The 71,046-nt window shown below is 40.6% G+C and overlaps 5 protein-coding genes across 13 annotated transcripts; 3 read left to right on the top strand and 2 right to left on the bottom strand.

Annotated features, from left to right (window-relative positions):
* Nucleotides 1-19,865: 19,865 nt before the first annotated feature.
* On the top strand, nt 19,866-29,980 carry LOC121967523 (ABC transporter F family member 4-like). Of its 2 annotated transcripts, XM_042517814.1 has the most exons (4): nt 19,866-22,228; nt 22,320-22,383; nt 22,488-22,645; nt 29,639-29,980. In XM_042517814.1, exon 1 carries the CDS (start codon nt 20,040-20,042, stop codon nt 22,194-22,196), a length of 2,157 nt encoding a protein of 718 aa, XP_042373748.1. In that variant the 5' UTR covers nt 19,866-20,039; the 3' UTR covers nt 22,197-22,228; nt 22,320-22,383; nt 22,488-22,645; nt 29,639-29,980. The 2 variants fall into 2 exon arrangements, with proteins under 2 accessions (XP_042373748.1, XP_042373750.1); XM_042517816.1 differs by lacking the exon at nt 22,320-22,383.
* On the top strand, nt 29,542-31,540 carry LOC122055177 (casein kinase II subunit alpha-1-like). Its single transcript, XM_042616557.1, has 5 exons — nt 29,542-29,553; nt 29,639-29,674; nt 29,899-29,981; nt 30,059-30,122; nt 30,254-31,540. Exons 1-5 carry the CDS (start codon nt 29,542-29,544, stop codon nt 30,377-30,379), a joined length of 321 nt encoding a protein of 106 aa, XP_042472491.1. The 3' UTR covers nt 30,380-31,540.
* A 1,737-nt stretch (nt 31,541-33,277) lies between these two features.
* LOC121967522 (eukaryotic translation initiation factor 5A-2-like) lies at nt 33,278-40,047 on the bottom strand. Of its 2 annotated transcripts, none has more exons than XM_042517812.1 (6): nt 39,888-40,047; nt 39,608-39,748; nt 34,550-34,672; nt 34,420-34,476; nt 34,268-34,342; nt 33,278-33,601 (listed from the first exon to the last, which is right to left on the bottom strand). In XM_042517812.1, exons 2-6 carry the CDS (start codon nt 39,728-39,730, stop codon nt 33,500-33,502), a joined length of 480 nt encoding a protein of 159 aa, XP_042373746.1. In that variant the 5' UTR covers nt 39,731-39,748; nt 39,888-40,047; the 3' UTR covers nt 33,278-33,499. The 2 variants fall into 2 exon arrangements, with proteins under 2 accessions (XP_042373746.1, XP_042373747.1); XM_042517813.1 differs by having other exon boundaries at nt 39,608-39,753; nt 39,888-40,042.
* Nucleotides 40,048-40,281: 234 nt separating this feature from the next.
* On the top strand, nt 40,282-43,492 carry LOC121967521 (cell division topological specificity factor homolog, chloroplastic-like). The gene is made up of 2 exons (XM_042517811.1): nt 40,282-40,611; nt 42,712-43,492. Exons 1-2 carry the CDS (start codon nt 40,516-40,518, stop codon nt 43,333-43,335), a joined length of 720 nt encoding a protein of 239 aa, XP_042373745.1. The 5' UTR covers nt 40,282-40,515; the 3' UTR covers nt 43,336-43,492.
* A 752-nt stretch (nt 43,493-44,244) lies between these two features.
* On the bottom strand, nt 44,245-52,621 carry LOC121967520. 7 transcript variants are annotated; one of them, XM_042517809.1, is made up of 10 exons: nt 52,376-52,621; nt 51,999-52,086; nt 51,503-51,683; nt 50,373-51,403; nt 48,001-49,749; nt 46,696-47,838; nt 46,130-46,234; nt 45,939-46,028; nt 45,335-45,445; nt 44,245-45,249 (listed from the first exon to the last, which is right to left on the bottom strand). In XM_042517809.1, the coding sequence occupies exons 2-10, from the start codon at nt 52,071-52,073 to the stop codon at nt 44,728-44,730; spliced, it is 5,007 nt and encodes a 1,668-aa protein (XP_042373743.1). In that variant the 5' UTR covers nt 52,074-52,086; nt 52,376-52,621; the 3' UTR covers nt 44,245-44,727. The 7 variants fall into 7 exon arrangements, with proteins under 7 accessions (XP_042373743.1, XP_042373744.1, XP_042373737.1 ...); XM_042517810.1 differs by having other exon boundaries at nt 51,510-51,683; XM_042517803.1 differs by having other exon boundaries at nt 50,373-51,683.
* Between the last annotated feature and the right edge of the window lie 18,425 nt (nt 52,622-71,046).

Here is a 71,046-nt window from a genome sequence, read left to right as displayed (position 1 = left end):
CCCTCGGATGGGACACTGCTTGAGTTGTCGTGACCCGGAAGAATAGATGACTCTGAGCAAGATGAAGAACTGGATCTGACAATGCGAAATCGGACGTGATGGCACGAGACCGAATGTGACCTCGACACGCAGGCCGAGATATGACATCGGCGCACAGGCCGGGATAAAAGATTGACAAACAAACTGAGATATGAGAGCGGCACGTAGGCCGAGATATGACTTCGACACGCAAACCGAGATAAAAGATTGGCACATAAATTGAGATATGAGAGCGGCACGTAAGACGGAATATGATTTCGGCACGTAGACCGAGAGATGATAGTGACACCTAGGCCGGATAACAATAACGACACGAAGGCCAAAACATGACACACAAGCCATATTGACACGAAGATCAAAACACAATAACGATACAAATGCCGGGAACACCATAGTGGCCCGCAGGTCGAAAGCATATGACGATGAGAAATCCACTCCGGAGCAGCGTCAAACTCTCAAAGATGGCAACAACCAACCATCATATGGAGGGGGCAGCAGCTGCGGTGCTAAGGTGTCGATAGAGTCAGCACGGCGAAGGGGATATGGCCGGGAGTGCCTAGCACCGGTAGTGGCACGAGTCTAGCGCCGTTGGCCGGGGAGGGAAGAGAAGGTTGTTGGTGCGCCGAGAGGGAGGAAGGGGGGCTGCTCGGGGGCGGCTCCGGCGAGAGGAGAGGAGAGAGAGAGAATGGCGCTGAGGAGCTCCGACGAGAGGAGAAGAGGGAGAGGGAGAACAGAGAGAGGAGGGCGCTGAGGTGGTTTCGGTGAGAGATGCTCGTAGGCGACGAGGTCGGTCCAGTGGTGGCGGCGTCTTACAACGGGTGAGGGTGGTGTAGAGAGGAGAAGGGGGCGGCTGCCGATGCCGGCTGGTGGGCTCAGGTGGCTAAGAGGGCGACGCCGAGTTCGTCTGATGGCGGCATCGTGAGGAGGCTCTAAGCTTCCCCTCCTTCTGGTCGCGGCGGATGCAGCGAGAGGAGGAGAAGGAGATGAACCGAGGTGGTGGCCGGCGTCGGAGTGGGCACCGACGAGGAGCGCGCGAGGGAGAGGAAGGAAGATGCCTCGTTCCTGTTGGCGGCGCGGTCCATGCACGAACCCAGCACCCCCCCCCCCCTTCTGCATGCTACTGTGCCTCTCCTTTTCTCCCAAAGCCCTAACCAGCCAAAAGACTAAAATGCCCTCCTTTTCTCCCTAATTTCTTCTCTACCCCTCAACCTATATCCACATCAACACTAATGACATGCCTACATGCATCCTTGAAACCATCTTTGCATGCTGAGAAACAAACATAAAGCCTTTGAAATCTTGGCCCATCATCATCCTAGGTCATTTTCAGAATTACTGAAGCATCTTTATCAGACCTCTTCAATTCAGAACAATAATTTCTTATTTGGCTAAATTGTTCTTGTATGCTGCTCTCAACTAGTTTAAGTGCTTTTTTCTTAGCCAAATAAGCTTGTTTATATGAAATTTTTGCACACAAAGTGTTATGTATCTCTTCTCTGAACTCACTGGTACCTAACTTCGGATTTGATTTGAATTTCTTCTCAAAAGTTTCACCCAACCAGCTTGTTTTGATGTTTCTATTCTTGCAGTTCCAATAACAGTTGTTGTGCTCATGGTTGAATGTCTTTATTTGCCAACATTTATCTTTATTCATGAATAGACCATTTACAACCTTCATTTATGCACTCACCTCGCAGTCTTTTACTATCATTCTTCACAAACTTTACGCCATGCCCTCGTCTAATACAATGACTTTTTATAGTAAATTTTGTTTCTTTCTTCGAACTAATATCATACCAAAAGTCAAATCAGGATTTTTAGAATCTTCAATTAGGTCATACATTGGAAATTTTGGTGCATCTTCCCCTTCTAAATCAACAACACTCCCAAAATCATCATTGTTTACACAATCATCAACCCCTTCATCCTGTTGCATTCTAGACAACAACTCATTCGAAATGCCAGTCTCGTCCATTACATTTTCCCCTTTATTATTTTCAGCATCATGTTCCCAGTGTTGTCCATTAACTCAACTTCCTCCTCAAATTCAAAGTTACTATCATGAAACACAGTTGCACATTCATCAATAGTTGCACTTGTTATCATTGCACTACACCACTGATTGTTGCATCTTCTTTTACTTTCTCCAAACCATCATATGCATCTATCTGAGTGATTGTAACTACATGAATATGCTCCATGTAAATCTCAACTTTATAGTTTTAGGGATATGATTATTCATTTCAAGCACATCTACATCAGTTTCCACATATCTTCTTCTAGCTAAATTAGCTCCAATGCATACCCATGAAGTTCAATCAACCCTATCTTGTCTAGGGCTGGAAAAAAATATCGAAATACCGAAAAATCGTACAAAAAAAATACCGTATATATCGAAATTTTTGGTATACCGAAAAATTTGGTACGGTATCATACCGTACCGAATTTGTCAGTAACGGTAACGATTTAAAATATTTCGGTATACCGAAATACCGAGTAACTATAGATTAAATGATTAATTTAGATTTCCCTAAAACCTAAACCAAACCCTAAACGGCTAAATTCTTCCCCAAACCACATTCTCTCCTTGCGCAGCCGACACACACGTCGCGATTCTCTCCTTGCACAGTCGACCCTCACGTCGCGATTCTTCTTCTTGGCTCCTAGCGCAGTTGACGCTCACGTCACGTCACGATTCTCTCCTTGCGCAGCCGACACTCACGTTGCAATTCTTCTCCTTCCGCAGTCGACCACCGCACGTAGTCGCCGGAGAAGATGCACAGCAACTTAGAAACTTCTTCTCCAGCCCTAATATTTTTCCTTTCATTGAATATGAAGAAATCTGATCACCGAGCACTGTTCTGAGAGCTGTGCTTACGCAAGTTCTTGTCCGATTTTCTGGTGAGTTTTAGCTTTTGTTTCTTTGATGGATTTATGATATTTTTAGTAGGAATTGAAGCCTATATGTTTTCCTTATTTTTCCAGCTAGCATTTAGTTATTTCTGGCAAGATTTCGACGAGTCTCCGGCGAGCCACCACCCTGGGACCACCAGCTACTGGTTTAATCTTCAATCTTATATATTTGGGTCCGAAATCCCAACTCTTGTTCTTATAAGTAAGCTGCCGACACACACTTGCATTTGTACTAGTATAAGGCCATAAGCTTCACATATGAATATGAAAAACAATATAAAACATATTAAATAGTTCATTTATAGTTCACAATTAATAAATTTTATGATTTTTTTGTTGACAGTTTCTATTAAACCTTCTTCATGTAGTATGATTTAATTTCTTTCTAGTGTCATGTTGATATATTGAATAGATTGTATTGTTATCTTGGTTTTTTTCAAGATCGAGTCTAATACTCTCCAAAGTTCATCACAAACATCAAATACAATTGAACATGAAACACAACATCCCGCTATTGAAAAACGACCAAGGAAGCCTCCTAAACATACCAGGAGTAAATTTTGGGAGCATTGTATAAAGGGAGCAAGGAAGTTGAGTGATGGGACCAAACAACAAATAGGGATATGCAAATATTGCAAAGTTGAGATCCCAACCGTTTATGGAAATACTAGTGGATTAAAAAACAACTTAGTAAAGAGATATAAGTAAAGTCTACTCTACGAAGCAAGGGGGGATGATAAGAGTCAAACTATACTGACGAATGAGACTATGGGGCAAGGAAGTGCATTGGTTCCTCATACTTTTAATAAAAAAAAATATGAATTGAAAGTGGCAAGGTATGTGATTGTCGATGAAATGTCTTTTAGGGCTGTCGAAGGGAAGGAGTTTGTAGAATTATTGCATGAATTACAACCGAGATTTAGAATTCCTGATCGAAAGAAGGTTGCAAGTATGGTTTATGATATTTTCTTAATTGAAAAAGCTAAGATACAAAGTGTAATTGACAACCAAAGGGTAAGTATCACTACTGATACTTGGACATCCATTCAAAACATAAATTACATGGCAGTTGATTCTGTCCGAACGCTGAATCAACGGACGCTGGGCACGTGGCGCTCTCCGAACTGATGACGTGGATCTCCGGCCGGTCGTAGGGGTCTCTGGCGAACCTGCAAGGAAGTCGGGCCGGGAAGGGGTTCCCGGCGACGACCCTCCGATGCTCAAGTCAGGCAAGAGGAAACTAGGAAGTGGCTTCGAATATCAGAGAATGCATACCTCCGGCGAAGTATAAGGGCCCTTATATAGAGCTGTGAAGAGGCTTATGCACACATACCGAGGCGAATACGTGTCCTCTTACCATACCTCAGTATGGGCTTGTCAGAGGAGCTTGTCTGACACCATACTGCTACAGTCTGAGCACTTCTCTGATGGGACGGCAGAACCTTCTGTCGTAAGATTCAGCGTATGACTTGATCGTTAGACATGCCTGTTGTCAGAAGATGTTTCCCGATGTTTCCCTTGCCCTTTTGTCTCTTCCGTTCCCGCGCCGAGCGTCCGGCCGCTCCGCAGTCCCATCACTTCCGACCGGACGTAAGTACTGATCCGCTCGGTAGATTCCAGGTCGTGTGCTCGGCTGAAACTGTTCACAGCATTACTGCTTTACGCCTCGACCGAGCGGGCTACCCGCTCAGCCCGACAACCCTATTCACCATGAGCGTCGGAGACCCGACTCCCCGTCGGGTTGTCTTTGCTTCCGCTTATACCCCGTTCGGCCGGTCGGTTCCCCCTTTTTCGGTCGGCTGAACCTCACACTGCCCTTGACTTTTGTCCTCCACGTGGCGTTGATTCCCCTCAAAGGGGGTCCCCTGTCTATACCGCTGGATCACTTGCCTCCCCTTCAAGTCTAGTCGAAGGAGGCGATTAGTCCGACTGACTGGACTGTTAGTTGCACCGAGCGGCGTCTCCGTGAAACTATCTTCCGCTCGACCCCCACGTGGGTAGCTACGGCGTTCAGTCAACAGCAACATTCCTCGGATCTCTTCGGAATTTACGCCAATCTTCGACATTAAGGCCAAGCACGCGCTCTGTGCCTCGATAAGGCGCTTATTAAATGCTATCCCGTGGTGGAATGCCACGTGGAATTGCTGCCATCATCGTACGACGGCGGCGCCGCGGGTGATGAGACCGAGGCAGTTTGAAATGGACGGCGCGATGCGTGCTCCGGTTCTCGCAACCTGAATCCGACGGTGGAGGCCGCTCGGGCTCAACCCTATAAAGCCTTCGCCTTCTCCGCCTTCGCCGCATTTCTGCTCTCGCGTGCCCAGAAGCTTCGTTCGACGTTTCAGTGCTCCAGCAGCTTCGGTTCTCTTTTTTCGGTGATCCCGCATTCTTCGTCGATCCTCCTTCTCTGTAAGGCTCTTTTTCTGTTCTATCTTTGGTTCTTGTGTTTTCTTTGCCTTTTTTTCCCGAGTTTTGGTCCTCGGGGCACTGTTTCGTTTGCCATCTTCTTTCTTCTATCCTCTGCCTCTCTTCACCTTTTTTGGTTTCGCCCGTTCGGACGATGGCTAGCACCTCTCAGCCTCAAGAACAAACTCTCGGCCCATGGTATATTACCCTGGAGTCGCGCTTCGATCGGCGCGACGCCGATATTCTGATGGAAAATTTTGATATCCCCTCTGACTTTGAAATCATCCTACCCTCCCCCTCCGCTCGGCCACACAAACCGCCGCGCGGAGCTTTCTGTGTTTTTCGCGACCAGTTCACAGCCGGTCTGTGATTTTCAATTCATCCCTTCATCGTTGAAGTTTGTAACTTTTTCGACATTCCGCTCGGAAGCCTAGGCCCTAACACTTTCCTCCTTTTATGCGGCGTTGTCGTTTTGTTCAAAATCCACAATATCCCCCTCCGACCGGAGGTCTTCTACTATTTCTACTACCCTAAACAGTCCGAGCTGGGCACTTACATGTTCCAGGCTCGACCCGGTTTAGTTTTCTTTAATAAATTGCCCTCTTCCAATAAGCATTGGAAAGAATATTATTTCTACCTCCGTCTTCCCGAGCGGGCCTCCTTCCGAACCCAGTGGCAGATTGGACCGCCAACCTCCCCAGAGCTCAAAAGGTTCAAGACCCGACCGGATTATCTGCATGCTGCCAACATGTTAGCCGGTCTGAAGTTTGACATCAATAAGTTCCTGCCTGAAGGGGTGATGTACATATTTGGCCTGAGTCCGATCAGGACCCCCCTTCCGAGCGGTTTCGGTAAGAATTTTACTTGTGCATTTGTCTTGATTGCTAACTGATTTTCTCCTTTTTTTCCTTTGTAGCGGACATCGTCATGGAGTCGGTGATGGCCGGAATTTTGAAGAGGAAAGCGGCGGCGCTCGAGGCCGCGGCTGGCAAAGAGATGGAGGTGCTTGGCATCGAGCCGGTCGGCTCGCACAAAGGAGAGAGCGACACGAATGCGGGGGAGTCGGCCGCTCAGGCTTCTCTCCCGGAGCCGGCGGTTAGCACAACTTCCAGCCGAGGGCCTTCCGCTCGGGAGGAGGGCTCCAGTCAGGAGGAAGAGCGTCCTCTTCGACAAAAGAGGCGCCGAGTGGAGACACCCCTGCGATCGGCCACTTCTGCTGTACAGCCTTCCGATCGGGCCACCGTCGATTCTCGCGGCAAAGCCCCAGCGGTGGAGGCCATCTCGTCCGATCGGACCCCGTCCCAATTGGACGCGTCCGCGGACCCCCTCGAGGCTGTTCCAGTCAGCGTCCTTCAGCCCGCTCCACGCCGAGTCGAACGCTCGGCTATTTTGTCCCAGATGTCTGCACCAGCCTCCGATCCTTCCCCGGCTTCTGCCCAGACGACACCCGGTCGGCACCGTACCATCAGGGTTACCCTGCATCTTCCCACCGAAGAGCTGCTGCCCGAGTCCGCTCGGCCAACCGCGCCCGAGCACATGATCACAATGAAGGGGCCTCTAGCCGAAATGTGGGCCGACGCTCGAGCACGCGTCGCCATGATTCCACTCAGCAATCTGGCCAACAGTCATATGCAGCAGGCCACTGGGGTAAGTATGTTTCCTTTGAAGTCTTTTACGCATTCTTTCCGATCGGCCACTAACAATCTTGCTTATGTCAAAGATGGGTGGAAGAGATCGCGGTCTCCAATCGTCTGGCTATGGTGGACGAGGAGCTAAAAAGGTTAAGGAGTTCAGGCGGCGCGCCCTCCCAGGGTCCTTCATATGCCGAGCTGCAGAAAGAGCTCAAAAAGACCCAAGATCTACTGGCGGCCGAGCAAAAGAAGACGGCCAATCAGGCCTACACTCTGGGAGAGCTTGAAAGGCAAGTGAAGACGCTTGAGCGGAAGAAAAACCTCGCCACCGAGCGGAAGAAGACGACAATATCCGATATGGAGAAGAAGAATGTCGAGGCTCGGGGTCTGGAGCAAAAAGTCAAGGAGCTGATAGACCAGCTGGCCGGCGAGAAGGCGGCCCGATCGGACATAGTGACGAAACTTGAGGCTGCCCTGCAAGAACACCAGGCCGCCGCCGACGCCTCCCGAGCGACCCTCAAAGAATACCAGGAGGCTGAACCGAGCCGGGTCGCCACCTTGAGGCAAAATTACATCCGTTTGGTCGAATTCTCCGAAAAAGTCTGCGAACGGATGTACACTGCCTTCGAGCTTGCTATGAATGCCACCACGACCTACTTGAAGTCCAAGGGTCATCTTCCCGACTCCGTCCTCATCCCGGCCCAAGACCAGGCGACGCTCCTCGGCACCATCCCGAATGATCTCTACGATTATCTAGAAATAGAAGTCTATATGTAATTCGGTCGCTCGGCCAAAAACTATCCTTGTTTTGTAATTCGGCCGCTCGGCCAAAAACTATCCTTGTTTTGTAATTCGGCTGCTCGGCCTTAATTTCTCTAATGATATGCTTTTGTGTGCTTTTTCTTTTGCTAATCAACACGAGTGCTATCCGCTCGGCTCGCCAACTACCGTTATTCATGTTCCTTCACTTCTCCTCGCTATTCGCTTTTCCTCCCACCTTTCTTGTGTCCGAAAGGGGTTTTTTACGAAGCATTTTGTGTATCCAGTCCGCTCGGCTGAATATATCCTGTTTCGCAAACGGGATTTCCGACAGATGTTCACGAAGTACCTTTGGTTACTTGGCCGATCGGCCAAACGACTTAAAAGTCGACCTCTATATTGTCTTCTTCCGGCCGGAGGGTTTATAGTCGCCGGCGCGACTCGCGATATTTAACGTCGGAGCTCGACGGTCTTCTGGCCGAAGGGTTTATAGTCGCCGGCGCGACTCTCGATTTTTAACGTCGGAGCTTGACGGTCTTCCGGCCGAAGGGTTTATAGTCGCCGGCGCGACTCTCGATTTTTAACGTCGGAGCTCGACGGTCTTCCGGTCGGAGGGTTTATAGTCGCCGGCGCGACTCTCGATTTTTAACGTCGGAGCTCGACGGTCTTCCGGCCGGAGGGTTTATAGTCGCCGGTTCGACTCTCGATTTTTAACGTCGGAGCCCGACGGTCTTCCGGCCGGAGGGTTTATAGTCGCCGGCGCGACTCTCGAATTTTAACGTCGGAGCTCGACGGTCTTCCGGCCGGAGGGTTTATAGTCGCCGGCGCGACTCTCGATTTTTAACGTCGGAGCTCGACGGTCTTCCGGCCGGAGGCTTTATAGTCGCCGGGGCGACTCTCGATTTTTAACGTCGGAGCACGACGGTCTTCCGGCCGGAGGGTTTATAGTCGCCGGCGCGACTCTCGATTTTTAACGTCGGAGCTTGACGGTCTTCCGGCCGGAGGTTTTATAGTCACCGACGCGACTCGACTCTCGATTTTTAACGTCGGAGCTCGACGGTCTTCCGGCCGGAGGGTTTATAGTCACCGGCGCGACTCTCGATTTTTAACGTCGGAGCTCGATGGTCTTCCGGCCGGAGGGTTTATAGTCGCCGGCGCGACTCTCGATTTTTAACGTCGGAGCTCGACGGTCTTCCGGCCGGAGGGTTTATAGTCGCCGGCGCGACTCTCGATTTTTAACGTCGGAGCTCGACGGTCTTCCGATTCGGCTGACGATGCCTTCTACTTGTGCTAATTTTCTGATTTTTTACTCCTGCATTTCAAGTATACAGTCGAACGGAAATTACACAGCATATATTACATTGGCGCACCTTTCACCCCGCCCGGTAAGGCTGGAGGTGGTTCGCGCTTCATGGTCGATCCAGTTGACGCCCGTCTTCATCCTCCAGATAATAGGCACCCAAGCGGATCTTTTCGATGATTTTGAAGGGGCCCGCCCAAGGAGCCTCCAGCTTGCCAACGTCCCCGACCGTCTTTACTTTCTTCCACACTAGGTCGCCGACTTAGAATGCTCTGGGGATCACGCGCCGCTTGTAGTTTTGCTTCATCCTCTGCCGGTACGCCATCAGCCGGACGGACGCCTTGACTCGGTCTTCGTCGATCATGTCCAACTCCATGTTCCTCCGCTCGACGTTGTCATCATCATAGTTCTGGATCCGGACGGACTCGACGCCGACTTCAATCGGGATAATTGCTTCGCCTCCGTACACTAAATGGAAGGGCGTGACGCCCGTTCCCTCCTTTGGGGTCGTGCGGATAGCCCATAAGACGCCTGACAGCTCGTCCACCCAACTTCCTCCTATGTGGTCAAGTCGAGCTCGAAGAATTCTAAGTATTTCTCTGTTGGTTACTTCCGCTTGGCCGTTGCTTTGGGGATACGCCACGGAAGTAAAGTGTTGTTCAATGCCATAACTTTTGCACCATTCTTCGAGCTGCTTCCCGACGAACTGTCGTCCGTTATCAGATATGAGCCGGCGAGGAATGCCGAACCGACAGATTATATGCTGCCAGATAAACTTTTTGACCATTTGCTCGGTGATCTTCGCCAGCGGCTCGGCCTCCACCCATTTGGAAAAGTAGTCGACCGCCACCAGTAGAAACTTCCGCTGACCGGTCGCCATAGGGAACGGACCCACGATATCCATTCCCCATTAATCGAACGGACAGGATACCATAGACGCTTTCATCTCCTCTGCCGGTCGGTGGGAGAAGTTGTGGTACTTCTGGCAAGAGAGGCACGTCGCGACGGTCCGAGCGGCGTCTTCTTGCAGTGTTGGCCAGAAGTACCCAGCCAGCAGGATCTTCCTAGCCAGCGATCGTCCACCCGGATGTCCTCCGCACGATCCTTGGTGCACTTCCTGGAGGATGTACGCCGCGTCTTCTGAGCTCACACATTTCAAAAGTGGGCAGGAGAAAGCCTTTTTGTAGAGCTGGTCTCCAACGAGCGTGAACCGACCGGCTCTCCTCCTCAATAGCTGTGCTTCCTCCCGATAGGAAGGTGTAGCACCCGAGCGGAGAAACTCCATGATGAGTGTCCTCCAATCGCTCAGAAATGTGAGGCCTTCCATCCGGTCGATGTGCGCCACCAAGGATACTTGTTCGATCGGCTGCTGGATGCCGACCGGTGATATCGAACTTGCAAGTTTGGCTAACTCATCTGTCGCCTGGTTCTCCGCTCGGGGTATCTTCTGGATAATGACTTCTCTGAAGTGAGCCTTGAGCTTTTCGAAGGCCTCAGCGTAGAGCTTGAGCCGAGCGTTGTTAATCTCAAAAGTGCCTGAGAGCTGCTGAGCGGCCAGCTGGGAGTCTGAATAGAGTGTCACCCGACCGACGCCTACATGCCGGGCTGCCTGCAAGTTGACTATGAGGGCCTCGTACTCCGCTTCATTATTTGTGGCTTTGTAGTCCAGCCGGACGGATAAGTGCATCCGTTCTTCCTGGGGGGAGAGTAATAGCACACCTATCCCGCTCCCGAGCCGAGTAGACGATCCATCCACAAATATTTTCCACATTGCTTCGGGCTCGGGATTTTGCACTTCGGTAACAAAATCTGCCAAGGACTGCGCCTTTATCGCTGATCGGGGTTGATATTGAATGTCAAATTCGCTCAACTCCGTCGTCCATTTGATGAGCCGTTCGGACACTTCTGGATTCAGCAGTACTCTTCCCAATGGGCTATTCGTCCGGACGATGATTGTATGTGCCAGGAAATAAGGACGAAGTCTCCGAGCGGCGAGGACCAAAGCAAAAGTCAACTTCTCGAGCCCAGTGTAGCGGGATTCAGCATCTTTTAAAATATGACTCAAGAAGTACACGGGTTGCTCTTCACCGCTCGTCCTCACTAATGCCGAGCCGACTACCCGCTCGGTTGAAGATAGATAAATACAGAGCGGCTCACCTATAGCTGGCTTGGCTAATACAGGCAAGGAGTTCAGGTATGTCTTCAGCTCTTCGAACGCCCGGTCGCATTCCTCGTCCCAATGAAACTTAGTAGCTTTGCGCAGGATCTTGAAAAAAGGGAGGCTCCGGTCGGTAGTCTTGGCGATGAATCTTGACAACGCGGTTATCCGACCGGTCAGGCGCTGTACTTCCCTTAGATTTCTTGGGGGTGGCATATCTTGCAACGCTTTTACATTGCTGGGATTTGCCTCTATGCCCCGCTCGGTCACTATGTAGCCCAAGAAACGCCCGCCTTTTGCTCCGAACAGACATTTCTGAGGATTCAGCTTGACTCCATACTTCCTCAGCGTTCGGAAGGTCTCCTCCATGTCCGCAAAAAGATCAGCCGATCAAACGGACTTGACGAGAATATCATCCACGTACACTTCTAAATTGCGTCCGATCTGCTCCTTGAATACTTTGTTCATCAAGCGCTAGTAACTTGCTCCCGCGTTCTTTAGTCCGAACGACATTACGTTGTAACAGTAAGTGTCGTCGGCCGTGACGAAGCTGACCTTCTCTTGATCTTCTCGGGCGAGCGGCACTTGATGGTAGCCCTGATAGGCGTCTAGCATGCATATCAGCTCGCAGCCGGCTGTAGAGTCCACCAGTTGATCAATCCGGGGCAGAGGGTAAAAATCCTTTGGGCATGCTTTGTTGAGATCCCTAAAGTCGATGCAAACCCTCCACTTGTTGCCCGGCTTGGAGACTAGCACCACATTTGTGAGCTAACTCGGGAACTGGACCTCCCTTATATGGCCGGCCTCCAGGAGCTTTTCGACTTCCGCTAGGATGATGGCGTTTTGATCGGCGCTGAAGTCCCTCTTCCTTTACTTCACCGGCCGAGCGTCCGGTCGGACGTGAAGCTCATGCTGTGCGATACTTGGCGAGATTCCCGGCAGCTCGTGCGTCGACCAAACGAAGACATCGCAGTTTCTCTGGAGACATTTGATCACCTCCTTTTTCTGGCTTGCCTCCAGATCGGCCGCAATAAATGTGGTGGCCTCCGATCGGGTCGGGTGAATCTACACTTCCTCTTTTTCTTCATAAACCAAAGAGGGTGATTTTTCGGTAATGGCGTTCACCTCGATCCGCGGTGTCTGCCGAGCGGAATTAGCTTCTGCTCGGACCATTTCGAAATAGCATCGCCGAGCCGCTAGTTGGTCTCCTCGCACTTCTCCGACTTTATCCTCAATAGGGAACTTAATTTTTTGGTAGAAGGTGGAGACGGCCGCTCGGAACTCACTAAGTGCCGGTCGCCCTAAGATGACATTGTATGCAGAGGGAGCGTCAACCACGACGAAGTTTGTAGTCCGCGTCCTTCTGAGCGGCTCTTCTCCCAGCGAAATAGCCAGTCGGACCTGTTCGACCGACAGAACTTCATTGCCCGTAAACCCGTAGAGGGGGGTTGTCATGGGCAGCAGCTCGGCTTGATCGATTTGCAGTTGGTCGAAGGTCTTTTTGAAGATAATGTTGACCGAGCTGTCTGTATCGATAAAAATGCGGTGAATAGTATAGTTAGCTATTACCGCTTTGATGAGGAGGGCGTCATCATATGACACTTCAACTCCCTCAAGGTCCCTGGGCCCGAAACTGATTTCGGGCCCGCTCGCCTGTTCTTGACTGCAGCCGATCGCATGGATCTGGAGCTGCCTGACGCTCGCCTTCCTTGCTCTGTTGGAGTCACCTCCGGTCGGTCCGCCAGCGATGATGTTGATTTCGCCTCGGGAAGTGTTGCTTCTATTTTCTTCCTCCCGTGCAGATGGCCTAGGCCGCTCCCTAGACACCCAGGGATTGCCCTCATGCCTCTGAGGATAATGCCACTCGGGAGACTGTTGCTGTCGCCTGTCGGGTATCCGCCGATCGACCTCATGGTGTCGCTGTCACCTATCGGATGATGGCGATCGACGACGGCTATTCCGAGGAGCGGGATGGGCGATCAGGGGAAGGCTTCGGCAATCTCGCGTGTTATGCGTGTCGGTCCGGTGGAACGAGCAAAACATGGGGGTCCATACCTTCTTATTTGGTTTGGGCCGCTCGGAAGCTACCTCTTGGACTCCATGGGCCCTCGCATGGTGAGAGCGGACTGCTTCGGTCCGCGGTCCTCTGGGCATCTCCTGTCGAGTGACAGCCTTCCGCTCGGCAAGTGCTAGCCGCTCCGTTGGAACTTCTTTTCTTCAGGCCGTCTGAGCTTCTTCTACATTAATGTATTCATTGGCCCGGTGTAACATATGATCGTAATCTCGAGGCGGCTTCCGAATGAGTGAACGGAAGAAGTCACCGTCCACGAGGCCTTGTGTGAACGCATTCATCATCGTTTCTGAGGTGGCCGTTGGAATATCCATGGTCACTCGGTTGAATCGTTGGATGTATACTCTGAGCGACTCCCTGGGCTCTTGCTTGATGGCGAATAAGCGGACACTAGTCTTTTGGTAACGCCGACTGCTTGCAAAATGATGGAGGAAGGCTGTGCGGAATTCCTTGAAACTTGTAATGGATCCGTCCGGCAGCCTCCGAAACCACCGTTGCGCCGATCCCGAGAGGGTGGTAAGGAACACCCGGCACTTTACTCCATCTGTGTATTGATGTAGGGTAGCCGTGTTGTCGAACTTACCAAGATGGTCGTCCGGATCGGTGGTTCCGTTGTATTCCCCGATCGTTGGGGGCACATAATGTTTTGGCAGAGGGTCCCGTAGGATAGCCTCTGAAAATTGCCGGTTGATCCGTTCGGGGGAGGCGTCCGTTCGGGGAGCCTTGCCTTTTCTGTTGTCTCGCATAGGCGCCTCGTCGAATGAATATCCTCGATCACGATTAACCGTTGCGGCTTCAGGAGGCGTACGAAATAGGGCCCGATGAAATGGAACCGTGGCCGGTGGTGCTTCCGCTCGGCCTTTCGACGCGGACGTCGCTTGTTGCTCCATCCGCTCGGCTTGTGCCTTCTATTTCTGTTGTTCCACAAGCTTAGCTGCTCTTGCCTCGATCAGAGCGTCGAGCTCCTTCGTGGAGAGCATCACCGTATGCGGTCGTCCAACTTCGTCCATTTCTTCTGCTCGGATGCAGGTGCGTTCCCACAGACGACGCCAATTTGATCCTGTCCGAACGCTGAATCAACGGACGCTGGGCACATGGCGCTCTCCGAACTGATGACGTGGATCTCCGGCCAGTCGTAGGGGTCTCCAGCGAACCTGCAAGGAAGTCGGGCCGGGAAGGGGTTCCCGGCGACGACCCTCTGACACTCAAGTCAGGCAAGAGGAAACTAGGAAGTGACTTCGAATATCAGAGAATGCGAACCTCCGGCGAAGTATGAGGACCCTTATATAGAGCTGTGAAGAGGCTTATGCACACATACCAAGGCGAATACGTGTCCTCTTACCATACCTCAGTATGGGCTTGTCAGAGGAGCTTGCCTGACACCATACTGCTACAGTCCGAGCACTTCTCTGATGGGACGGCAGAACCTTCTGTCGTAAGATTCAGTGTATGACTTGATCGTTAGACATGCCTGTTGTCAGAAGATGTTTCCCGATGTTTCCCTTGTCCTTTTGTCTCTTCCGTTCCCGCGCCGAGCGTCCGGCCGCTCGGCAGTCCCATCACTTCCGACCGGACGTAAGTACTGATCCGCTCGGGAGATTTCAGGTCGTGTGCTCGGCTGAAACTGTTCACAGCATTACTGCTTTACGCCTCGGCCGAGCGGGCTACCCGCTCGGCCCGACGACCCTATTCACCATGAGCGTCGGAGACCCGACTCCCCGTCGGGTTGTCTTTGCTTCCGCTTATACCCCGTTCGGCCGGTCGGTCCCCCCTTTTCCGGTCGGCTGAACCTCACACTGCCCTTGACTTTTGTCCTCCACGTGGCGTTGATTCCCCTCAAAGGGGGTCCCCTGTCTATACCGCCGGATCAGCAGTGATAGCTCACTTCTTGGATAGTGATTGGAAGCTACATAAAAGAATAATTAACTTCACTAAAATCACTAGTCATTATGGGGAAGAAATTGGAAAGATGGTTGAGGTTTGTCTAAGAGATTGGGGGATAGAAAAAGTATTTTCAATTGTAGTTGACAATGCTTCATCTAATGACACTGCAATTGATTACTTGAAAAGAAGAATGAAAAGTGAAAATTCATTGTTGTTTGAAGGGAAATACTTGCACTTGAGGTGCACTTGTCATATAATTAACTTAATTGTTAAGGATGGCTTGAAGGAGCTTAATGTTTCAATTAAAGCTATAAGGAATGCAGTTGTTTTTATTCATTCTTCCCCATCAAGATTGAATAAATTTAGGGAGTTTGCCATACTAGCCAAGTTTTCTAATACATCAACAATACCTATGGATGTCAAAATGCGGTGGAATGCAACTTATAAAATGCTTGAAGTTGCATTGAAGTATAGAAGGGTGTTCGAAAGGATGACTGAAGAATGGTTGCCCTTTATAAATTATTTCCATCAAAAAGATGATAAGGGTAAAGAAAGGATCGGGCCTCCAAAAGCTAATGATTGGGAGATGACAAAGGCTTTTGTACACTTTCTGAAAAAGTTTTATGATGCCACTTTAGAGCTAAGTGCATCAAAAAGTCCTACCTCCCAATTGATTTATCAATCAATGGTTGCACTACAAGTTGAGATTGATAGAAAGAGACATGATGATTCTGATCCAATTCTTAAAGAGGTAGCATGTGCAATGAAGTTAAAGTTTGACAAGTATTGGGGAAATTGGAATAACATGAATCCTTTGATATTTATTGATAATATTTTGGACTCGAGAAACAAACTTCAAATGATGAAAGTCGCAGTCAAAAAATTGGGAGGTACTCCTACAAGTGTCAAAGAGTTTGTTGATAGCGTCAAACAAAGATTGGTAACTTTGTGGACGGAGTACAAGGGAATAAATGATATATTGAATGCTGAGAGTCAAGATATGCAAATAGAGTGTGATGATGGATATGGCGGTACTGGTGGTGGTGGTGGACCTGGTGGTGGTCTTTGTGATGAATTGTTTGATGATGTGGAAGCACAAAATGAAGAAGAACAACTTCAAGAGATATCCAATGAAGTGGATAAGTACTTGGCCGATGAAATTGAAAAACGATCAAATCAATCTTTTAATCTTTTGGAGTGGTGGAAAGGAAGTGAAACTAGGTACCCAATTCTTTCAATGATTGCCAACGATGTTTTTTCAATTCCATGCTCAACTGTTGCTAGTGAGTCCGCTTTTAGTTTGGGCAAAAGAGTTGTGGATCCTTTTAGGAGCAGTTTGAGTCCTAAAATGGTAGAGGCATTGGTATGCACTAGTGATTGGCTAAGAGCAGATGAGTTCTCTTTTTGGAAAGATCCAATCGATGATGACCTTGAACTATATAAAGAAATTGAAGAAATTGAAAAAAGTAAGTCTTTTATTAAATTAAGTTTACATTTATATAATATTTATCATTGTTAATCTAACATGAATAATAATGTTTTTATTAACAGATGCAAATGCCAGTCAAGACCGTGCAAACACTTTATCTTCGCCCTCCACTTTGGTCTAACTTGAAGAGTAAGACTATATTTATGTTTACTTATTTCAATTCTAATATTTGTAACTAAATTTAGTTTGTAACTTTTGTAGGTCCTTTGAGATGTTGTAGTTTCAACAAAATTAAAGTTAGTAAGACTGTATTTACATTTTTCTTATTTAAATTCTAATATTTGTAACTAAAATTTAGTTTTTAACTTTTGTAGGTCTTTTGAGATGTTGGAATTTCAAAAAATTTACAGACATGAGTCATGCCACTATTTTTTGCAACTGACCTATAGTCATTTAGAGTAACAACTTGTGATAAATTTGATGTGACACTTTTGTTTTGACTTTTGAGAATACTCCTACTTTTGTTTATGATTCATTAAAAGCACTGGTAGCAAACAACAGGTTCATGTTAATATTGTTATGATTCGGGGCTATATAGGGGTTTCTTACCGAATGCATTTAAGACTTTACCAAACAACAAGTTCATCTTTTTACATTCAATTGTCCTGGATTGAATTGCAGTTGCCCCTATTGTTATTCCATTATAGTAACTGTCATTGTAGATTATGATTCCCTTTGATAAGTTGACAATTGACATCATGTAAGTAAAGGTGCACCTGAGCAGGTAATTTTTTCCCCCTCATTTGATTTTTTGTCCCCTAGCATATAATTCATGCATTGCTATCACTCACGAGATAGAGAAGGCTGATGGATTTACATGAATTTTTCCAGGTAACCTTGGTGATCATTATACAAATTGTCATGCTATTTGATTTTCTTTTGATGTCTTATGGATGATTTTTCTTGGACCATAACACAAGTATGAGATTGTGAAGAAGTTGCAGGCAAGGAAGCACATATGTGGGATGACAGGTGGAGTGAATGATGCTCCTGCTTTGAAGAAGGCTGATATTAGTATTGTTGTTGCCGATGCAACAGCCAACAGATGCTATCAAAAGTGCTTCTGATATTGTTCTTACTGAACCTGGTCTTAGTGTCATCATCAGTGATGTGCTTACTAGCAGAGCTATTTTCCAGAGGATGAAGAATTATACCGTGAGTAATTTCTCATTTCGTTGCTGCTATTTCTTCATTACAAGGCTTCTGAGCTTCTCTACTGCTGTTATTGAGTTTTTTTTTCTTGTTTTACCACAGATTTATGCTGTCTCTATCACTATACGGATTGTTGTAAGTTCCAACATGAGTAGGATTTTGAGTTTCCAAGTCTAGCGTGATCATTTCTGTGATTCTCATTTGCCTATCATTTCTGTGATTCTCATTTGCCACAGATTTATGCTTTTACATGATGGTATTTTTCTTGGAATGTTTGTTCTAGAAGTAAACCTTTTACTCAGATAGATTAGTATTTGAAGAAAAATGCACTTCTCGTAAACTCTTAAGTCTTAACACTTCGTTATTGAGTCTTCTCTCAGGTTGCAACCCTTATAGCAGTCTATGCTGACTAGGGTTTCGCTAAAGTCAAAGGAATAGGTTGGGGATAGGCGGGTGTTATCTGGCTTTACAACATTCTTAGCTTCTTCCCTTTGGATTAGTTCAAATTTGTCGTCTGCTACACTCTAAGTGGAAAAGCTTGGGATAACATTCTCAACAATAAAGTATGGAATCATTGTGCCTTTAGTGGAAATCTGTTTATTTCTTTTCATATAGACTTTTGTGTTTGTATTAACCTAAACGCCAATTTCTACTCGATTTATGATGTTTCAGATTGCTCCAATCTTTTTACGTAGGAATAGTCAGAGTATCTCTTTATGTTATTTGATTGTTCCACTGTTTAAATTTTCTGTTATTGCTCAAGCAAATTGCTCCACGACTGTTTAAACTTCATGTTATTTGATTGTATATGATCCAGTGATTCCGTGTTGCCATACGATGTGCTCTCGACTCGAAAACTTGAGTTTTCATTTTTTTTTTTATTTCTATTCACGGTTAGTGTTTATTGTTATGAGGAATTTGTTTTGTTGTATATATCTTTCTTGGTCTCTTTGAGTTTCTTGAATGATTTATTTTGTATTGGTGAATAGTGATCACTGCTCTTCATTACAAGAGAATTATTTTTTATATATTATATGTAATATATATATATATAACTTCGGTATGACGGTATTTTACCAATACCGTATCGATATTTCGGTATACCGAAATGTTGGTACGATATCGATATCATTTCTTAGAATATTAATTTTTTCGGTACGATATATGATATTTAATTTTGGGTAGGTTCCGTACCGACCCAGACCTAATTTTGTCTAAATCAATGTACACTTTCTTTTTGCCAATGGTTTCTATCATACCACTAAAATATAATTTGTGTAAAACAAGGTCCCCCAATCCCGTTTGGATTTTTTTTTAATAATACACGTATTAAATTTCACACCTTAATACAGTAGTAAAATATTAATCTTATAAAAAAAAAAAAAAATTAAAATTACCATAATGTGGGGAGAATACGTAGTGGTTGGATTTTATTAAAAAATATATCAATTCATAACGGTAGGGTATATCTCGAAGATGTAATCATGAAAGTTTATTTGGTCTTCGACCATGAAAATTTTTAGCTATTTACTATTTACTATATTGTAAAATTCCCAAAGAACGTCAGGAAAAGAAAATTAGAGAATGTTTCAACAGGTAACATCAAATTTAAGAGTTAAGAGTAAATGGATGACACCATAACCTAACTGGGAGTCAGAAAACTGATTTTGTTCGGTGCAGAACAACAGGAAAGCAATTTACACTAACCAAAGATCCTCCTTTGAATCAGTGGGCAGCGGTGTGTGTGGTGGCTTTGAGTCAGTGGCCTTCGACCATGAGATCCTCCTTTGAGTTTGGGAGATCCTCCTCCAGCGGGTTTCAATCTGGGAGAATAGTGAAGAAGAAAGGGTTCCTAATTTGGAGAAAATGTGACGAAATGAACTAACATCTCCGTTTGTTGTTAATGGGAATCTAACGGGAGGATGAATTAGGGAAATATTTTGAAACACGAGGGACCATTATGACAGCCCGAAAAGAGGAGGGACTACTCTGGGGTAAGTGAAAAATAAGAGGGACCAACACTGGACTTTACCACCAAATTTTAGATACGAATTCGGTAATTTGCCCTTTTTATGAAGGGCAAATGGCTTCAACGATCGAAGTGTTTCCGAAATACAGCTTTCTTCCGGGAGGGCTAGGTTTCTTCCCGGCCGGTTAGGTTTCTTCCCTCTTCGTTCGTCGTTCGGGGTTCGTCGGCGCATCCTCCCTCTCTTTCTTCTGCTTCAGGCACCGCCGTTATGGTGAGGAAAACCGCCGCCGACGTCTCCTCTTCCAAGGGCGGAAAATCCAGGGAATCCGCCTCCATCGCCTCTGCTGTACCCAAAAAGGAGAAGATTTCCGTGTCGGCTATGCTTGCCTCCATGGACAAGCCCAAAGCCTCGTCTTTCGGCGCCTCGAAAAAGCCTAAGCCCAAAGCCAAATCCTCGTCCTATACGGATGACATCGATCTACCGCCTTCCGACGATGAGGAAGTGGAGGTCGCGGAGGAAGAGACCGCAAGACCTAAAGCTCGAAATGCTGTTACTGAACTGTCAGCCGCCACCATCTCGGACAAGGAGCTCAAGAAGAGGGAGAAGAAGGATATCTTCAATGCGAACGCTGCCGAGCAGGCACGGCAGCAGGCCCTGAGGGATGACCACGATGTCTTCACGGTGGTTATTGGATCCCGCGCAGCCGCCCTTGATCCTGACGCTCAAGAGGGCGCCGCCGATGCTAACGTGAAGGATATCACCATCGAGAATTTCTCTGTTTCTGCTCGGGGGAAGGAGCTCCTGAAGAACGCCACCGTCAAGATCGCCCATGGGAAGAGGTACGGTCTTATTGGTCCAAACGGGAAGGGGAAATCTACTCTGTTAAAGCTCCTTGCTTGGAGGAAGATTCCCGTCCCACGCAACATTGATGTGCTCCTGGTCGAGCAGGAAGTAGTCGGGGATGCAAGAACTGCTCTTGAGGCCGTTGTGTCGGCTAACGAGGAGCTGGTGAGCCTCCGCAAGGAGGCTGCTGCTCTCTCCGAGAAACCTGAAGGAGGAGACGATGAAGACGACGATGATAGTGGAGTGAAGCTTGCAGAAATATATGAAAGGTTGCAGCTTTTGGGTTCCGATGCTGCAGAGGCCCAGGCATCCAAGATCTTAGCTGGGTTAGGGTTCACCAAGGAGATGCAGCGCCGTCCAACCAAGTCATTCAGCGGAGGATGGAGGATGAGGATATCCTTGGCCAGAGCTCTCTTTGTGCAGCCAACTTTGTTACTTCTGGATGAGCCTACAAACCATCTTGATCTCCGAGCAGTATTATGGTTAGAGGAGTATCTTTGCCGCTGGAAGAAGACGCTGGTGGTGGTGTCCCATGACAGAGACTTCCTTAACACCGTTTGCAATGAGATTATACATCTTCACGAGCTGAAACTCCATGTTTACCGTGGGAACTTTGATGATTTTGAAAGTGGTTATGAGCAAAAGCGAAAAGAAACAAATAAGAAGTTTGAAATTTATGAGAAGCAGATGAAAGCTGCAAAGAAGACTAGCAACAAGGCTAAGCAAGACAAGGTTGATGATCGGGCCAAGTATGTCGCTGCCAAGGCAGCTAAGAGTAAGTCAAAGGGGAAGGTGGAAGATGATGATGTGCCACCACCTGAGGCGCCCCAACGGTGGAGGGATTATAGTGTTGTATTCCACTTCCCGGAGCCCACTGAGCTGACACCGCCACTTCTGCAGCTCATCGAGGTCAGCTTCAGCTATCCAAACAGGGAGGATTTTAGGCTTTCCAATGTTGATGTGGGAATTGATATGGGGACAAGGGTTGCCATTGTAGGACCAAATGGTGCCGGCAAATCCACACTGCTGAATTTACTTGCAGGGGATTTGGTGCCCACTGAAGGAGAAGTTCGTCGGAGTCAAAAGCTGCGGATTGGGAGATATTCCCAGCATTTTGTTGATCTCCTGATCATGGAAGAGAACCCAGTTCAGTACCTTCTCCGCCTTCATCCAGATCAAGAAGGATTTAGCAAGCAAGAGGCTGTGCGAGCTAAACTTGGGAAATTTGGCCTGCCTAGCCACAACCACCTTACACCCATTGCCAAATTATCTGGAGGCCAGAAGGCTCGCGTTGTGTTTACTTCTATATCCATGTCTAGGCCTCATATTCTTTTGTTGGATGAGCCAACAAATCACCTTGACATGCAAAGTATCGATGCACTGGCAGATGCACTTCAGGAGTTTACTGGTGGTGTTATTTTGGTGAGTCACGACTCACGTTTAATATCACGAGTATGTGAGGATGAAGAGAAAAGTGAGATATGGGTTGTGGAAGACGGTACTGTTAGAAAATTCCCTGGTTCTTTTGAAGAGTACAAGGAAGATCTTCTGAAAGAGATTAAGGCGGATGTTGATGAATAAAGACAAATTTAACTTATTATTTCTGTTCTGCTGTGAGTGAAATGTAGTTTTTTTCATAAGTACATTTGGGACCCACGATGAAATATTGCTATTTCAGCTGCAACTGTTATTTTGCTCTTACAGTTTTTTTAATCCTTAAAGATGGATTTGATTGGCCATTATGCTGTCCTGCCCAACTTAACTCGTGGTATCGAGTTATTATTTGTTCTCTCTTTCTGAAGTTACCACAAAATAATTTCCTCTAATGTGTTTCATATTGCTCTGTTCATTTATAACTTCCTGCACTTCCAGGCAATGGATTACTGCCATTCTGAGGGAATTATGCATCAAGATGTCAAGCCTCATAATGGAATGATAGACCACGAGCTCCAGAAGCTCTGGTTGTTAGACTGGGGACTTGCTGAATTCTACCATCCTGGCAAGGAGTACAATGTTCGTGTAGCTTCAAGGTATGTCATGCTATGAACTTCATTTGTTTCTCAATTGTCTATTGTTAGTTATCCTGAAATAAACCCGTTCAAAGTAAAATCTAAAATCTCATGTTTTAGGATCACGAGTTAGGCCTTTATATAGGAAAGAAGATATACAATCATAGACAAAAATACCCCTATAAATATTCTATTCTAACACTCCCCCTCAAATTGGAGAATATAGATCATATGCACCAAGCTTGTTACATATGTAGTCAATTCGGGGACCTCTAAGTGACTTAGTGAATATATCTGTTAGCTGATCATGTGAGTTGACAAAACTAGTAGATATTTCTCCAGGTATGACTTTCTCTCTGACGAAGTGACAGTCAACTTCAATATGCTTTGTTCTCTCATGGAAGACTGGATTTGAGGTAATATGCATAGTGGCCTGGTTGTCACATATGAGTGACATTTGTGTAACCTCTCCAAACATTAGTTCCTGAAGCAACTGTTTTAACCATATAAGTTCTTGACTGACTATAGCCATAGCTCGATATTCTGCCTCTGCACTGGATCTTGCCACAACATTCTGCTTTTTGCTTTTCCAAGAAATAAGGTTACCTCCGACAAATATACAAAATCCAGAAGTAGATCTTCTATCAGAGGGAGATCCTGCCCAATCTGCATCAGAATACCCCACAACTTGAGTATGTCCTTTGTCTCCATATAGAAGTCCCTTTCCTAGTGCACCCCTGATATATCGAATAATGCGAGTCGTGGCATCCCAATGTTCTTTGCACGGAGAGTTGAGAAATTGACTTACTACACTTAAGATATCCAGACGGGTGACAGTAAGGTAGCTTAGTTTCCCTACTAATCGCCTGTACCGTTCAGGATCTGAAAGAGGCTCCCCTTGATCTGGCAGGAGCTTGACATTAGGATCCATAGGATTGTCGACTGTCTTTGAGTTTAACATTCTTGTTTCTTCCAGAATATCCATTGCATACTTCCTTTGGGATATAATGATCTCATCTTTAGACTGTGCCACTTCTATCCTTAGGAAATATTTGAGTTTGCCTAGATCCTTTGTCTGGAAATGTTTGAAAAGATGTTTTACTTGTGAAATCTCAAGATGATCATTACCTGTAATGATAATATCATCAACATAAACCACTATATATATGCAACCAGTAGATGAGTGACGATAAAAGACGGAATGATCAGCCTCACTTCGAGTCATGCCAAACTGTTGAATTACGGTACTAAATCTACTGAACCATGCTCTGGGTGACTGCTTGAGACCATATAAAGATTTTCGCAAGCGACATACAAGACCAGAAGACTCCCCCTGAACAACAAAACACGGAGGTTGCTCCATGTAGACTTCCTCGAGCAGGTCACCATGTAAGAATGCATTTTTGATGTCCAATTGATGAAGGGGCCAATGACGAATTGCAACAATGGACAGGAAAAGACGCACAGAAGACAACTTGGCAACAGGAGAAAAAGTGTCTCCATAATCCAATCCAAATACCTGAGTATAGCCTTTAGCGACGAGACGGGCCTTAAGACGATCAACCATGCCGTCTACACCAACTTTCACCGTAAACACCCATCGACAACCAACCACTGACTTCCCAGGAGGTAGAGGAACGAGGTCCCAAGTCACACTGCTCTGTAAGGCACTCATTTCATCAAGCATAGCCTATTTCCATCCTGGATGGGCAAAGACATCACCTGCAGTCTTTGGAAGAGAAACAGACGACAAGGAAGACAAACAATATTAGTAGGATGGAGAAAGACGATGATAACTCAAAGAAACATAGTGAGGAGAAGGATTATGAGTGGAACGCATACCCTTTCGAAGTGCAATAGGAACATCAGAGTCAGAAGATGGGATCGGAGGAAACGACGAAGGACTTGGCTCCAAAGATGTGCCCACGGTAGTGTCAGTGTTGGTCGGCGGCAAAGCATCAGAACGAGGACGACGTTGATAATCCTGCAAAGGAGGAGACGAGACTAGAGATGATAGAGGTGCCTCTGGAGGACAAAAGATAGTTACTGGTGCAGGTGGAGAGGCCGAAACCTCGGCCTGTGAAGCGAGCGGAAGGCCCAAAAAAAGAGACCGAGTTAAAGAATGTGACATCAGCAGAGATGAAGTACCGACGAAGAGTAGGGGAATAACACTTGTACCCTTTCTGAGACCGTGGGTACCCAAGGAAGACACACTTATGAGACCGGGGAGAGAGTTTGTCAATGCTGGGATCAAGAGCATGAGCAAAACATATAGAACCAAATACCCAAGGTGGTAAAGGATGAAGAGACTGATGCGGATAAAGTACCTGATGAGATATTTTACCTTGGAGAGTGGATGAAGGCATGCGATTGATGAGATAACACGCAGTAAGTACGGCATCACTCTAAAACTGATGAGGGACATGAGAATGGAGAAGAAGAGTCCGAGTGGTCTCAAGGAGATGACGATTCTTGCGTTCTGTAACCCCATTCTGCTGAGGAGTATGAAGACAAGACGTGCGATGCAACACACCATGAGATGTCAAGAAGGTACGAAACTGATTAGATAAATACTCGCGTGCATTATCACTTTGCAAAGTTGAATGGAAGTACCAAATTGAGTTTTTATTTCAAGGAAAAAGGATTCAAAAATAAAAAACAATTCTGAACGATCCTTCATCAGATATAACCATGTACAACGGGAAAAATCGTCTATAAAAGTAACAAAATACCTTGACCCCATTGTAGAAGAAACATGACTTGGACCCCAAATATCAGAATGAACCAAAGCAAAAGGAGACATAGCCCGACTCTCAATGCGAGGAGAAAAAGAACTATAAACATGCTTACCTAATTGACACGACTCACAAGATAAAGACCCTAAGTGAGAAAGACTAGGATGTAACTATTTCAACTTATTAAGACCTGGATGTCCTAACTGAGCATGAATAAGAAGTGGAGATGCCGCCGTCGAACCAAGAAAAGAGGGTTGTTGAAGCCGATATAGGCCATGAGATTCACATTTGAAGCCAATCATCCTCCCCGTACTCCGGTCCTGTAAGGAAACAAACGTGTTAGTAAAAGAAATGACACAATCAAGAGATCGAGTAAGTTGACTTATCGACAATAAATTAAAGGGAGCTCCGGGAACATAAAGAACATTATGAATTGAAAGAGATGAAGAAGGATGAACAATGCCAATACCCTGGGATTGAGTTTGGGAACCATTGGCCATGGTGACCTTTGGTAAATTACCAGAAGTAGTGAGAGTGGAAAATAGGGATTTATTACCAGTGATATGATCGGTGGTCCCAGAATCAAGAACCCAAGGACCCGAAGAACGAGATATACCAACAAAGGAAGTACCAGCGTCTGCAATGCAGTGGAACCCGAAGCCTGTCGATTCTCAAACCATTTCAGAAAGTCAGTATAGGAAGGTGTAGAAGTCGAATTAGGTGTTAACTGTGAAGTGGAAGCTGAAGAAGCAACAGAACTCTGAACAATCTGAGCAGCATGAGGAGGACGACCATGTAGACTCCAACACTTATCAATCGTGTGTCTCGGTTGGTGACAATGATCACACCAAGGACGTCCTTTGCCACCCCTGCGAGGTGGAGGTTCTTTGTGTCGAGAGATCAAAGCTGACGAGTCGACAGAAACAGGAACAGAAGAAGGCATTGTCAATACTTTGGCTGGGACACGGAGAAGAGTCGCCCAAGTATTGTCTATGGTAGCTTCTGTGGGACTGCCCAGGATCTGATCACTGACATGAGAATAATATGTGGGCAGACCATATAAAGCCAGAGACAAAAAATTTCTTCCGATTTTCAAGCTCTTCAACAGGATTGGCCGCAGGTGGGGGCAGTTCATTGAAGTCACAAAGAAGGCTAGAGACTGAACCCAGATAAGTTGACATTGAATCCTTAATCTGATGGGTGCTGAGGATGGTCATGAGATCTTCACAAACTTGATAGAGGCGCCGAGAGGTGTTTGTGAAGAGTTGTTGATCCTGCTTTGCAAGTTTTGTGAGTACGGAAGACATTCCTAAGAAATGGATGGATGGTGGCTCGGATAATACAACACAACTGAGCGTCAACCTTCTTCCACAGAGGACGATCGACGACTTGAACATCTTCTTCAGTTTGAGTGAGATGTGTCTCATAACCCTGTCCAACAAGCCAAAGCTCAATGTCAGATGCCCAAGAGATATAATTTTTACCGTCCAACTGCTCGGAAGAAAGGGGTGCAGTGATATGGTTGGTCAAGATTGAGGTATCTGGCTTTGGGATGCCAGAGGTAGCCATGAATAGAACTTGTTGGCTGTTGGTGACAGGGTAGAAGAAAACTAACAGCGGCAGAGGCTGCTCGGGAGAAAGGAAGCTTGGCGCCGCAAGAGGGAAGAGAGCGGCGGAAGATTGGCGCGAGAGGAGAAGCTTTAGGGCATGGGAACGACGGCTAGCTTCTGGTGTCCGAGAGGGCACGGGACTGGCGGCGAGGGAGGAGAAGCTTTAGGGCATGGGAACACCGGCTAGCTTCTGGTGTCCGAGAGAGCACGGGACTGGCGGCGAGGGCGGAGTTGATGAAGATGGCGACGCCAGTGACAAAGGCGATGCCGGTGAGGAGGACCCAGAGGGCTCGATGAGGACTCCGGCGAATGGGCCGTCAGTAGGTACGAAGATGCCGACCAGAAAAACACCAAAGAGGGCGTGGATGCCGATTGCGTCGGTGGCGAAGCCGGCTGCGAGGATGATGGCGAGGGTGGCGCAGACGTAGGACTCCTTCACAGAGTCTCCTGGGGATGCCGTAGACCTTGCGGACGAACCACGGGGAGGGGGCCGGCGCGAGAAGAAGGCGTCGGGAGAATAGGAAACTAGGGCACAGTAAGGAATTCGGCGTGGTAGAAAGACGGCGCGGGGAAGAGAAAGAAATTAGGGTTTTGGCTCTGATACCATGTTCAAAGTAAAACCTAAAATCTCATGTCTTAGGATCATGAGTTAGGCCTTTATATAGGAAAGAAGATATACAATAATAGACAAAAATACCCCTATAAATATTCTATTCTAACAAAACCCTTTAATATTCAACTTATTAGAATGGATGATGAAGTTACATTCAGTAATGGATTAATGTTGGCCTTTTTGAAGTTTGGATGTCAGTACAGTGGCATATGTGCCTGACTGGATTAGACATGATTTTGTGAATGACCACTTAGCAGCTATGCAGTTGCCTTGGCAGATTTGGAAGAGGACTGCATGGTGTATATGCCTTCATATGTTGTGGAGAAGAAAGAAAAAAAACCTATTTTTGATAATTTGCACCTTTGTGGATTGAACTAAATAGATTTAAGAACCTAAATTACACTATTGGGTAGCTTGTAAGTTAACTTAAACAAACACTTTTGCAAGTGACAAGCTATATATATACTTTTTTAACTTGTATTGCATGCCCCTCACTTACTACATGTGCACTATTCATTTGGGTGATTGGCTATCAATGCTTGGATTAGAAAACATCAGCTGTAGATGTGCATGCACAACCAAGCAAGGTGGTCAGTGTAATCCAGTGGGATTACAGCAGATTACAGCAACATTATATAGATTTTAATCATTATCATTGCCAAACTATGTCATCAACTAAACTATTTGAGATAGGTTATATAGATCTTATCCCCCGTTGCACTCTATCATTAGCATGTATTTTGCTTTATTGCTATTAAATCACAGTACTGATAACTTTTTGTCAAATATTATAGGCACCACTTTAAGTAATGCAGTATATTTGCAGAGAGATTCATCAATATTCTTGATGTTGATCATTTTTCCTTAATTTTCTTTTGAGCTTTTCCACCTCTTTCACATGGTGCACCAACATGGTGTACCAACATTTAAGAACCATCATGAGGATATAGTTTGGTTTTTTTTGCTTTTGTACTTGCTGCAAAATGTGTTCACCCACTTGGGTAAACTTTTTGTCGATGTTGGAGAAATATTTTTTGTGCCATGGAATGCTTAGTTGAGATGATTTCATATTTTTTGTGCCATGGAATGTTTTTTTTTTTTCTAACATTTCTTTATAGATAAAGTGCTTATTGATGTTTATATGAGAGAATATTTTTTTCTAAGATTTCATAGATACAAATGATGATCACAAAGTTTTTGTTCTTTATTGGTTAAAAGTTTTTTTTTCTTTGGAAAATAGGATATTATTGAACTCCATAATGGGGACATTGGAATGTGATTACATGGAAATAGAACAATGTCTCTCATTTCTCTTTCCCCTTCAGTTTGCAGGATATCAAACTGACCTGACCTAAAATTTTACCATTTTATAGCCAATTACTAATAAATTTACAATGTTTTGGTGCATTGCGAGATTTAGCTGATATTACAGTACCTGCATTTTGCCATACTCAAACTAAACCCATTTAATTAATCGGTAGCCTTACCTGCTTAATACTTGCATAGATGTTAATGACTAATGTCTATGCCTATCTGTTTAGCCAAACTGATACCATGACCTGCTACAATTGGATTGGGTAGTTCATGGGTATCCAAATAAATGGGTAATTGAATTCTTTCCAAGTATAAAATTATTGTTAATTAAGATTTACAAATATAATGACAACATATTAGTTAACTGCTAATAAAATCATTAAATTATGATAAACGTAAGTTTGCGTAACGGCAAAGTTGTTGCTTTGTGACCTAAAGGCCATGGGTTCGAATCCTTGAAATAGCTTCTTGTAAAAAGCAGGATAAGGTTGCATACAATGGATCCTTCCCTGGGATCCCACATGGGGGGAGTTTCGTGCACCAGGCTGCCCTTTTTTTTATCATAAATGTAGCTACACAACAAGAAATTACCAATACTATCATTATAGACCCATCAAAAGAAAATAACTACTTAAATATGCACCTATGCACATACAGGTTCATTGTTAGGGTACCCTTTACCATCCCTATGCTCTTGCGGGAGACTTTTAATGATTGGATATTCATTCTTCTTCTTTTCCAGGTTCTTGGTACTGATGAACTAGCCCCCGGGGCTATGGTACAGCGGCAGCATCTAGGTTGTCATCCAGGCACCCGCGGTTCGAACTCCAGCTATGGCGAATTTGCATGAATTTTTCCTCCAAATGGGGCACGCAACTAAAGGATGCTGGGCTGCCCGCTGCGAGCGTTTCCCGATTTATCATGGTGGCCGGTGGAAAACTTCCGTGGGGCTGGGCCGGTCATCCCAGGCTTGACGTTATCCAGCCTGGTTAATCATTTTTTTTTTTTGGTACTGATGAACTAAATGTGTACCTAAACAAGTATCGACTAGAGCTTGATCCACAGCTTGATGCTCTCGTTGGAAGGTATGAGGTACATGTGATGGAATGTTCATAAGCTCTAATATTTCCCAAATTCATATTTTTTGCTTTGCTTTCTTCAGGCACAGCAGAAAACCATGGTCTAAATTCATTAATGCTGACAATCAACACCTTGTTTCTCCAGAGGTTTCTATTTGTGCTCACTTCATATTTGCTGAAAGAATAAAAATTACTGTTTTCAAATTTAATTTTGCTAACGATGTGTATATTCAACATTATTAATTGTCCTCTGTCATGGCTGGCAAAAACCTGTGCAGGCAATAGATTTTCTTGATAAACTCCTGCGATACGTTCATCAGGATAGGCTCACTGCACGAGAAGCAATGGTATCATCTGAATTTATGTTCATTTACTACAGTCCTTTCCTTGTATCATTAAAATAGCTGGGGCTAAGATAATTTTAAGCCATCACCCCCTGAAATATGATAAAGAATGAAGCTTTAGTTATAGAAGGGTAGTTAAGGATGGATTGACATGTTCAAGGGTTATTCAGAATTTCTTGGTCATCTGTGTCCTCAATTTGAAGTACACTTCAGAGATCTGAAAGAACTGGCCAAATGCTTTATCATTATTCATTGTTATAGATGCCCTGAACTCTGGCAAGCAAACAACCACAATATACATATACATATTTTAGAGAAAAGTCATGTGAGATTGGCAGTAACATGCTCAATATATCCATATTTTCTTCAAGTAAGAGCAGCAGAGAATAGTAGGATGCGGATCCAGTAAAAGTGTCATGCGGACTAGTTGAAAGGGAATTTGGGTTGTAGATTATTCAGATTATGACATTGCGTTGGAGCATCTTTTATCATGACCCCCAAGCACTCGGATGGCGTGTGTAGTTCTCTCTTTCATGCCACTGATTTAATTGTGTTGGTGTCTGAGTTTTGTTTAGAGGTGACAAAATATTCTATCTTTCGTAGCATCACGAACAACTTTGTTTGGCTATGCAATAGTTTAGTTTGGTATGCCAAAAATGAAGAGAAGTAAATACCTAATATCTAGTTAATCAACAAAATAATCTCTTTGTTAAGTAGCCCAATAGCAAAGAGGATAAATATAATGGCTGTGCCATTAAGTTGATACACGATATGGTTGGTCAAAACAGAACTTCAGAATGGAGAACCTAGAACTCTATTATTTTCTATTTTAAGGTCATGATAACTTTTTGATTAGTTCTGCGTGCTTATTGTTTTACAACTTTTACAAAAGGTAGATCCGCTACCTTAGCGGCCCCCCTAGTGCCGGCCCCACGGATATGGAGGGAGGTTCATGCAGGTACACAGGCCATAGGCGCATGGCGGGGTAAACCTCAGGTCGTCAGTTCCTGAGAATCGACCCCTGGCCATTACGCCAGAGATACCATGCGCCCACCGTCTGTGCTACGCCCTGGGGGCTGTTTTACAACTTTTACAGTTTTGTCTAATCGGTGCCTTGATAGCATCATTCCTGTCTGGGGCTGTTTGACTCCAACACCAAGTATTTTTTTCCTAATTTTAATATTTTGAAATGATAAATTTTAAGTGTTATTTAACATGTTCTTTTTGTAGGGTTGTTGCGGTTGAGAGAGGGGTCCAACACTTCCTGAAGAAACAATCGCATTAATTTTCTTTAGGGGGAAAAAATACTAACTCCCTCTATTTTCTATCAAGTAGAATTTTATTTTTGTATTTAAAAAATAACACTTAAATATTAAAAAAAATATATATTAAATTTTATCGTTGTATTTAAAAAATAACACTTAAATATTAAAAGAAAAATTATATTGAATTGATGTGGAAAATAATTATATATATATATATATATATATATATATATATATTTGGGTCGATTTTTTAATTATTGATTAGTTGAATCGATAGTGTATACAGAGAGAAAAATATACATAAAATGATAAAAAAAAATATAGAAGTATCTAGTGATGGTGTCCTTTGTTATTTGCTCGGATCTATGGTTGATGTTGGTGCATTCTGCAAAGTAAAATTTGTTAGTTGAGGGTTGATATTATTGGTGCTATCTTCTTTGACGGTTAAGTCAATGATGAGTTGAGATGTGAGACTCACGTACATACATGAGAAAACAAAAGAGTTTGAAGAGATGAAGAAAATTTATCTTCGTGATAGAAAAAAAAATTATATCTTCTCTTATTTTCATGGAACCTTATATAATCGTGAACAGTGGCGAATCTAAAATTTAAATTTAGGAGGAAATGAAAAAAATAATTATTATAGATTGTATTCGAAGACGGCATAGTCGAGGCGATAAAAATATATATTTTAAACTACTTAATTTTATTTTATTTATATAATTAAATATTAATCTTTTTAGAAGTTATATATAATTTATTGATTTAAATTAATTAGGTCTTTGAATTATCTAGAATTAATTTAGATATCAACAAAGAAAGAAGAAATAGACATAAATTATTAATAAATTTAATTATTTTTTTCCTCAGAAGATTATTAAAAAAATATTAAAAAGATAAGGATATAATTATTTTTATAATTTTTTTTACATTTGACCAAAGGTCAAAGGAAGTTAAATATTATTTTTAAAATATAGGGGAGTAAAATGCTATTTGATAGAAAAATAGAGAGGATTAAAGATATTTTTTTTTGCTGTTTCTTTATTGCCAAAAGCCTGCTCTACAGGCCACTATTACCCAACTAAATTTGCCAAGGTATATTATGCTCATGCAGTCCTGTCCAGATGGCTTTGCTCTCTTATTGATCCCTTGGCACGTAAGTAATAAATGTCTGCCTTTAAGCATCCAATGAGCAATGCCCTCTGTTGATTTGCAATCCTTGAAATTATTAGAGAAGCAATCCTACGACGTTAGCCAGCCAATTCCGGCCAAAAGTCAGATATTTTTGGCATCACCAAATTGGCGTCAGATACATTCCTTGACCAATATGACAGTCATCTCCACAAGACCACAACTGTGAAAATACAGTCCTGGATCTAAATACTATCTGCTGGATTTATAGTCTTTAATACTTTCAAACTCTTGATATTTGGTCAATAATCTTCTGGATTTAAATATAAATTTATAATCCACGCATGCATTTATCCACAACTACACTCATAGTTCCACAGTGTTACGGGTAGCGTCTAAAACCTTTCCCGAAGCCCCTTCACCAAACTATAGACGATATTGTCATTGTCTCACTAACAATATTCGCCAGAAGGATAATAAATATTTGTAGGTTGAACCGCAATCCAGCGTGATTAATGCAATCGCTGGAGCAATTCTCTGTTTTCCGGTTACAAAGCATCCATAACAATGTGAAATTATAACATGTTAAAGCGTTTACAACTATTAAAAAACAGCAAAGCGATTTTAAAATATAGTGGAACATGATATGAAAAGGTTCTTATGCTTTAACCATACAATCACGGAGTCACCCCAAATAACACGTTATCGTCCAGAGATAAGTCTGATAAGCTGACCCAGTTAGGTCCTGTAAGGCCAGAGGAGAATAGATAGAGATGCAGATTAATTACTTGGGCCCGATATCCTTGAGTGCACAAATCTGCTCTTCGCCCATTGCAGACATGACGGTGACCACCAGGTCTTTCCCCTCTGCAAAACCATCTTTGATCTGTGCCAACAAAAAAAAAAAAAGGCTCGGAAATCAAATTTTCTATTAAGATAACTTTTTTATTGTGGTTTGTACAAGTTATCAAGGCATCCAAATGAATAAGAAATAAGAATGATAAAGGCCGATGTAGCAAAGAGAACAAATAATGAATCATAGAACGTGGAACCATTTCATTATCTTCATCTAAAGAAAAACTATGCTAGAATGACTGATCTTTACATCAGTTGATGAAAGTGCCCAATGCCACAAAATGCATGTTGGGTTTTTGAAACAATTCAAATCATTTGGATAATAATAAGTTTTTGATCTGTTTTACTGAAAAGGTCCATGGTTCGAGTCCAAATCCTGATATAAGAAACCGAACGACATATTAGCATATCTAATCCTATTAACAAATATATTTCTCCTTCCAAAGCCTACTCCAAATAATTTTAAACTAACATGTCTTAATGATGATGTAACATTCCAATAACGAGTTGAAGTTTTTCACTATAAATAAATGTGAAACCAAAGTTTAATTCTAAACACTTATGAATAGAACATCAAAACCTTCATGAATTAGATGTTAATGGATAGGGAAAAAACAAAAGTTAATCAGTGGGGGAAAGTAAAATGGGAGCTCAAGCAATTCATAAAGAAAACAGAAGACATATATCTGGCACTAACCTGTGCAAGCAGAGTTTCATCAGTTGGGAGTCTTAGGTCATCCTTTGTGCTACCATTTTCAGTCAATAGACTCACCTATATGAGTATTAAGGTGAGAGAGAGACTAAGAAGGATCAAACAAAAATATATAATTTAATAAAATCAGATCATACAAATCCATCCTCCGATATATCAATAAGCTGATAGTCAGTACGAGTTACATGGGGAACCTGGACATCTCTGAAAAATTAGCATGATTGAAGCAAACAAATGTTCTGCCATGGAAACTGAAGCATCACTTACATCACAGTTATGAGATGATGGCACAATATCTTCAAGCTTCTTAGCATTGAAAATATCAATGGCAACGAAGTGGCATTTTGCATGACCATGTTTTCCAGTTTTGGAGGTTGAAACCTCTACAACCTATTACAAAAATTCCAAAGCCTCTTGGTTAATAACCAATTAAGAAAGAAAAAAAAAGAAAGATGAGTAACACCTGATGACCATAACCATGAACTTTTACTGCATTTGCTAAGACAAACATACAACTAAAGCTGTGATTAATGTAACAGAATCCTTAGTCTAATTCTCAATTTCATAGCATAGTTATAAAACCAGATCAGACCAGTCAACTGGAAAACACAGGAATGAGTCACTCACAAAATCAGTTTCCATCACAGATCAGAGATGTAAAGAAACCGAAAAAAAAAATTGGTTCAACCATCCGTTTTTTGAAAATGAAAAACTGGCCAAGTCTTTTTAAACCACTCTGGTTTATCATACATGTAAAAATGAGAGAAATACCTTTTTACAATACTACAACACGAAAAAGGAATCTATGGCCTTCCATAAATTATAACTCAAACAAATTCATATGTGCTAAGATTGCTGCAAAAACTCAAACAGATACTATTTTCTTAAACTAGTAGTTGTTGCGGTTTGTCATGCTAAACATGTGCCAGAATACTCATGAGTATAACAATACTTCATCATTTCTTCTTCTCTTTTTGTAGGCATCATCAATCTTAGTATGCTTGCTAATATGGTCTAAGAAGGTCATTAGATGGATACCAACTATATGTCTTTGTCCCATGAAAGAAAAGAAAGGATCAATACCACTTTATCATGAGGTAACAGAAATGCTTGCACTTGTCATTTCCACTAGCACCAACTGTCACCACTATGCCCCACTTGTTGCTTATACTCATATTCAGATTGGGAAGTATGAAAAATGACTAAACTTCTGAGCCATTTGGTATACCATCACTATAACCTTCAAATTCATAGTAGACAGTTTCACCAAGAGCTCATCTATGCTGCTGTTTGAAGTTGATACTTGTTTAGCATTAGATTCCTCTTTTTATTGCATAACGAATTTCTTAAGGGACTTTAGAGACACGAAAATATCTAAATATCCACCAATAAGATGTTGCCTGAGATGTGTGCTGCCATTGTCACATGACTCACGTCCAATCATATCAGAATGTCAATACTGCCAATGAAATCAATTCTCTAGTCAAGCTACATGTCTCCATGATGGATAATAAGATAGTTTTTGTGTCATTTGTCTAGCTATGTATTATTAAAAGAGAGAGAAAAATTTTAACCCAGTAAAACCTCAAGTAAACATTCTCCCTTTTTTAAAATTGATAAACTGTCATGACAAATAAAAAATAGAATAAAGTATAAGCATTGCATAAAGCTCCCCTATTTAAATGCATCGTAAAGCTCTACTTACTAATTCAAAATTCTCTCCATTTTTGACATTATAAAAAGAAGAAACACAAATTATCAAGTATAAACAAAATATCATGATACAAATTAAGTATTATCATCTCTTATTAACAATATAACACATATGCAAGACAAATATAACAAGACATCAATTATAAGAAGCATAGAGTACCACAAACACCTAATTGTATTTATAAACTACAAAAATATTGTATATTTATTCACTAAGTAAAAATATTAATTAGTTGGTTTAAACGAAATATAAGGAGATCTGATTTTTAACAACTTATAAATTCCAATCTTAAGGAGCAATCAATGTTCACAAGTTGTAGGCAAATTCAAGATGGCATATAGTGGCAAAATAGGTAATAGGAAAAAAAATAAAAGCAATAGATGCAACTGACATGAACAAAAAAACCTACAGGAAAACAATATTATGAGGGGATATGAAGTATCAAGCATACTGTACAAAAACACCAGTGAAAATACATTGGAAGATAATTAAATTCATTATTATTTTGATATTGGAAAAAATACTATCTACAACTAGAATTCTTTCTGTGTTGAGGAGCTATGAGATGCTGTGAAAAAGCAAAATATATTTTTTACTATCTGGATTTTAATACCATTTTGACAACTACAATATGTAGACAACAGGAGCGGCTGAAACCTTTGTGAGTTGATAAACCAATGAAAAAACATTTAGAAATTTGAGAGAGAGAGAGAGAGAGAGAGTCCCATTTATTACAAGAGAATCCATTCTAGGTTGAAGAGATATAACCAGTTATGAAGAAAACAAAATAGCTTATCTGCTTGGTGAACAAAGCAATTTGTTGATGATCTTCAGTATGTGAAATTTTTAAAGAGTTAAAATTGAAATATGGGTGTCGATATTAACAGTATAAGCAAAAAGGGTGTGTTAGTTAAGGCACAATGCTAGGTATTGATATTTTCTTAAGTTTTGGAAGAAACAAAATGGCACTAAGAGGGCCATCAGATCATAATTATTTAAGGCGTGAGATGACCAAAAATGCATAGGTGCTATGGGGCCTAAGGCGCATGACGCAAGGTGAGGTGCATGCCTTACGAAAGTAAGGCGCTTTGGGTATAATTTTTGCAATTTAAACATATATAAGGAATTTCTGCCAAAATATTTCACTAACAAACTATAATCCATAAAATATTAAATAATAATATAAATATAAAATTCACTAGCAAATAAATACGTTATGCACATAATTCAAATTGAAAATTTTTTTCAAATATCTAAATCATCAAAATCTTCATCATCTTTCTCAATCATATCATCATCATCATCATCATCATCATGATCGAATGTTTCAGATTGGTATAGCTGAATCTTCATTGGTTTCCTCAAGATCAATTTCTTCCTTCTGTCACAAGGCACACACTTAAGGCACATAGGCACAAGAGATTCGCCTAGCTGCGCCTAGGCACAGCCAAGCGAATGCCTTTAATAACTATGCATCAGATTATATTGAAAAATTAATTATCATGCAAATCGGTGTATGACAAGATGCCAGCTCTTCTCATCCTGGAGAGGAACAGATTTTCTAGGTTGCCACGGATGTCTGATTATTATGACTATGCTTTTATATTCCATTTTGCTGACCCCACCTAGTGGGGGCCTGGTTGTTGTTGTTTTATATTCCATTTTAATTCTTGTTTAGTAAGGAAACATAACCTCTTGTTAAGGTTGATTGGTTGCACTTTGCTAAAGTTGATTGGCAAACTACTTATCCTAAAATTTCAAGCCACTATAAGGGACTAATTTATATGTTTACATTTAAAATGCTCCTCCCATTTTGTGTATGCGCAAAAATAATTCATTTGATTGGCCCAAACTAAATGAACTGATGATAAATTTTATTTTTATACAAGTATAATGTGAACCATATATCATGGTAATGTTAATTGGCTAACCACTTATCTCAAAGGCTCAAGCTATTAGAAAACGGACCAATGCATATATTTAGATTCTTAATGTTCACCATCATGTGTGAGTGGGTATAGTTCACTTAATTGTTCCAAGCTCAAACACCTGAATTGATGAGATTTTTTTATTTGATTTGAACCTGGACCTCTTTGTCTAATACTATTGTAAAGGTGATAGCTAGCAGTTACCTAAAAAAAGTTAAGTTGTTAATAAAAGAACCCTTTAGCATATTTATATTCTTAATATTCGCCTTAATGTGTAGGTGGGTATATATGAATTGATGAGATAATTTTCTTTTCTAACACAAGTTTTGAACCTTGCATCTTCAACATTGATGCCATGGTAAGGTGGATTATGCTGAAAGGAGTAAAATGTAAGATAGAGAAGAACAAACTTCTCTTCTAGTCTCACAACTCCAAAAAAGGTTCTTAAAATGCACTTGGATAGTAATAAGCCCACCATCTAAGGGTCTTGGATTTTCAGGTTTAATTGCGCTTTAATATGATAGAAGATATTGAGTTTAATCCTGCCTGTGCAAAAAAAAAAAAAAAAAAAAACATCAATTGTGCTGCTTTAGGGCCAAAGTGATATGTACTGCTTTGGGGCCATACTGAAGAATACTCACCCACACATGAAGGAGTATTAAGAATATAAATATATAAATTGATCCATAGTTTATGATCCCAAGAGAGCTTTTGGGAAGAGTGGTAAACCATTCAACTTTAACACTCTAATGTGATAGTTAATAAATATCTTAAACGTTTTACATGCTAAAAAAAAAAATTCAAAATTTAATCTTTTTCTAAATTTTTTTATACAACAAGTTAGCAACCTCTTTTTTGCATTCATTACTACAACTATTGGCTCTTTGAGATAAGTAAAAGGAACATTTTCACAATTAATAAAGCACTCTAATTATTTCTTCTGTATCAAATGAAGATGTATGTAAATGATTTTGCCTTTTTTTTTCTTATCAATTTCCTATCCCAACATATAGAGCTTTCAGTCTTTCATATGCCACTGACTCTCACCAAGTTTCGACAAGTCTCATTGCTAGAGGATATTTGTCATGGATAATACTTTATATATTTGTTGTCATTGGTGGCTTGATCTTTCAAACATTACCTCCTCAATAAATTTGAGTGCAACTTCCCTAACCAACAGCATTCCTACAACCAATTGCCATAAGCAGCGTAACTTACAAAGTGGTATAGAAATCTTTGACAGCATGGCACACAATCTTCGCATGGAATTTGGACTTCATGATAACCTAGTTTCAACAAGTCTTAGATTGCATGCAGACATTCATTCTATGAGAGATGTGGCTTTGTGGATGGTAGCTGCATGCTCATGGCAACCCAAGCTTCAACAATCTTGAGTAAGCCTCGAGTCAAGATTTACTGCCATCTATCTCGTCTAGACTACCACCCCATGGAGTCATGATTCTTGCATAAATTAGCAGGAGCATGCGTGACTCTTCAGAAATTTTGTTGTGTTTGTCTCATTTTTCTAGCCTCTAGCCCCACATCAAACCGAACAAATAGCAAACAATAAAAGTTGCAGCAACAGCTCTCTAATCCAATATCCCAACCGTCACAAAGTAGTAATTTTTCATTAAAAAAATTGATCGAAGGAAGAAAAAAATATAAGATTGACTCGAGCCTAACCTTGCATGCACGCCCCTTAATGACGATATACCCATTCTTACGGATAGTTCCAGCCTGCTGAGGGTAAGTCTTGGAAGCCCCTGCGTCTGCCTTCGACTCAAAGTGGTGCTCCTCGTCCGACATGCTGCCCGATACCAATATCTGATCTCCACCGCACGAAAACAAACGAACCCAACAGATCGAGTGACAGATACCAGATACAAAACCTTAGATCCAGCAATTAACAAATCGAAAAAACAGGAAGAAAATCGAAATCGCAGCGATCATGCTTTCTTTCTACCTGTTGCAGTAACGGAGAGGCGTAGAGGCGGAAGCGGTGGTGGCGGAGGACGGCGATGCAGCGGAAATCAGTTAAATAGTCTCACGTCCGCACGGATTTCAGCTGCAGCATAGGGTTTCCCTAATCCTTGCATCGCGTCCGGGACGGATCCAGACGTCCGATGCCCGTCCTTATTAAATGGACGGACGATTGGAGACGCGACCGGACTCACTCGGCTCATCATTCCGCGTACGTCTCGAAACAGCACACAGGGTTTTCGTCCAATGCGTAGCTTTTAGTGGATGGGGATTTGACCTACGGGATACGTGGCAGCGGTGCCAATGTAGTTGAAGGAAAGCCACAAATTCTGTCGCCGTCGAAAATATCTCGTCCCTGGTTCAACATTCGTTTCCCCACGAGAGGACTGAATTGAGCATAGTACGGCACAACTATTTTCTTCCTGTTTTTCAGAAGGAAAAAAATTTAATCGATCAAAAAGGGAGAGAAAAAAAGACGGTTAATAGAAGATCTAGTGTTTACTAGGGCACCGGGGGGAAGTCATCGTTGATCAGGTTCCCGCTGCGCCGGACAAAATACGGCGCCTCCATTCCCCACCGGCGACACCGAGCCGTTGCATAACAAGGCAAGAATGATGGCCATTTCTGGAGACGTCAGTATGTTTTTTGGGGCCTTGCCTTCGCATCCCAACCACAGGCCCGTCATGCCTACCTTCCTTTGTTCCAAGGTTGGATGGACTATTTTCCCCTTTTCTCCGCTTCCGTTGTTTTAGTTTTACTTGTTGAAATGCTAGTGAAATAGGTAAATTTCACCCTTTTGAGTATGTAGGATTTGTTCCTTCTGGTTCTGGCGGCACTGTCAGTCAGATTGAGTTGGTTGGATCTGAGCTCGCAATTGTTTTGCCCTTTTAGATCCTTTTGTTGAGGATATGTCGATTATTTAGGTTCTTTCCTGGAGTATTGTGGTCGAATCCTGAGTGGTGAGAGCTAGATTTAAGCTATTGCAAACTTTTTAAGACTAAACCTTTATTTTTCTTCCTAATTTCTTAGGTGCGGATTTTGTGATTTTTCATCCATACAAGTGTAATCTCCTGAAGACATTTCTTATGCAGAGTTCAATGGCTAGAAAATTTCAATGTATTATGCTTCTTTATTATTGTCAAGTAGCATTTTATCTTCTCATGTACGTTATATGAGGGTTTGCCGTTGGCAAATAATTAGAAAACTTAATAGAAGTCAGTAGTGCACTTTTGCAATCCCATTTTGATTCCTAAGTTGGACTAAAGGAGCCACTGCTATTGTACTACTTGAGTTGGTTGAGTCGGTGTGCTGGTCGAGTTGAGAAATCAAGAAGTTCTTAAGTTGTGACTATTGAGTCAGTGAAACTTTTCCTTCCACCTGCCACCTACAAATGAGATCCTCAATATGGGTGACTGGTTGCTACTTCCTTTCTCAACGTCTCCACGGGACTCCGCACACCTAACTTGATGGCTCGACTTCCTTTCCCGACTTCCTCCTCCATGCTGAAACCAAAACCTACCTTACTCCTCAGCGTTGAAATTAACACCTTAGCTTCCTCCTCTTCTAGTGTCAGTTCACATGTCATGACTCTTTCTCCAACACTAGTCTATTTACACTTTCTCATCTCCTACTCTTCTTCATTGTTCTAGGACACTGGCATTTTCTTTCCTCTCCTTTCTTTGTCACTGACATTGGCACCCCTTTCTTCTCCATTGATACACTTTAGGTACCGCTATTGGCTCCCACTTCTCTAATTCTGCTTCCTCCTATATTGACTTCTGCTTGTCCTCCTTTTACACACCTCCAACACTCCTACTCTTCTTCCTCCCTGTTCCTTCAACACACCTCTGACACTCTCTCGAGCCGACCTGGGACTAAAACATTGGCTCTCAACGTATCAAGTATCCTACTTTAATCTCACTTGATTGTCTTAACTGGAGTTGAATAGTGGCTAAATTTGAAGTGATTAATGAGCTTATACTAGGGAAAACATATATCTACTAAATCTTGATTTCTTTGCAAATCATGTTCTTGATTTATCTAGAGAACCGCTTCACAATTAACAATTTCTTAGTGGGACAAGATCCATTTAGCTAATCCCAAAAATTGCCAAGAACAGAAAAATAGGAAATTGGTTTGCTTTGGCTAGTGATTAGTGAATTCTAAGACTGATCTTTATGTATCTTTATTATTGGAACAGAACTTCTTTCCAGTTCCATTCCCATTTTTTCTAAACGAACTATTCTCAGTCATCACGGATGCAGTTTCATTCTTGGTAACTACACGTATTTCACTTTGTATATGCCAAAACTATGTAAAATTAGAATCTAGGAAGTTAATTAAGATTAGTGTGGCAATTTGTTTGCATTTGCTATTTTTGACATGGCTTGAAATACCATTCCTGTTAATTAGTGGTTTTTTCAATCATGGTGAATAGAAAGATAAAGGGAAGGGAGGGAAGAGAAAGGGAGTCAGAGGAGAGGGTAGTGGAGAATAATCCATCCCATGTTACGTCCTGATGATTTAAATTGGAGCACTGTGATTACACATGGCCGTCATCTCTTTTGTGTCTAGTAGCTTCTGGATTATGAATATTAGTAGCGGCATGAAGCTCTCTACTTGCAGGTTAATTCATTTGATCTTTTTCTATTTTGAAACTCTATGGTAATCAGTAGGATTTATGATCTTTATGAGTGCAATCTTGGGGAGAGGGATTGAAATTTGGCAAAGAAAATGAATAATCTGCATACAAAGATTGAAACTTCTGCCCATTCTCCTCTATAATTGAGAATCGCTCTCTGATGTAGGCACGGCTTGATCATTTCCGAAGTGGAGCTAGTGATCTCAAGGTTGCACCCAATTTGCTGCAGATGAAACTGCCAGATATGAATTCCACGAACTGGAACCATGTGTGCTTTGGGACGGGAGAAAACAAGCTTACACCAACAGTAAACCAAGATGCTGAAGTATTTCTTCTTAATGTTGTTAACATGAGCTTCTTTGACCGACTTAGTCTAACCTGGAGGATGCTATTTCCAACCAAAGTACGAAATAATTCCAATGCAAAAACTGCAAAGCAGAGGCTTAAGATGATACTATTCTCTGATAGGTGTGATATCAGCGATGAGGCAAAGCAAAAGATAATTAACAATATTATTGAGGCACTTTCCGAATTTGTTGAGATTGATTCCCTGGATAAGGTTCAACTCAATGTTTCCACAGATACAGATCTTGGTACGCTCTATTCAGTAACCATTCCGGTCCGACGTGTGCGGCCAGAGTACCAAGATTCTGAGGAGGATTACATTGGAAACATATCAAACATGGAGTATAAAGACACTGGCGAAAGATCAGGCAATATAGATGTAAAATTTGATTTCTTCCTGCCAAGTGACCAGTCGAAGAGGGTGAAGTGGGTATCTGACAAATAAGTTTGTTGGGCAAGCAAGAATAATATCCTTTTTCTGCTGTCACTTGGATCCTCAAAATTCTGTAAATATTAGGATTTAGAATGTTGCTTGCAGGATCTTGTTGAAATTGTGTGCAGTTAGCAGATACAATTTGAATGTCGGTTAGTTTAAACGTTGAGTTGCGTAGTGTACTTGCTTTGGCAAAAGAACCGTAATTTTGCGCTGGTTCGATCAATCTTAGGCCGTGTGCTTAAACCTGGACCAAAGAGATCCAGATACAACCAGAAACAAAAATGACTTTATTAGTTCAAAGGAGGATCTAATATATATCCACTCACTAAGGAATTTAATCCATCATAAAGTGAAAGAGAATGAGGTTTGGTTCAATCACTTACAATGGCAGCCTAACTAATTAGATGTGCTACAGGTGAAATTGCAAACACTTAAATTGTTTTGAGGTACATCTCAAACTCCATTATTAGTGATTAGAAGCGCAATAAAATCTCTTAATGAGTTCATGATCACTACGACATAATGTTAGAAGTATACTTAAAGAAATCACCTTATTGTATAACTATGGGATCCATTTTGGAGTTGTATGAACATCTACATCAAATATTCTATTCAAATATTTTATCTTACATTTTAGATAAGATAGTTAATTTTTTTTTACATCAATTACCCTATCCATTCCTTAAATTATATATTTATAAACATTACTTCTTTAAATTTAAAGAATAGATTATATTCCACAAATATTATAGAAGAGAGGAAAGAAATACGAAAACTAATATATGATATATTGAAAAATGAATATCAAAATTTAATAAAGTAATTTTTTTATTTTAAATTATGTATTTTAAATAGAAAAACATATAGATGCTCCAAGCACTCTCCTGAGAAACAATTGTGAAATAGGATTCAGTTGTATAATCCTAATGCGTCAACAATTAAGGACTTCATGATCACATGTGACATGTTGTTTCCAATGGACTCTTACACAAACTGTATACATGGAAATGGTAGGCCTAAGTAACTATTGGATTTCCCGATCAGAGTTGAAATCCCATTTGCTGTAACTCAATCAAAAGTTGAGCCATTTTAATTTGGCATGGAGCAGCCTCTTTCTACCCAACATCATCTATCATCCAATGTAATCCTGTTGGTAAATATTGCATCTGTAATATACATCTGTGATTAAGCATTTAGTCATCGAGTAAACATGAAACATCGAAGTGGATCTGTGATATACATGCTCTTTTCTGAGTAGAGCCGAAACTAAAATTTAAAGGCCTGATTAGCATTTTGTGGTGGGAGAATAATCTAGCTCAGAAGTGATGGCATCCTAAAATCCAATAATTTATTGGACTGTTTTGGTTATGTAATTGGATGTCAGCCCTGGCCGGTGACTCACTATTGGCTCTGACTCTCCGCAGAAAAGAATTCTTCAGCTCTGTCCAAGAAAGAGATTGGAAATCTCCAATGTAACATAAAAGTGGATGCAACTTCTACTTTTGATAGATTGTGTTTTGAGATCCACTCATCGAAAGTCCTTGTTCCTCTATAATCCCTTTGAACTTTTGATTTATTGATTTTGGAGTTGCTGCTTGGAAGACTTCTTCCTGGCAAAGTTTGTGAGATTTTACGGGTAGATCTGTGCTGAGTCTCACCCTGAGACCTCTTAGAATCAGAACCCATCTGATTACTATCGATTACGCCATTTGTCATTGAAACATTTGGCTGCAATGAGTCGTGCTGGACAGAAAGTAATCTCTGCTTGCAAGATTTCAGCAAAGAAAGCAACATGTCGATACTCAGCTCTTGTAGCACAATATCTCTATTCTGATCACAACCATAACAAGCAGCCACAAGAGTACCAGCCAATATGGGAGTCAGGTCCGGGTCACTGAAGAAGACGAAGGGTAGATCACAGATCTGTTTTGATTTGGCTAGTGAAGTTAGAGTTGCTTTGAAGAAACATATAGAACCTTCAAGGGCAACGGTCTAGAAGAGTGCCTACCTTATGCAATATAGTTGGACTTTTTCCCCACCGAAGAACTGCTTGATTCTCGCAATGAAACAAAGAAAAGTAACCAAGAAGCAACAAGGATTCCAAGAGAAGTAGACCGACCTAAAAGAGAACAAAATCCAAAATTAGAACACCAAAAAATACTTACATATGAAGCGTTTAGAGCATTCATGTCACAGAACATTCTTCTCACGCATTAGGCACTAATGCAGATAAGTGAAAAAGCAGTTCACTATTTGATATACCACTAATCTCAAGTCCTAGTACATTGGCTATCACATCCATCCATGGATCAACACCAAAGACATCAGGACACTTTGGTCAAGGAAGAGAGTAATATGCCAAAGAAAATTTAATTCAGAAATGAACCTACACAAGAATATTGGTAAGCTCAACAAAATTGAATTCAAACAACAGTTTGTAAAAGAGTTTGTAGAAGTGTGACTTGACACAAAAATATATTATGTGGTATTAGAGAAAATGAGGAGCAATTTAGGTTGAATCTGTAAACTTCCTTTTTCATGTGTTGTTGTCACAGTTTCATTAGGCGGAGAAGATACCATGCTTAGTCGGGTGAGAAAAAGCTATGACACACCTGATCATTTGCTGCTTTCCACTTGTTTGTGCAATGGGTCAAAAGAAAACTCATCAAGTGGAAGAATTCTACTTTTAGATCTGATCTAGCCTGTACAAATTTCAACATAAAGGGCCAGTTGACATCAAAAGTACGCAACTAATCATGCCATTTAGGGGACATGAAAACAAAGTTGGTATAGAACAACTTACCAGCATGCTCTGCAGAGTAGAAATATTTAAGTTCGCCATATTGTTCAAAACTTTCAATACACCAGTGGCTGCTTCTTCAAAGTTTGATGGAAGGATGTATGAACCCTACAAACAAATAAATAGTATCACAGTATGAAGTCTGTAATTTTTTAATGGATCTTTTCCTAATCGCCCCAGGGAGTTGGATGATCAGTTATTCTGGAAGCTAACTATTTTATTTGTGAATGTATTTTTTTTCGATTGAAAATCAAATTAACAGTAACATGGCATTCAAACCTAGGATCCACATATCAGCAATCGCAAGGCTTTACCAGCTAGGTTATTCAACAAATGCAGAAACATAATGGATGTTTCTTAAATAGCAACAAGAAAAAAGAAGGATATTAGCATCGCCTAGCAGACATATGTTTGCTTATATGCCATTTTTTGCTTCAAAGGTAAAAATGTGATCTGCAGAAACAGTGGTATTTCACATATAAGGAAAAAAACAAAGAGTTTTCTTCCTAATCACCATGCAATTGACGTGCAATTGCATGGTGAACATACTATTAGTTTTGTAATATCACCTGATCCAAAGATATTTTGTTGTTTGCCTGCAGTAGCACTGCTGTTAGAAGTGATGGAAGACAAACGAGGCCAGTCTCAGAAATAGCAGAAAGAAGAAACATTAGAGGCTGTTTCAGAGTGAGCTTCTTAGTGCTAGCATGCCCGTCAGTTCCTTTTCTCAATGCAGAACCATCAACAAAGTTCTCATCTTTATTCATGGATGACAAATTTTCATCTTTGACTAAAAGATTTTGGAATTCATCTGATAAAACATTATCTCGTCTTTGCAATACAAATTCAACATTTTGTGTATAACATGAAGAGGAACCCTTTCCAGGTTCCACACCCAACTGCCTGGCTTCTGGTGTATAGGATAACAATTTTCCAGTTGGAACTAAATTCAGTACCTCAGATACCTGAGCAGATCCATCTCTATGTAGTTCAATAGATTGATTGGAAGATGGAAAATTTTTGCTATCTCCAGTATTGTTAATAGTAACAGAGGACTCTCCTGCAACCATAGTTTCAGAGTCTTTTAACCTGTGGAGCTCACAGATTTCGGATGTCTTGGGTGCACATGATTGCCAGTCAATGACTGAGGATGTTCCAGGACTTGATGTTAATACAGATAGAAGGGCCAAACTTAAGAGAAGTGAAGATGGAAATGGAGATCCTTCCACCTGTGGTCTATCATAGAGGGCAAACAGATCACGAAGACGATGAATAACTTGGTAAGCTACTAAAAGCTCCATTAGACCATCCTGCATTTGGAGTAGGTGATCATCAAAATGTATGTGGCCTATAATCATGGTAAAGATCCATAAAAACCCATCCATGATTTCAGTGAGCAATTCCAAATTTTCATTGGATGCTTTGCTTGGTGGAAGGTTTGTGCTTCCGGAACTAGAAGATGCAGCAGCTTTGATATAATTCTCAAGTGATGCAGACAACATCGGAATTATGGGAGGCATGAGATTTTGTGCAAGGGAATAACTCCTATTTGCTGGAAGTGACAGCAACACTCGCAGTAGTCGTACAAGGTGCAATGTCACATGACATGCTTCTGGCTTTGAAGTGTGGGAAGCTGGTAATGCAGAAGATATGAAGTCAAGCAAACCAGCTAGACGGGCTGCATGCAGTTCAGTTTCCTTTCCCTCAACAAACTGTTTGACATAGGAAAACAAGGATAACGACAACATGAGCCTCCTAATAGTAATGCATAAGGAAAATGTTATCTTAAATTATCAATAGTTTGAGACAGAATACACTTTTTTATAATAAGAAAACATGACCCACTTGAGAAATCAAACAAACATGAAACAAACCTTTATCACATCACTAACAGTCAGTCCTATGCTAGCAGCCCCTTCCTTTCTAGCCTGGCGAAGTTTTTGAAGGTCCTGAATCCACCTTCCAATTTTCGCTCTTACAGCAGCCATTGATGTTCTATTACTAATTCCAGTATTTTCATAGTTAACAGGATGCTCAACAAAATCATGCTTAAGTGCCATAAGTCTCTGGCGCACTTTTTTAATTCTTCGCTTCAAAGAGTGCTGCTGTGTGGCATTTACTAGCTTGTCAACAGAATCTGAACTGAGTGTTCCTGCATTATCATCACTACTGGTCACCATCAATCTACTTAGACCCTCTTTATTCAAACGACGCTGTAAAGGAGAAGATTGCTCTCTAAAGTCCATTGAAGCTTTCTCACGTATTTGCTCAAGGTAATACTTCCGACGTTGTTCACTTTCGCGAAGTCTTTCAGCCAACTTTTGGGCTAAGAGTTCTGCCTCTTCTTGTCTAGCTCTGACTCTAATTTCCTTTCTTCGAAGCTGCTCAACAGCCTTGGCCTCTCTAGCTGCGCTTGATGCCTTGCGTTCCTCCTCCCTCCTAACTTGAGCTTCTTCCTTTTTCCGCTGTGTCTCAGCAAGACGCTGCAACTTTTCAGCTTCAAGGAGTTTCCGGCGTTCCAATACAGCTTCTTCTCTTGCTATGTCTTCCTTTTGTTTTATTTTTATTACCTGCAGTTTTTCAGCTCGCCTCATTTCTGAGTCATGAAGCTTCTGACGCAGAATCAACTTTTTATTTTGTTCATTGAGTGAAGTAATAAAGCGAACCTCATTAACCTTGCTGCTCTCATCACCAGCTTTCCTTACAACTTTTGCCAGATGGACCCCATGGAGAAATTCACTACGCTGATGACGTGCAGACATAACTTCACGCAATTTTGAGTTCCGAACTGCTTGCCACTCAGTGACACGGTTTAATTTCTCTGATGTTCGCTGCAGCTTCTGCACACGTTCACTTTCTAGCTGATTCCTTATTCTCATTGCTCTCACGTGCCTTTCTTCAGCTTCCCTTCTCAAATCCATGGCACTCTTTTTCTTTTTCTCAGGAGACATAAGTTTGGCATGTAACACTCGGGCACGGTCCATAACTTTTCTTCCCATGCCGGGTGAGTATGAGATTTTGGGATAACTATGCACTGGAGTTTTGAGGATATCTTCCCAATTTCGCCTTTCTTTCCAAGCATCCATGGACTTCCATTGAGCTCCATTGTGCTTCAGCTTGTCCTTATCTTTGCCAAGGTCAGAAGTATGCTTTTGGACAATACACACAGCCCTAGAAGACTTTTCTATCATATTTTCAGCAAATTCCTTATCCTTCTTAGGTGTCTGCTTTTGTACTTCTGAATTTTGTCCTGAAGGTTCTCTTTTGGATTTTCCAGATACAGAAAAAGGCAGGCTCCTTAGTGGCAAATGGCCACTTTGTTCAGGTCGTCCTTTTCCTAGTTTATTTATGTCTTCATTCTGCTTAGTTAGATCATTGTTCGTCCTGCTATCTTTTAAGAAAACATTCTGCCTTTTGCTGTTTACACTCTGATCTCTAGCATCAGATACTTCATCTACTACAGAGGAACAGCAAGCAAACTCCTGATTTGAGTTGATAACACCAAAGTTTTTTGCATCTTTAGTTGTATCTTTAGCAGCTCTTTCAAGTTGAATTTTCCTAAAGGCTTCCAAAGAAGAAGATAAAATTTCTGCCCTCTGAGAGGAAGTTGTCATCCTCCGAACCTGCATATTTCCATGAACTATCATGTTATATTGTTAATTCATAAGTAACTCATACTAGACAGGAACAGAGTAATTCATCATTCATGAAATGACTACCAATAATAACATTCAAATTTGGCCATTCATATTCCATATTTCAACATGATAAACAATGTAGCATATTTTTTTGTGTGATAGTCAATAAGGGTGGTGTCAAAAAAGTCTACATGTAACAACGAATATACCAAAGGTACGCTTCAAGTTAGCTTAAGTAACTATATGATGATTTTTTAAATATAAGAACAGATATCCATTAGTTGCAATATAGCTCTTAAGAACCTTTCTCAAGCAAAAGCATAGTTTGCACATGATAGAGTTAGTGCTGCCAAATTTTAATGAGAAAAAAAGAGAGAAATTCTAACTCAGCTAAAACTCTCAAAATTTTCCAAGAGCTACTTCCTATAAAATGATCTAAGAGACTTCAGTAAAACTCAATTTAAAACCCAATTCTTAAGTTGCATGTTGTGTAATAAACTAGACAATCATTTGTTATTTGATATGGAATATCTAATAATACGAAGTATGAATGAGAAGAATATTTGGATGATCTCTGATCAGTCACAGAAAGGAGTAATTGTGCCTACCTCCCACGATAGTGCATGAGGTCGGCGATTATCGGCCTTTATTATAATTGGATATCCATCTTTTGATGATTGGGAAGGGATCTTGGTGCTCTCAAAATGTTTCACTCTACATTTCAATGCTTTGAAATCAGATGTAGCTTCTTCTAGAACAAGAGCAGCCTCATCCATCTGTTCCATATCACACTCCAATTCACAGAGTAGGTAAAGTTCATCGACTGCTCTATTGAGATTTTCAAAAAGAAAGCACCAAAGCCTTTGCCTGAATCTTTCTTTACTCTCCCCTGCTTGACCATCAGTAAGATCAACCCCAACTGTCAAGCCATCATGGAGCTCACACTGAATTTCAGCAGCAGCTGTAGCTGGAACACGTATAACAGCAGTTTCAGTGTCACTCGTCAAGTGTGTAATTCCATCTCCTAGATCAAAGATTGTGGCAGTATCAAAATTGGCATTTGGATTTTTGGAGGTGTCCAAGACCATATTTGTGGACTGAAGATGAGGTTTTCTGGTTATCATTTGAACAACTCCATGAACAGGTGATGCAGGAAAATCTCCTATTTTCATATCACTAGAAACCAAGTCAGATGCTGTGTTTGCAGCATTATCAATGATTACACTCAGACTAGGAAGAGCTGCATTCTTATTGACAATCCCTACTTCCCTCTCTTCAGGAGAAATTTCCTTGACCTCTTTCCAAGTAAATTCAACATGTTCACCACTGATGCCCATTGCTAAATTTTGTGAAGAAAGTTGTTCGTGTGAAGATGGCAAAGTAACACTTTTCTGATTATTAGTATTGCAGGAGGACACATGTAATGTTGATTCATTCACCTTTTCTAAATTTGCATCTTCCTGCATGTTACAAGGAAAAGCACTACTACCAGCCTTGGTACTAGAAACACTTGTACTCTCACAATCAACTTGAAATTCCAAAGTAATGTCCTCAAGGTCACCCCACTTAATTTTCTGAAAATTTGCAGCTGTTTCCTTTGTGGGCACTTCTTCAGTTGCTTTGGTGATCACTTCTGAATCTGTAACTTTAACCTTCAAACGTTCAGTCTCTTGAATAACAGAAAGTTCACTAAAAAATTCATTATCATTATGATTTTTTGCTATGCGTGTAACATCACCAGTAACCTCATCCTTTGACACAACATAATCAAGTCCATATATAGAATGTGAGAACTGTTGTTTGATGCCACAGTTTCCAGTCTTATCATGGATGGATAAATGATCAGGAGGTGTGAATGTGTGGACTAAAGAACTTCCAACAGCTTTCTGGCCAGCAAGCTTTCTGCTTGTTCTATGTTTCTGTAAGAGGAAAAAAAAATCAACTCTATAATGTTGTCACCGATAATAAAGAACTAATGCACTCATCTGAAAGTTCACAAGCCTGCAAACAAGCGAAGGATGCTCATCCCTAACATATCTTAAACTTAAACCATGTGAGGATTTCTCTTGCATTTATGTCCAAACATTGCAGTGAGATACACAGATAAAATTGATTCCACGAACTATTATTTCTCCAAATTATTCTTCAGTCCCTTTTTTGGAGAAGCCAAAAACAAGCTTCGGCGGAAGAGGAGAGCAATTACAAAATGCTGAATAAAAGGATCTACAACATACCTTCTTCACTTCTAACCATCCAGAATCCTTGTCATCAACTGCTTTGTTGGTCTCCATCATCCAACAACCGTTCATCCGTCACGCTGTACTGGTTTCAGTAAAAAGCAAGTAAATTACACGAAGCGCTCATCTCGATCATTGACACCCAAGAACACGACAACAAACGAAACCAAAATCCCTCAAAGATCCTCGAATTCACGCCCGTAGAACTTAAAATCTCCATAAACCCTAATTTTATCAACCGCGAGTCCAACAGAAAAACACATTCGCATCCAAAGCCATTCGCCGATCAAATTTCGAAACCGTGAACGGCAAAAGACGGACAATCAAACAAGAAGCCAAAAGCAGGGATTTTGCTATTTCACAGGAAAGCATACCACCTCCGCCACCCATCATCTATTCAGTTGCGTCCACCCACTCCGAGTGGGCAGCGCTACTCTCCTACTCCACGGAGACGGTCAAAGATTGAACTTTTTTGTCGATGTCAGATTGGTAGGGTTTGAGGATGACAGCACGCTTGGCAGGCAGCAGCAGCAGACCCGACGATCGCGTCTCCGAATTCAGCGACGGCGGATAGCTGCGTTTATTAAGCAGCAATCTTGCAGCGAGAGAGCACGGATCGGATGATAAGGTCTTTCGGAGCTTTTTCTGAAAACTGCTGCAAGTTAGATCCACGCCGTTCAAAATGCAGAATCGAGTCACCAAATGATCCCCGATGCATCTCAAACGTGAGCGCCACTGCGCCTCTACGACTGCATTAGTTTATTATAAAACAATATATTAAACAATAAATATTTAAAACAAAAAAAAATTAATCAGAACTCTGAGAGTGGTTAGTTCGTGACTTCCAGCGATGACTCAACCTCTTGGACGGTTAAGTGGGGGAGCTTTGAAGTAGGTTTTGGAATTTTTAATTTAAGGTACCTAATTTTTATAATATCAAAATCAGGCAGTTATACCCCCGTTTACAACTCTCAACGAAAAAATCTCAAAGTCGAACATAGATATATTAAAAAGATTTTATAAGTATATTAATTTTGATTTAAACTTTTCTAGGTCTATAACCCAGTTTTGGACAATGAATCGACGCTCTTAGATATGAATTTGAATGATGAAAGTAGTAACTTTCTAAAATTTATCATAATAAGATTTAGAATAATAATATTCACTAATTAATACCATCAATAAATTTCTAAGATTGATTGGTTCAAAAAAATGTCAAAGTTTTTGAAATGTGTAAACCCATCAATTAATTTTGAACAAAATTGATGGATGAACCTAGAAAATTCTGGATCACTTTAAATCAAGATTAATATATTCTTAGAAGTCAAGATTAATATACTCTTAGAAATCAATGTATCTATGTCCTCAAATTTAAATTCAATAAGTAAATTAAAAATAATTAATTTTTAAACTGACAAAGACTTGATAAAATTTGTCATTAGTTAATTAAAGGTTGACAATGATATTTACTAAATAATACCATCAATATATTCTTAGAATTTAGTTTGAAAAATATTAAATTTTTTAATTTTTAATTAGTTTTGTCTAAAATTGATTAATAGATCTAGAGAATACTGAATCATTTTAAATTAAATCAGTGTATTCTTGTAAACTTTCTTAATGTATCTATATCTTCTAATCTAAATTCTATAATATAAATTAAGGATAGTAAATTTTTGAATAGGTAAATAAAAAATTTAAATATGTAAAACAAAAAGGAATGCAACGAGAATGTGATATGTATTTTTAAAATTATAAAAATTGAATACATGAAATGAAATGGATAATAGTCAAACTTCCTCGCGTTGTTCAATAAAATACCATTGTTTTAAATACTTATGTAATCTATAATGAACATGAAGGCATAAAAGTTATAATCGATTATGAGAGTAAATATAACTATTAAGATTTTATTTGGGGTATTCTAAATCATAATTTATCAATTAATTATTATGTTTAAGAGGTATCCTAAGGTAAATCGTTTATGGTTTGTATTATTTATTTTGATAAATAAAAATGTATTATTTGAGTATATTTTATTTATGTATTTGAATGGTCTTAAACTCATTTACTGAATGCCCACAATATTATTTATAGTATGAAAGAACTTGTGATTAGATCACAACTAGTGAGAGTCTCTACATGTATAATTATGAAAGTATTAAAACATTCCCTACTCAATGAATTGATATATTCGAACATCATCAATTCTATAAAACTAGCACAGGTTCTACTCCTTAGTCTAATCAAGCAGTTATTACTCACCAATTGGAGACATTAAGATGCCAAGAGTTAAACATGGATATTGTTAGGTCCCTTGACGGCCGGCTTGAGGGAGGTGAATTGCCTAAAAAACAACACATTTCTCATTTTTTCAACTCAAATTAAAAGCAACAATACTAATAACTTAGATTAACTACTAAAAAGATGAGGTTCATAATTTACTTGGTTACAACCTAGGTGGTTGTTAATCCAAAGACAATGAAAGCACAAAAAAATTTCATTCGTGTAGGTGGAGAAGCCTCTTACAATCGTTGAACGCTCAGATAGTTGCTAAGAAAAGATTATAAGAGTTGTTCCAGATTTTCTAGGTCCAGGGGTCTTTTTATAGCCCCTGGAAAATCTTATCCGTGGCTTGAGGGCGCCTTCCATAAAGCTGGAAGACGCCTCCAGCAAGGTGCCAATGGATAAAAGTTTATCCACAGCTAACGGCAAAATCTACCTGGTTGAAGGCGCCTTCCATAGGGTTGGAAGACACCTTCGTACTGTTCATCGAAGGCGCCTTCCAGCCATGGATGGCGCCTTCCACAACGAAGGTGCGGAGGCGCCTCGGAGGCGCTTTCAACTCCCTTTGAAGGCGCCTCCAGCAGCATTTCCAGCTTCCTCTTTGCTCTTTTGTTACTCTGATCGCCTGGGTGATCGCGACCATCCGGGATAGGGCTCACCTGAATTCATTTCCCGGTCTTCTCTTCAAGCAGGCTTCCGCTCAGGCTTCTCATCCCTCAGAATGTCGCGCACGTCCTTCTAGTCCACCGGTGTACTCTTCCGCAGCATTTCATTCCTTGGATGCACCGAGTCTGTTAGCTCCCTTCCCGTGTCATCCTTCATGCTAGCTGCGTCTTTTGCTCGACTACTTGTGTTCCTAAGCTCCTACACACTTAGACACAAGGATCAAACATAACAAGACCTAACTTAACCTGGTTGATCACATCAAAACTACCATAGGATTTCAACAATCTCTCCCTTTTTGATGTGCATCAACCCAGATTCAGGTTAGGGTAAAAACAATGCAATAAAAGTATTGTAAAGAAATTAACATTTTAGGAACATTAAGTATATTCAGGTTAGGGTAAAAACACTGCAATAAAAGTATTGTAAAGAAATTAATATTTTAGGAACATTAAGTATAATGTTGCAAAATTCAAAATTTTATAATGTTTCAAAATTTAAAATTTACAAAATTTAAAAATTTAAAATCTCCCCCTAAACTTGTACATATTCCTCCCCCTTTGATTACATAAAAAAATAAGAAAATAATATAAAAAGTTAAAAAGTTTGAAATAAATTTTGGGGGACTTAAAAAAAATCAATAAAGTCATAGTTTGCATTTGACAAGAAAGAGTTAAAAAGAAAACATTTTGTCAATTCTAAAAACTCGACTAATCCTTTTAAGAAAAACTTGTTAAATGATTATTATAGTAGATCGTTTAATAGTTAGTCAATTAAACATTAAATTCAATAAATGACTTCAAGTTATGGCGAGACGCTAGGCCTTCTTGGATATTAGAACAACAATCACTTCCTTAGACAAAGCCTTTTAAAGAAATTAATATTTAATTTCCTTTCTGATATTTTAACCCTATTTTAAAAATTGTAGTCTAAGTATGACTTTGGAACCCAATATAGATTGTTATCTACTGGATTAATTAGAAATTTTGGAGGTATATAACTTCTAGGGATTTTTCTAATTTGACCTCTGTGAAATCGTAAATATCAATTTATCCTATTAAGATTTTTTGATTTTTTGACAATTATTCAAATTCAAGCATGCATGGTCATTTTTCAATTTTTTGATTTCTATCTTTAATTTTTCGTTTTCTAATTTTAGATTATCATACAATTCTAGAGGGCATGCATTAGCTAATTGCCTTTTTAAATCAATACTTTCTTTTTCTAATTTGTACAAATTTTTAGAAAGCATCTTGATAAAATTAAAAGACTGCTCGGGAGATATTGCACATACCTCACTTACCACGTGATATGATACTCCCCCTTCATCGCAGTTTTCTTCTGATGATTCTCCCCCTTCATCGATGCTCATTTCTGAGCTGCTCTCATCTTCATCTTGGTGGTCGGCCAGTAGGGCTAGTTCGGAGAAGGCCTCGATCTCGGACTCAGAGGATGATGATTCATACCATGCGACCTTTAAGTTCTTGTACTTTGGTCTGTTGCCCTTGACTTTATCCTTCTTCTTTAGTTTAGGACATTCATCCCTGATGTGCCTTCTTCATTACAGTTGTAGCATCGGACCTTCATTTTGTTTCGATAATCCTTTTTCATTTGTGATTTAAACTTATTAGATCAAATAAACTTATTAAATTTCCTTACCATTAAAGTCATTTCATCTTCATCAATTGATGCTTCGGAGTCTTGATCTTTCGTTCTTGTCTTTAAGGCAATGTCCTGACTCGACCCCTTTCTTTGTCCTGTACACCGAGATTCGTGTAATTCAAAAATAGAAAATAAATTTTCTAAAATACTCACCTCGAGATCTTTGGATATATAGTAGGAGTCTACTATGGATGTCCATTCCGGTGTTCTTGGGAATGCATTTAATGCATACCTTTGTGCGTCCTAATTAGTTACCAATTCTTTGAGGTTTGTTAATCCGGTGATAAGCTCCTTGATTTTTTTGTGTAGATGTGATATTGCCTCTCCTTCATCCATCTGGAGGTTCGTTAGTTGGTTCCGGAGTAGGTCCCATCTCGTAAGCTTTATTTCGGAAGTTTCTTCATGCAACTCCAAGAACTTCTCTCAAAGTTCCTTTATTGATTCGTACTCACCAATCCTATTCACTTCTTGGGGGTGGAAGTACACTAAGTAAGTGGAACTCGGCTCGTCCGTTTACTATGAAGTCTGCTTGCTCCTTCTTGGTCCATTGATGTTCTTCCTTTTCATTTCCTTGGGAGCTACAAAACCATATTTAGTTATTAATAGTATTTCAAAATCAGTTTTGAAAAATACTTCCATGCGTTTCTTCCAAGATGCAAATTCTCCCTCGAACTTCGGTGGGAAGATTATCGGTCTAACCATCATTTTGGTGCTTCAGTTGGCGGTTAGTCCTTCTGAGGAAGTTGGGCTTTGATACCACTTGTTAGGTCCCTTGACGACCAGCTTGAGGGAGATGAATTGCCTAAAAATAACAACACCTTTCCCATTCTTTCAACTTAAATTAAAAGCAACAATACTAATAACTCAGATTAATTACTAAAAAGATGAGGCTCAGAATTTACTTGATTACAACCTAGGTGGTTGTTAATCCAAGGACACTGAAAGAACAAAAAAATCTCCTTCATGTAGGCGGAGAAGCCTCTTACAATCGTTGAACGCTCAGATAGTTGCTAAGAAAAGATTACAAGAGTTGTTCTAGATTTCCTAGGTCCAAGGGTCTTTTTATAGCCCATGGAAAATCTTATCCGTGGATTGAGGGCTCTATGGAAGGCGCCTCCAGTGAGGTGCCAGTGGATAAAAGTTCATCCACAACTAACGACAAGATCTACTTGGTCGAAGGCGCCTTCCATAGGGCTGGAAGGCACCTTTGTACTGTTCATCAAAGGCGCCTTCTAGCCATGGAAGGCGCCTTCCACAGTGAAGGTGCGGAGGCGCCTCGGAGGCGCTTTCAACTCTCTTTGAAGGTGCCTCCAGCAGCATTTCCAGCCTCCTCTTTGCTCTTCTGCTGCTTCAATCGCCTGGGTGATCATGGCCATCCGGGATAGGGCTCACCCAAACTCATTTCCCGGTCTTCTCCTCGAGTAAGCTTCCTCTCTGACTTCTCATCCCTCAGAACGTCACGCACGCCCTTCTCATCCACCGATTTACTCTGTTGGTTGCTACTGGGAATATCGTACAGATTCCCTTGTATAAAAATTTTGTACAAGTCCTGAACCATTTCTAACAACCTATTGTGTTCTTTAGAAATTAAATTTGGAATCGCAAACGGAACTTAACATTATTAATTCCAAATTCAACTTATCTGTTCTTAATGGTTTGGACTTGGATCACAAACGATGCTTAACATTATTGATCCAAATACACCCATGTTACAAATTCAATTAAATATTAATTTTAGAGATTGACTTCCAGGTTAAACATGGCGAGGCACTAGGCCTTCTTGGGTATGAGAGCATCCACCACTTCCTAGACAAAGCCTTTCAACGAAATTTAATATTTAATTTCCTTATAGTAACCCAAGGTTTAACAAAAAAGAACAATCGAATCACAAATTTGAAAAACAAAAGAAACACAAAATCGAAAACATAAATTCGATAACCTACATTCATTAGCCTCTTGTGTTTGGTATTTCAAGATCTAAATAAAAGGATGAACTAGTTATGATGCAGAAACTAATAACTAGTTATACCTTTTATAGCTTATAGACCTCATGATCTTCTGTCGTATTCCTCTTCTTATCTCGGACGTCGTGTGGGAGACGATCTACCAAGATGAGAATCCACCCAAGCTTCCTTCTTCTCCAAGCAAGTTTCGGTCACCACAAGAACTCCAAGAGAAGATGAGGTTCGACCACCACCACCAAGCTCCAAGGGATGTTAGAAACAAAGCCTCATTTCTCTCCTTCTTCTCCAAGTAAGATCCGACCACCACAAGAACTCCAAGAGAAGATGAGGTTTAGCCACAAGAAGAAGAGAAGGGAAGGAAGAGGGCCGGCCACACCAAGGAAGAAAAGAGAGAGGAATAGATGATAGGTTATTCTAAGGTGAGACACCTCTACCCTCTCTTTTATATTCCTTAGTCTTGGCAAATAAGGAAAATTTAAATAAAACCTTCCTTATCCTCTTTGCTAATGAAAGAAAAATTTAATTAAAATTTCCTTTCTTGTTTCTATTTGGCCGACCACCTTAACATCCTCCATATAAGGAAAGTTTTAAATAAAAATTAAAACTTCCTAATTTGTTTCCGAAAATTTTTAAAATAAAAATTTTTCTTTAAAAATTCCCTTCATGGTTGGTTATAAAAGGAAACTTTTATAAATTAAAATCTCTCTATTAAAACATGTGGATGATTACAATAAGAAAAGTTTTCTCAAAATTAAAATCTTCCTTTCAATCTACAAATAAAGAAAGATATCAAATCTTTTCTCTTAATCTTTTGTAGAAACTATAAAAGGAAAGATTTAAATTTTAAAACTCTCTTTTAAATTATGAGGATGGTTACAAAAAAGGGAAATTTTATCAAAAATTAAAATCTTCCTTTTAACTATAAATAAGGAAAGATATCAAACATTTCTCTTAATCTTTTGTAGAAAACTATAAAAAGAAAGATTTAAATTTTAAACTCTCTTTTAAAACCATGACTTCCACATAAGAAAAGATTTTAAAAATAAAATCCTTTTAATTTATTGTGGCCGGCCACACCAAGCTTGGGTTCAAGCTAGGGCCGGCCACCTCTTTAAACCATCTCACCTTGGTTTGGTCGGCCCTAGCTTGGGCTCCAAGCTAGGTTTGGCCGACCACCTTAAGGTGGGTAAAAAGGTGGGTATGGGTGGGTATAACACTTTATAAATAAGAGGCTACGACAAGGACCAAGAGGAGGAATTGGTTTTGGTCTCCTGATGAACTTGAGCTTCCCGTGTTCGCCCCGAACACCAACTCGAGTTCATCAATAATATCTCATTCCACTAAAGAGTTATTATTGAACTACCACACCAATCCCATATTATTATATGGGCTCCTTCTTATCATGAGTGTGTTAATCTCCTTGTGTTTAAGATATCGAATGTCCACTAATTAAATGAGTTATTGATAACTTACTTAATTAATATCTAGCTCCAAGAGTAGTACCACTCAACCTTATCGTCATGTCAGACTAAGTCCACCTACAGGGTTTACATGACAATCCTTATGAGCTCCTCTTGGGGACATTATCAACCTAGATTACTAGGACACAGTTTCATTCTATAATCAACAATACATCATATAAATAATACCATTTCCCAACTTATCGGGCTTATTGATTTATCGAACTAAATCGCACCTTTTGATAAATTAAAGAAATAAATATTGAGTATATATGCTTGTTATTATATCATGATTAAGAGCACACACTTCCATAATAACAAATGTCTTGTTCTTTTATGCAATCAGTATAAAAAGAACTTACCTTAAATGGTCCTGCTCAATACACTCAGAGTGTACTAGTGTAATTTTATAGTTAAGATAAACTAATACCAAATTACACTACGACTATTACAATGGTTTGTTCCTTTCCATCTTAGTCGTGAGCTTCTGTTTATAATTTATAAGGAATTGATAACATGATCTTCTGTATGTGACACCACACACCATGTTATCTATAATATAAATTAATTGAACAACTACACTTAGCATATAAATGTAGACATTTGACCAATGTGATTCTTTATTTCAAAATAAATGTTTACAAAAAGCTAGGCTTTTAGTATACACTCTAACAATCTCCCAATTATACTAAAAGACTATGCTGTCATAAACGCTGCCATACATCTGATTCTCATTCCTTCAACATGCCGATCAAAAGCTTTCGCCGGAAGGGCCTTAGTGAAAGGATCTGCAGGTTATCTGCTGATGTAATCTTGGCGACAACAACTTCTCCTTGCTTTACGATGTCTCTTATCAGGTGTTACTTACGCTCTATGTGTTTACTCGCCTTATGGGCTTGTGGTTCCTTCGAGTTTGCTACTGCACCACTATTATCACAATAAATTGTGATGATATTGGGTAAACCAGGAATCACATCTAAGTCCATTAGGAAGTTCCTGAGCCACACAACTTCTTTGGCTGCCTCAGAGGCTGCCACATACTCAGCTTCCATGGTTGAGTCAGAAATACATTTCTGCTTAACACTCCTTCATGCAATGACTCCACCACCTAAAGTAAACACATAGCCTGATGTAGACTTACTATTGTCCATATCTGATTGGAAGTCGAAATCCGTGTAACCCACAGGGAGCAAATCATCTGCTTGGTAAACTAGCATATAATCTCTAGTCCTTTTTAGGTACTTTAATATATGCTTTACAGCAGTCCAATGTCCTTATCCAGGGTTACTTTGATATCTGCTAACCATGCCTACGGTAAAATAGATATCTGGTCTCATGCACAACATAGCATACATTAGGCTTCCGACAGCCGAAGCATAAGGAACTGCTTTTATGCCCTCTATCTCCTTTGATGTCTTCAGAGACATCTCTTTAGATAAAGCTACTCCATGTCTAAAAGGTAGAAAACCTTTCTTGGAGTCTTACATGCTAAAATGAGCAAGGATTGTATCGATATATGAAGCTTGAGACAAGCACAACATCCTTTTCTTGCGATCCCTTATGACTTTGATCCTAAGAATATGTGCGCATTCTCCTAAGTCCTTCATATTGAATTGTTTGGACAATCATACCCTTACTTCCAACAACACTTTGATATTATTTCCAACTAATAAAATGTCATCTACATATAGTACAAGAAATACCACCACGTTTCCATCACACTTCTTGTATACACAAGACTCATCCGAACACTGAATAAATCCATATGATTGGATTACTTCATTAAACCGGATGTTCCAAGATCTTGAAGATTGCTTCAATCCATAAATCGACTGATTGAGCTTACACACTAGATGCTCTTTGTCTTTTTCAATAAATCCCTTTGGTTGCTTCATATGGATGTTTTCTTCAAGACTTCCATTAAGGAAAGCTGTCTTGACATCCATTTGTCAAATCTCATAATCCATATGAGCGGCAATGGATAAGAGTATCTGAATAGACTTAAGCATGGCCACTGGTGAAAAAGTTTCCTCATAATCGATTCCCTTTTTCTGAGTGTACCCTTTCGCAACAAGCCTTACTTTGAAGGTTTCCACCTTCCCATCTGTCCCTCTTTTCCTTTTGTAGATCCACTTACATCCAATGGCTTTTACACCATTTGGTGGTTCTACAAGCTCCCAGACCTTATTAGAATACATAGATTCTATTTCTGAATTCATTGCTTTTTGCCAAGATGCTGCATCTATATCTTGGAGTGTTTCGTCATATGTTCGGAGATCAGGTTTATGTTTACCTGGGACCAAGTCCGATGACTCTCTCAAAAATATGAACTTTCAGGTTGCCTAACAATCCTCCCACTACGATGAGGTACTGTCTGTTGTTGTGTATCATTTGTGATATGTGTTGCAGTTTTTTGTGATATTTCATCTTGCACTGTTGGTACTAAAGTAGGCATGTCCTCTCACATTTCTTCTGGAACAATTTCACTCATGGGCTTATGGTTCATTACATAATTTTCCTCTAAAAATTGAGCATTGGTGCTAACAATGATCTTCTGATTTTTAGGATTATAAAACAAACCACCTTTCGTTCCTTTAGGATATCCAACAAATAGACAAACTTCTGTACATGATTCCAACTTGTTAGTATCTCCCTTCAGCACATGTGCTGGACTACCCCATATTCGAATATGACTCAGACTAGGCTTACACCCATTCTACAATTCCATGGGAGTAAAGGGTACTGATTTAGAAGGTACCATATTCAGAATGTACACTGCTGTTTCTAGAGCATATCTCCAAAACAAATTTGGTAATTCTGAATAACTCATCATCGATCTAACCATTTCCATAAGAGTCTTATTCCTTCGTTCTGTCACACCATTCTGTTAGGGTGTACCAGGTGCAGATAATTAGGATTGAATCCCTGCCTCTGATAAGTAATTCCTAAACTCTCCAAAGAGGTATTCACCACCGCGATCAGACCGTAGTGTCTTGATACCATGACGTTTCTCCACATCAGCCTTGTACTCTTTGAACTTATCAAAGTATTCAGACTTGTGGCGCATTAAGTAAATGTACCCATATCTCGAATAGTTATCTATAAAAGATATAAAATATTCGAAACCACCTCTTGCCTGGATAGACATAGGACCACAGAAATTAGAATGAACCAGTTCTAATATATCTTTGGCTCTATACCCCTTGGCCTTAAAAGGTCTCTTGGTCATTTTACCTTTCAAGCAAAATTCACACGTTGGAAAGTTTTCCAACACTAATGAAACCAAGAGTCCATCGGCTATAAGCCTTTGAATCCTACTCAAGTTAATATGACCAAACCTTAGATGCCAAAGATATGTTTGGTTCATTTTCGAAGGTTCCTTTCTCTTATTAGAATTAGAAGATGTGTTATTAATTTCCATTTGTTGCTTTATGGGAGAAATTAGATTTAAAGTATACAAATTGAAATTAAATTCTTTCTAAAAGTTGGTACATAAAGATAATTTCTCAAAACCAAACTTCTATTCCTATCAAATGATAAGTAGACGTCTCTCACTACAACAGCCGCCATTTTCGTAGCATTGCCCATATAAACCGTTATCTCTCCCTCATATAGTCGTCGAGTTTCTTGGAACCCTTGCAATGTATTGCAGACATGATCAGTGGCTCCTGTATCTACACACCAGGTACTAGTAGATAACACCACTAAACATGTTTCAACTACAAGAGAATAATATATACCTCTATTGTTCTGATTCCTATAAGGACAGTCCGCCTTCCAATGTCCCAACTGCTTGCAGATGAAGCACTTTCCTTTTGGCTTCTTCACTCCAGCTTTAGGTCCAGTACCTAGAGATCTTTTCACCTTCTTTGCTGAGCCAGCCTATTTCTTCTTCTTCTTGCCTTTCAACTTAGAAGTAGAAACATTTTCAGCAAAGTGAATCTGAGAACTATGACGAAATATACCTTTTGCTGCCTTAAATTCTGTCAGAAGTTCCGCCAACGTATAAGCCCTTTTGTTCATGTTATAGTTCAGGAGGAACTGCTCAAAACTTCTTGGTAGCGTTTGGAGAATAATATCGATCTGGGTTTCCCCATCGATTTCAGCTCCAAGGATATGTATTTCGTTTAAATAAGCCATCATCATTAAGATATGATCCCTTACGGGTGTCCCTTCTGACATGGTGGCTGTCATTAATTTTCTCATTGCCTTTTGCCTAGCAGCTCGATTCTGGTGTCCAAAGAATTCTTTGAGATTGTTCATCATATCATAAGCAGTTGGTAAGTCCTGATGTTGATGTTGCAGCCCATTTGACATTGAAGCCAAAATGTAACACCGCACCATCTCATCTGCTTTTACCCATTTCTTATGATACTCAATTTCCTTTTCACTAGAATCACTATTAGGTGCATCAGGGTAGGTCTCTAACAGTACAAACTTATAGCTTTCAGCAGTTAGGACAATGTCCAAGTTTCTTTTCCAATCTATGTAGTTAGGACCAGTAAGTTTGTTCTCTTTCAGTATAATAGCTAGTGGGTTGAAAGTCATCCTAAGAATCACAAAATAAACTTATGGTCAAGACTCTAAATTTAGAATAATATTGATTTCTCAAACAATACTATTTAAATTTACAAACACCTCAAAATACCGTAAATTTTGCATGTCACGTTAGTGTGGATGTATATAAATTCAACATTTGTAAGAGGAGGTTTTACCCATTAATTTTATTATCTTGTCATCCTAACTTTATGATAAATAAAATTAATAGTTGGTATTCCTTTGGTCACACAAATAATAGCAGTGACTCCGTTGGGGAGGATACTATTAAATGTGTCTAAGTGTATACCATTACTTGATACTTAGTCCATTAAATAGGATTGTGCCCCTTCAGTTGGAGAAGATCTCACGCTCTTAAATAATTTCCTATAACCATCCATAAAGGAAGTTTGATCTAGTGATCTGCAAACAAACTCATCTATTGTGGAGGGAGGTACTTAGAGCCAACACGCAAGTTGATTGCATCACTTACAAACCAGTAATGGAGACCGTGGAATTTATTTACTAATCTCTCTCTCACTTAGTTATTTAAGGTGAGGAATTTTAACCATGCACACACACATCACAGCAAATATAGCAATAAATATGGAAAGACAATTTTCCAACTATTATGACATTTTCCATCACTGTCCTCCGTATGCTGCCAACCCTAGCTGCTGTCATCTTTAGCCACCGCAATCGGGTCTAGTCGCCCATCTATCTTGCTTCTTTTGCCGCTGCGTCTCTGATCCAAAAATAGTACATCGCCTCATAAGGATACGATCTGCGACAAAAATAGAATTTTACATATATCGATCCTATATTCCACAAAGGAATGTACATGTAATCTAGATCGAAACAAAAATGTAAAATCCTAAAATTAATACAACTCCTGCTGTATTTAATACATACAATCATACACACAAATAAAATTCCCTTGACATGTCCAAGGGTCCAATCATACACAATCTCTATAAGCCATAATAGTTGGAGCTTGCAACCACAGAGTTAGCATATCCTACTATTATCCTGCCTAAATTATGTATGACATGTGCATAATTAAATTGAAAACCAAACACACAGAGGCAAACCCTAGCTCTGATACTAATTGTTGGTTGCTACTGGGAATATCGTATCGGTTCCCCTGTACCAAAATTTTGTACAAGTCCTAAATCATTCCTAACAACCTATTGTGTTCTTTAGAAATTAAATTTGGAATCGCAAACGGAACTTAACATTATTGATTCCAAATTCAACTTATCTGTTCTTAGTGGTTTAGACTTGGATCGCAAACGATGCTTAACATTATTGATCCAAATCCACCCATGTTACAGATTTAATTAAATATTAATTTCAGAGATTGGCTTCCAAGTTAAACATGGCGAGGCACTAGGCCTTCTTGGGTATGGGAGCATCCACCACTTCCTAGACAAAGCCTTTCAACGAAATTTAATATTTAATTTCCTTATAGTAACCCTAGGTTTAACAAAAAAGAACAATCGAATCAAAAATTTGAAAAATAAAAGAAACACAAAATCGAAAACATAAATTCGATAACCTAGATTCATTAACCTCTTGTGTTTGGTATTTCAAGATCTAAATAAAAGGATGAACTAGTTATGATGCAGAAACTAATAACTAGTTATACCTTTTATAGCTTATAGACCTCACGATCTTCTGCCGTATTCCTCTTCTTATCTCAGACGTCGTGTGGGTGACGATCTACCGAGACGAGAATCCACCCAAGCTTCCTTCTTCTCCAAGCAAGTTTCGGCCACCACAAGAACTCCAAGAGAAGATGAGGTTCGACCACCACCACCAAGCTCCAAGAGATGCTAGAAACAAGGCCTCCTTTCTCTCCTTCTTCTCCAAGCAAGATCCGGCCACCACAAGAACTCCAAGAGAAGATGAGGTTCGGCCACAAGAAGAAGAGAAGGGAAGGAAGAGGGCCGGCCACACTAAGGAAGAAAAGAGAGAGGAATAGATGATAGGTTATTCTAAGGTGAGGCACCTCTACCCTCTCTTTTATATTCCTTGGTCTTGGCAAATAAGGAAAATTTAAATAAAACCTTCCTTATCCTCTTTGCCAATGAAAGAAAAATTTAATTAAAATTTCCTTTCTTGTTTCTATTTGGCCGACCACCTCAACATCCTCCATATAAGGAAAGTTTTAAACAAAAATTAAAACTTCCTAATTTGTTTTCGAAAATTTTTAAAATAAAAATTTTTATTTAAAAATTCCCTTCATGGTTAGTTATAAAAGGAAACTTTTATAAATTAAAATCTCTCTATTAAAACATATGGATGATTACAATAAGGAAAGTTTTCTCAAAATTAAAATCTTCCTTTCAATCTACAAATAAGGAAAGATATCAAATCTTTTCTCTTAATCTTTTGTAGAAACTATAAAAGGAAAGATTTAAATTTTAAAACTCTCTTTTAAATTATGAGGATGGTTACAAAAAATGAAAGTTTTATTAAAAATTAAAATCTTCCTTTTAACTACAAATAATGAAAGATATCAAACATTTCTCTTAATCTTTTGTAGAAAACTATAAAAAGAAATATTTAAATTTTAAACTCTATTTTAAAACCATGACTTCCACATAAGAAAAGATTTTAAAAATAAAATCCTTTTAATTTATTGTGGCCGGCCACACCAAGCTTGGGTTCAAGCTAGGGCCGACCACCTCTTTAAACCATCTCACCTTGGTTTGGTCGGCCCTAGCTTGGGCTCCAAGCTAGGCTTGGCTGACCACCTTAAGGTGGGTAAGAAGGTGGGTATGGGTGGGTATAACACTTTATAAATAAGAGGCTACGACAAGGACCGAGAGGAGGAATTGGTTTTGGTCTCCCGATGAACTTGAGCTTCCCGTGTTCACCCCGAACACCCAACTCGAGTTCATCAATAATATCTCATTCCACTAAAGAGTTATTATTGAACTACCACACCAATCCCATATTACTATATGGGCTCCTTCTTATCATGAGTGTGTTAATCTCCCTGTGTTTAAGATATCGGATGTCCACTAATTAAATGAGTTATTGGCAACTTACTTAATTAATATCTAGCTCCAAGAGTAGTACCACTCAACCTTATCGTCATGTCGGACTAAGTCCACCTGCATGGTTTACATGACAATCCTTATGAGCTCCTCTTGGAGACATTATCAACCTAGATTACTAGGACACAGTTTCATTCTATAATCAACAACACATCATATAAATAATACCATTTCCCAACTTATCGGACTTATTGATTTATCGAACTAAATCGCACCTTTTGATAAATTAAAGAAATAAATATCGAGTATATATGCTTGTTATTATATCATGATTAAGAGCACACACTTCTATAATAACAAATGTCTTGTTCTTTTATGCAGTCAGTATAAAAAGAACTTCCAGAGTGTACTAGTGTAATTTTATAGTTAAGATAAACTAATACCAAATTACACTACGACTATTCCAATGGTTTGTTCCTTTCCATCTTAGTCGTGAGCTTCTGTTTATAATTTATAAGGAATTGATAACATGATCTTCTGTATGTGACACCACACACCATGTTATCTATAATATAAATTAATTGAACAACTACACTTAGCATATAAATGTAGACATTTGACCAATGTGATTCTTTATTTCAAAATAAATGTTTACAAAAAGCTAGGCTTTTAGTATACACTCTAACATACTCTTCCGCAGCATTTCGTCCATTGGATGCACCAAGCCCGTCGGCTCCCTTCCCATGCCATCCTTCTTACTAGCTATATCTTTTGCTCGACTACTTGTTTTCCTAAGCTCCTGCACACTTAGACAGAAGGTTCAAACATAATAGAACCTAACTTAACCTGATTGATTACATCAAAACTACCACGGGGTTCCATCATATACTAATTATGGTAACTAGTTCATTAGAGTGATCTGATGTAAGGTTTCATATGGTTCTCTACATATATGGATATATTTGTGAAATATTTATTACAGCTCGAGTGCAAGTTTTCTTTGACTTGAGGTATTCAAGTCACCTTGGTCATGGAGGTCTATACTTTGACATCTTAAGCAAATCATTTCCTTGGAGATGTGAACTCTGGATGATTGGGTATAAGTCAAAGTGCCTGAAAGTGTTTGGATAGCCCATAGAGGATTCACCGCTCCTTAAGAGGAAACGTATACCCTATGACCACTTGTCAGGATTATTATTCAAAGTCTTTACAAACATCACATGTTAAAAGTATGAGACTCTTAAACACATGTAGGAGTAATTTGAATTTACAGGATGAGGAAGTATTACTTGAGTTAGGTGTGACATAATCAGTCTGGTGAAGACAGACACATAGACCGTATCCTGAGCCAAGTGGGTATTGTTGGTGTAGTGGGACCGGCAAGAGGGGGGTGAATTTCCTGCAAATAAAAAAATACCCTCCTCAAAGCTTTCAACTTTAAAATTAAAGCAACAATTATAAAATTAAATAGAGCTTAAATAAAAACAGAGAAAAATAGACTCAGTGTTTTACTTGGTTACAACCAAGACGGTTGTTAATCCAAGGCAGTTAGAAAGCGCACTAGGAACGTCTTCTTCTCTGAAGGCGGAGAAGCCTTTTAGACTAAGAGCTCTTATAAGTTGCTTGGAAATGGAAAATCAGAGTTGATTCTCGAATAGCTATTTGAGGCCCCTTTATATTGGGGTTCCAGAACTTATCAAATCACCTGATCTTCGGGATCAAGATTTGACTCGAGAGGGATCGGTCGACCGATCCTTAGGTTCGGTCGACCGAACCTGCTGAACCTGCCCAGCCTTCCATCTAGATGCAGCCTCTCTGGATTGAGCCTGCGTTCAGTCAACCGATCACAGTGTTTGATCGACTGATCATAGTGTTCGGTCGACCGATCAACCAACGGTCTCCACCTGATCTGGCCCGATCAAATCGCTCGACCAGGTCTCTGGTTTTTCTTCGGTTCGGTTGATCGATCAGAAAGTTTGGTCGACCGTATGCTCCACCAACGACTGGTTGCTGACGTGTCACCAACAGTTGGTCTCTGATGATTGGGGTTCGGTCGACTGATAAAGACGTTCGATCGACTGAACACTTGTTAAGTCAACTTCCCGATTGACTTGCTCTGGTTCTGCTCGCTTGGGTGATTACGACCAACCGGAATAGGGCTCACCCGAACCCAATTCCCGACCTTCTCCTCGAGCAGTCTTCCGCCCCAGCTTTACGTCCCTCGAACGGCGTGCACGTTCTTCTCGCCCACCGATGTACTCTTCCGTAGCTCTCTCGTCCTTCGGACGCACCGAGCCCGTCGACTCCCTTCCCGTGTCGTCCTTCTCGCTAGCTGCATCTTCCGCTCGACTTCCTGCGCTCTTAAGTTCCTGCACACTTAGACACAGGGATCAAATAAGAAAGCAGGACCTAACTAACTTGGTTGATCACATCAAAATACCCACAGGACATGACTCACTATAGCTGTTGAAGGGTTCAGAACTAGTTTTAGAATCAACTGTGATTTTTCGATTAATTAGGGATCATGATATACTACTAAGTGTCACTCATGATCGATCTATAATTAAATAGTTAATTATGGACGTCTAAGATAAACCAGGAACTTATTGGGTCACACACACTATGAGTTTCTACAAGATATAAAATAAGTTTGAGGATTAAATTTTTAGATCTAGAGATAAGATATTTGGGTGGACCAGATAAAGGACAAATATGAAAGATATTTTGTCATAACGGAAGTGCAGATGGGTCACATCTCTTATGGAAGAGTTAGACCCTATTTGGTTTAATAATGAACCAAATTGGTTTGGTTTAAACCAAGTTGGTTTGTTTGTGAACTAAACTAAAAGGTTAATGGATAAAATTTTGGTTATATATATATATATATATATATATATATATATATATGCTAAACGACACTTTGTGCGTAATCGTGAGTGATGCACAGATGTGGCATTGCCAGCTCGATATCTTTGCAAAAAAAATATTCCATTTATTCTCTCTCCCCTTCGGCCTTATTTTCAAAACATCACCGAGCGAAACTTCCCAATTTCTAAATTTCCCTCGTCGCTCTCTCTCTTGTGCCTTCCTTCTCTGTCGTTCGTCGGACCTCGCGCTCCTGCCGGGAAAGTAAAGCAAAAGCGCTGCAAGCAACTTGGCTCGCCGCTCTCTATCTCGCCGCTCTCTCTCTCTCTCTCACTCTCGTCTCTTCGTTCACCGGCAACGCCACGTCTAACAGTTGTTGTTGTGCTTACCACCTCTCTCCATTCTTGATCGTAAGGACGACGTCTTTAATTCCTTCCATTTCATACCTAATGGTAATTCATTTCATTTTAATTTGTTATTCCCCACCGTGATCTGAACATATATTAGAAGGATTAATGCTATAGCGTACAAGGACGACGTCTGCTACAAACGCCTGCAGGCTGTAGCCACTTGGAAAGGTAGCTGTTTGATGTGCGTAGATTAT

The sequence above is a fragment of the Zingiber officinale genome, chromosome 3B (assembly GCF_018446385.1).
Source record: "Zingiber officinale cultivar Zhangliang chromosome 3B, Zo_v1.1, whole genome shotgun sequence".
In the NCBI taxonomy this organism is placed as follows: Eukaryota; Viridiplantae; Streptophyta; class Magnoliopsida; order Zingiberales; family Zingiberaceae; genus Zingiber; species Zingiber officinale.
Note: the sequence above shows the minus strand (reverse complement) of the source record. Positions and strands in the feature narration are given on the sequence as shown.

Excerpts from the sequence above, each read along its gene's own strand:
- LOC121967522 (XM_042517812.1), bottom strand. The coding sequence starts at position 39,730 with ATGTCGGACGAGGAGCACCACTTTGAGTCGAAGGCAGACGCAGGGGCT. Across the intron at positions 34,477-34,549 it reads CATCATCTCATAACTGTGAT|GTTCCCCATGTAACTCGTAC; the intron begins GTAAGTGATGCT and ends AGAGATGTCCAG. Across the intron at positions 34,343-34,419 it reads ATATATCGGAGGATGGATTT|GTGAGTCTATTGACTGAAAA; the intron begins GTATGATCTGAT and ends ATACTCATATAG.
- LOC121967523 (XM_042517816.1), top strand. The coding sequence starts at position 20,040 with ATGGTGAGGAAAACCGCCGCCGACGTCTCCTCTTCCAAGGGCGGAAAA.
- LOC121967520 (XM_042517803.1), bottom strand. The coding sequence starts at position 52,073 with ATGAACGGTTGTTGGATGATGGAGACCAACAAAGCAGTTGATGACAAG. Across the intron at positions 46,029-46,129 it reads CTACTCTGCAGAGCATGCTG|GCTAGATCAGATCTAAAAGT; the intron begins GTAAGTTGTTCT and ends AAATTTGTACAG. Across the intron at positions 45,250-45,334 it reads GTCCAACTATATTGCATAAG|ATCTGTGATCTACCCTTCGT; the intron begins GTAGGCACTCTT and ends AAATCAAAACAG.
- LOC121967521 (XM_042517811.1), top strand. The coding sequence starts at position 40,516 with ATGATGGCCATTTCTGGAGACGTCAGTATGTTTTTTGGGGCCTTGCCT. Across the intron at positions 40,612-42,711 it reads CTACCTTCCTTTGTTCCAAG|GCACGGCTTGATCATTTCCG; the intron begins GTTGGATGGACT and ends TCTCTGATGTAG.
- LOC122055177 (XM_042616557.1), top strand. Across the intron at positions 29,675-29,898 it reads AACTAGCCCCCGGGGCTATG|TTTTTTGGTACTGATGAACT; the intron begins GTACAGCGGCAG and ends TAATCATTTTTT. Across the intron at positions 29,982-30,058 it reads CTTGATGCTCTCGTTGGAAG|GCACAGCAGAAAACCATGGT; the intron begins GTATGAGGTACA and ends TGCTTTCTTCAG.